The following is a 72,089-nucleotide window of genomic DNA, read 5'->3' on the forward strand; positions in this document are numbered from 1 at the left end:
TAATAATTAGAACGCAATTTTCCTATGGAGTATAGGGAAAGAATGAGGGAGAAAAATAAAATTAAAGATAAAAATAAATTAAAAATAAAAAAGAAAGCAAGGGTCAAATGAAATTTAACACACAAAAAGATAAAAACTATGATGCCTTACAACTGTTACAAGGTAACTGAATCTATATATATACACACACACGCGTAACTACATTCTTAGTTAAAGTTACATAAAAGGACAAAAAAATTGATTAAAATAAAACATAATTTCTTTTTGTTACTAACCCTTCACACCCCATCAATTACTTTCCTGGGATTTCTGTTATTTTTCTCTTAATTTTTCTAATATTTTGAAATATTTTTTATATAATTTTAAGTAGAGAGCTATGCCTATGCTCGATCGAAAGACGTTAAATTCTTGTACTTAAAAATCCCTTAAATTCTTAATAAAAATCTACGCATTTCACCCCATTTATTTCCATTAATTTTGATTTCATTTAACAATGTTAATTAAAAAAAATTACAGACTACAGGAAGTCAGGAAACTATCGTTTATTTGTTTTTAACTTTTTATTAAAAAAATATATTATACCAACCAAAGCTTAGATGGGAACACCTGCATCGTAAGAGTAAATTCACGATAGTGAGTATATTAATATACTAAAGAAACAAACTATTTCCAATAATTGTAATTATCATTTTCAATAATTTCATATAAGGATAAATAAAAATTAAAATAAATTGATTATTGAGGGTCTATGAGATAAATGGAGGGACCTAAATATCATCCACTTCAGATTATAAGATGAGTGAGTAATTAATTTCTTTGTCAAATCAGCCCACTTATTAAATGCTTTATGTTCAACGAATCTACAAAGAACGAACAGTCACGTCGGTACTACAATTTTCCAACATCAACTAAAATGAAAAAAATCAATGCACGAGGATAGCCAAGAAATTTCATAAGTGTAAGAAATGTAATAATTTAATGTTGAAATTTATTTTAATATTATAAGTCTTCTTAAGAGATTTTAATATTAATATTATGTTTGCACTAATTAAAAAAATAAAGTTAATTATTTTAGTTATTATGTACATTCAAAGGATATAAAAGAAATAATGTTTTTGAGATCATTTTTTAAACTTTAAGTATCTACATTTACTTTTAAGCAAATTAAATTATGGGAATAATATAGGTATCCTTTTATCTTTTTAATTGACTTGTTGCTAATCTATCAAAGCTCTTCGTCAAGGGAGAAAGTCTACAGCGACATTAATAGGACTAAATTAAATAAATTTGATTATTGAAAATTCTTTGGTTTTAAAGTCAGAAATAATTAAATAATGTTTGAAAATTAGGAAACTTTTAAGACGAACTTGACAAATCAAAGACAAAGAACTTTCTTGTGATGAAGATTCGTTGAATTTGATAGATACTAATTAGGATACAAAACCAACACGCCAGCCTCAAGTCTTAATATTGTGGGGTTGTTCTGAAGTCAGAACTTCTGGTATAAACACTTCGATTAAGACAATTAATATTAATTTTTTAATTAAGACTTAAAATATTGACTTATTGAGGAAAAAGTGGCGTAAATTAATAATGGATTGTGGTGTGGATATTGATATCTTAAGGACCAAATCAAAAGTAGGTAAAAAAAAAATTTTTTTTGACAAGTTGAAGTAGGTAATTAGAATGAGCTTATTCGATGAACTTTTAATCTGTAGTTAATGCAAATAAGTCTTTAACCAAGTCAATTCTTTCTCTGTTATTTAACAAACTTTAAATAAAATAAACAAATTACGATGTCACTAAATAATGGTAGGTTATATGCTAACAAAACAGCAAAAAATCCTTACAACTCAACTACTACTTACGAAGTTAATTGATTTATTCAACTATTAATCGCACTAATTCAAAACAGGATACGTGGCCAATACTGAACCCTGTATCATACAACAAAACTGAAAATTTAATAAAATTTCAATTAAATCTCTTATTTTCCCTGAAATTTTTTCCCGCCTAGAGGCATTGCTCCCTGGACATCTACAGTTTCACTGGGCAAAGACTTCTTGCCCCCCCTCGCCCCCCCCCCCCCCCCCCCACACCAAAAATAAAAAAAATAAAAAAAAAAACAAATTAAACGCCATAAGCTCAATCCGTTTGCCTTGGGGAACCTCCATATACTCGAAGAAACTCTCTACTTGTGATATCCAGTCAATGAATTCCTCAGCATGCATTCCACCATAAAAATATGGAATATCAACATTAAACTTGTAATCTAAACTCTTTCCTCTTCTCCCTTCATAATCCTTAGATTCTTCATGGAGCGAGGGTAACGGAAGCAAAATTGATAGGGTTGGAAAATTAGATATTGTTCTAGTACTAGATCAAGCTAACACGATTAGGTTACGCTCTAATTGAACCGTGATTAGATTTCGTTCTAACCAAAACGACTCAATGAGATTTTTATAACGTGTAAAGCAAGATTAGATGATACTCTAATCCAAACGACTCTACAAGAGAGATTTTGATAGATAATCTCAGAGGGAATTATTAAAAAAAAAGATTTTATTGATAATTGAATTAAAAGGAAAAAAATCAATGCACGAGGATAGCCAAGAAATTTCATAAGCGTAAGAAATGTAATAATTTAATGTTGAAAATATTTTAATATTATAAGTCTTCTTAAGAGATTTTAATATTAATATTATGTTTGCACTAATTAAAAAAATAAAGTTAATTATTTTAGTTATTATGTACATTCAAAGGATATAAAAGAAATAATGTTTTTGAGATCATTTTTTAAACTTTAAGTATCTACATTTACTACTTATTTAGTGGATACTAGCAAAGAAAGAGCATAAAAATGTCTGACTTAATGGAATAAATTAAGACAAAACATGGTTTTAGATTGGGCTTACTAAATTGAGTTAATCTTGATTTGAATAGGGTCATGTTTAATCTAATATTAATTAAGAACTAGCATAGGGTTTCACCTTGTAGGGCAAATAAAGTTTAAAACGTTGTAATGTTATATCTGATGTTAGTTTAACAACTAGTCACTATTAGACTGCTTATAGATATGAGATTTCCAAAATGCGACAACTAAGGATGCATTAAATATTTTGTCCAATGCTACAGTAGATGTTGTAGCAATTGTGCCTCAATTGAAAGATAGTCAAAAACCAGTAAATGAGTTTAGAACCCAACTACCTCTTTACCATTGAGTATATCTTTGTGTTTGACTTTAGATTTTTTTTATTGCATTATATTTATTGTATTGTTAATTTCAATAGATTTCTCATCTCATCATTTATTTTGTTTTATTTAATTTATTAAAATTGCACTGTTAAGATTGCTATAGCAATTTCTATAACATCAATCTATGTGGAGACGATCTTGATACTCATCATTATATTACTTGTTGTGTATATTTGCACATTGACAACCCATAACACACTAGTAGGGTTTCAAAATTTTGGGATTTTCGGTTTTTTTTTTCTACAGTCGTGGTTTAGTATGGATGGATATAGGAATCCAGGAAAGTTGTGCTATTTTGCACAGAAACTGCTTTGATACGATACCAGCTGATGGAGTGGCATGGTAGAAGCAAAATTGATAAAGTAGAAGACACTAGATATCGTTCTACTACCGGACTAAGCCAACGCAAGTAGCTTACGCAGTAATCACAAGTATGATTATATCTCGTTCTAACCCAAACAACTTAATGAGATTTTTAATAAGCATTATGCAAGATCAAATGACGCTCTAATCTAAACTATTTTATAAGAGATACTTTGATAGATAATCCCTAAGGGAATTACAGAAAGTGGTTTTACTGAATAATTGAATCTAAAATTATGAAAACAATAACAAGACCTCTCTATTTATAATAGAGGAAACCTACTTCCCTAAGTTAACTTAACAATGGAAACTGAAATCACAATTGTACTAGAAATAAAAGAATAAGACACATACCATAATTGACTCTAACTATAATATAAAATCTTAAAATAACATCCTAATCAGTTGGTGTAGTATTTAGTGAATGAAATCTCTTAGCCCATCTGTGAAATGCAAGTTATGCAACCCAAGAGGGGGGTGAATTGGGTTTTTAAAATTATGCAATACAATTCGCACAACAATTTAATCTATTGCCTTAATCAAATCAAAAACAATAAATTCAATTAAACACAATATTAAAAGAGTAATGGAAGAGAAAACAAACACAAGGATTTTTACGTGGTTCGGCTATCCCCGCCTACGTCCACGCCTCCAAGCACACCCAGCTTGAGGATTTCACTATCCAAGCCTCCCAAGGCTTCAAATGTTTACAATTGACTTCTAAGGTGTCAATGGACCTTTACAACAAGAGATTATCTCCCCAATCTCTTCACCCCAAGTGTTTCTCACACTTGTACACTCACAATTTGATGAGAAATGAAAATCACAACAATGAAACTCTCTTTAAGAGTAGATAACAAATTATAGCTCAATAATGATTCAATAAATGATGATTTGCGTTTTGGAAGCTCAATATATGTTATATGATCTTATATTTGCTTGTATTAGTTCTGGAAATGAAGTTGGAGTTGAGTTTTTATAGTTAAAGCCCGAAAACTAGCCGTTATAGGCAAATTCCCGCGCCCAAGCGGTTAGCCGCTTGATTTATCTAGTTAGCCGCTCATGAACAGTGATATTACCGTTATTTTTGAATTTTACTAGAGTAACAATGTTCACTAAAATTACACTTTGGCCCCCAACTTTCTATAATTATATTACCGCCCAAAACGTCATAAAACTTTACAAATAGGTCCAATTTCAGAATTTCCTAATAATAGTTATCTTTCCAAAACTTTCTGAAATTATGATATGGTCCCAAAGATATTATTCTTTCTCAAAAAGGTCATTTTCAACATAATACCCATATTTTTCAAAGTTCTCAAAACCTTTCACTTTAGTCCAAAATATTCATAAATTGTAGTATGGCCCAAAACATTTCAAATGTTTGTAAAAAGGTCCAACTCCGAAATTCAATAATAATACTTATTAAAATCAAAGATTTCAAAACTTTGCATTTAAGTCTAAATTACTCAAATCCACAAAATACTTTACTTTATAAAAATAAAACCTTTTAGTTTATGAAAAATATTTAATTAAATTAATCTCTTGAGTTTCTCAAATGCTAAATCATGCATCAATTAAATCATACCGGTTTTATAAGAATTTATTGCACTAATTTGTCCGTATTCAAAATACATGATCTCTCCCCCTTCATCATCAAAATTACTAGAAATTCATGTTAAGACCGATAATATGTTAATGGTTAATCAAGAAACATATAATAACCAAACATCCAATTAACCATAAAATGATCATGAACCACCATGCCATCAATAGAATGCTCAAAATGCATATTATCCAAAATCATATTGTATGCTCCCCCTAAATATATGGCCAATTAAAAATTTTAACCAAAACGATATTATCCAAAAACTTATCATATTTATCTCCCCCTTTATCATAAAAAAATAAAAGATAGATAGATGCAATTCGAAACAAGATCATCAAAAATAATTCGATGAAGATATTACCCATTTTGTGCGAGCAAAAATTTCGGCAGAGTCTCCTCTTAAAAATGAACAAATCCTCAAATACACAACATGGTTAAAAACACTTCCATATAAGCTTAAACAATTATAACAAACCAACAACTCCATCAATTCTTCAAGCGACACACATATAATCATCAATCATCAAATTCAATATGAATTCCCCCAACACTTGTAACAATTATATCCGAGGATCCCATAATCATATTCGAATAAAACACCTTAACTAAATTTTCATAGTATTGCTCCTTAATAACTAAAACATTTTTCCAGCCCATAGCAATGAGAAAATAACTAAGCGATTTGTTACAAATTTCCAAATTCTTCAAATTACGAAGATTAACAAAATAGGGAGCGATAACCGACCTCGACATAAAATTGTCGTGAAACCGTTTCCGAAGAGGTAGATGCTCAAAGTGGGTTGATATGAACTCCGTATTATCTTCATAATTGTCCTTGCGTCTCTTGGCAACTTGTTTGCTCTTGGATTTTTCACCACCCACCATTGTTGGAACAAAAACAAGCTTAAAGATCGAATTTCGGGTTTATAAAAAATTGAGTGAAATGGATTTGTTTGAGCCAAGAAAATCGATCCTATAGATGAATGAAGCTAATATATGATGTAGATTGGATAAAAAATGGGCTAAAGGAAGATTGAAAATGAAGAGAGAGAAACGGGTAAAGTTAGATTTTTGATTTTGGGTTTTATGTGGAGAGTTGATGAAATGAAGTTTTGAGAACGAAAATTGAAGGAGTAATGGATGAATAATGATTTGGATGATTGATTTTAACAAGAAAATGAGTGAAAGATGAAGAAATTTGAGAGGGAAATGGTGAAGTACTGTTCACGCGTGAGAGATGATGATGAAATGATGAAGAACAAGTGAAGAAATGATGATTGGGAAGTGTTTAATGAGAGTGAAATGCATGGGTATTGGTTTGAATGATTAATTTTGGCATAAAAATGGTTGAGAAATGAAGAGAAATTGATTGGAAATGGAAGAGGGTGGCTCATGGTTTTGAGAGAGAGAGGAACGAAAAAGAACATGTGAAGAAGAAAGGAAAACAAAACAAAAAAAAATGGGAAAAACCCGTGACCAAGCGGCTAGCCGCTTGCTCTCGAGTTTGGGCAGTGCCCAAGTGGCTAGCCGCTTGGGGCAGGCGGTTAGCCGCCTCATGGCTGCCCCTCTGCACAAATTTTGCTCTCCGGCTATTTTTGAACGATTCCAAGACCATTTTGTGATCCCGAACACTTTCAAAAGCCATTTTAATGCATGAATCAATATAATTAACATCCAAAAAATCATAAAACTCAAATTTGTAACATATTCATCATGCATATACATCACAATTAGGAGATACAATAACACTTTATGGTTGGAATTATAAACATTTAAGACATGATTAATTCACACATATAATTCATCCATCATGCATATATTTTACACAATCATTAAACATATATGCATTCAAAGATTAATAAGCATATCACTCATTTATCATGCTTAGGCATTACATAATCATTAAAATCAAACAAATCCATCATGATGAGTTGACAAGCTATCATCATATATATATAATCATGCATCATGATAAAGCACTCAATGTTAAACACAATGATAATTCAATCATGTAAACATATAAGTATACTTTCACAAATTCAAGCTACTATCTATTTTTCATGATTCACTCAACATGATACCAAATGAATTATTAAATACTTACTAAGCTTAAAAGACCATCACTTATAATCAATAAGGCAATAATTATTACCAAAACAATTAAATCATATTGTCTCATCATTTTTGCTTACACCATGATCAAGTGATTATTCTCATAAGCTTTTATCAAGGAACTCTCTGTCATTCCTTGATTGTGGTGCCTACAAAAAATATTCAAGTTGTGTGCTTTGGTACCCAAATATTCTTGGGTCCTTGAGTGTTAGCAATGGTTCCTTTTGGAACCCAAATACATGTTACTCCATAATATGCATTTCTTTTAACCGGACATCTAAGCTTAATGTGATCATTTTGATTGCAATAATGGCATACAATTTGATCATTAATGGAGGTAGTTTTAACAAAATAACTCTTATAATATTTTTGTTTCAAATTTGGCTTATAACCAATACTTCCTTTATCAAACACACATTTATGTGAATTAAGCAAGTTATCCAACATCTTTTGCCCATTTGTGAATTTTAACACAATTTGATTTAGCTCATTGCTCTTCTTCTTAAGCACTTCATTTTCTTTCATTAATTCATCAACATGTGATTTCTCATGCTCATATGAAGTACTTTGTTTGCATTTAAATGATACAATTCTATCATGCAACATTTTATTATCTAACTCTAGTCCTTTAATCTTTTCATTTAATGAATCATTGCATTTTTGTAAAGCATCTTTTTTTATTTTTCAAGTTATCTACATATGATTCTAGATGCTCATGTGAAGTGCTAGGTTTCTCATTTGATAATGCAACTCTATCATGCAATGTTTTATTATCTAATTCTAGGCATGTAATCTTTGCACTTAGAGATTCATTCTCATTTGTGAGCTTTACCATTTTCTTTTTAAGACATGCATTCTTTTTACCAATTTTGATCAAATTATCATGGAATTCTTTAAAAGCATCATATAATTCATCAAAAGTAGAAAGATCATTTACCTCATCAAGTTCATCATCCGATTCATCTCCAATTGTCATGAGAGCTAGATTTGTCATTTCTTGATGCTCTTCATTATCACTTGTTTCCTCATCGCTATCATCCCATGTGGCTACCATTGCTCTCTTCTTGAGCTTGTTGAGAAGAGGGCATTTCGTTCTTATATGATCAGGCTTCTTGCACTCATAACATTTGATTACTTCCTTCTTCTCCTTTCGGTTCTTGAGGTCTCTAAATTTTCTTCTCTCACCGGATTTCTTAAAAAGTTTTCTAAACCTCCTAGCCAGCATATCAATCTCCTCCTCATCCAGCTCGCTTTCCTCATCACTTTCATGTTTCGAGGCTTTGAGAGCAATGCTTTTCTTCTTCTCCTCATTGCCTTTTTCTCGGCTGCCAATTTTTCCTCATAAGAAATAAAAGAACCAATTAAATCATCAATAGGTAAAATATTTAAATCTTTGGCTTCCTCAATGACAGTCCTTTTTTGTCTCCATTCCTTAGGTAGCGACCTAATGATTTTCTTAACTTTCTCGCTATTTGAAAATGTCTTTCCTATGGCTCCTAAAGTGTTCACTATGTCCGTAAATCTAGTATACATAGAATACACACTCTCATTTTGTTCAATTTGAAACAATTCATATTGTTGAGTGTACCTACTAATTTTAGACTCTTTCACTTGATTCGTGCCTTCATAAACAACTTCAAGTTTGTGCCAAATTTCATTAGCAATTTCACAACTAGATACTCTATGAAACTCTTTCTTATCTAGTGCACAAAACAAGGCATTCATAGCTTTGGAGTTTAGAGAAACTTTTCTCTTTTCCAATTCATTCCATTCCCGTGAAGGTTTTGAAATATCTTCCCCGACTTCGTTTTTAGTCAAAGGCATAAATGGACCATCACAAACAATTTCCCAAATTTCATAATCTAAAGCTTGTAAATAAATTTTCATCCTAGTTTTCCAATATGGGTAATCATTACCGTCAAAGAACGGTGGTCTAATTGTGGATTGTCCTTCCCTAAAGGTTGAGTCATTATGGGTTGCCATGGATCTTTAACTCTAGACGGTTAAGTCTACACAAGAGCACCTTGCTCTGATACCAAATGAAATGCAAGTTATGCAACCCAAGATGGGGGATGAATTGGGTTTTTAAAATTATGCAATGCAATTTGCACAACAATTTAATATATTGCCTTAATCAAATAAAAAATAATAAATTCAATTAAGCACAATATTAAAAGAGTAAGGGAAGAGAAAATAAACACAGGGATTTTTACGTGGTTCGGCTATCCCCGCCTACGTCCACGCCTCCAAGCACACCCAGCTTGAAGATTTCACTATCCAAGCCTCCCAAGGCTTCAAATGTTTACAATTGACTTCCAAGGTGTCAATGGACCTTTACAACAAGAGATTATCTCCCCAATCTCTTCACCCCAAGTGTTTCTCACACTTGTACACTCACAATTTGATGAGAAATGAAAATCACAACAATGAAACTCTCTTTAAGAGTAGATAACAAATTATAGCTCAATAATGATTCAATAAATGATGATTTAAATTTTGGAAGCTCAATATATGTTATATGATCTTATATTTGCTTGCATTAGTTCTTGAAATGAAGTTGGAGTTGAGTTTTTATACTTAAAGCCCGAAAACTAGCAATTATAGGCAAATTCCCGTGCCCAAGCGGTTAGCCGTTTGATTTATCTGGCTAGCCGCTCATGAACAATGATATTACCGTTATTTTTGAATTTTGCTACAGTAACATTGTTCACTAAAATTACACTTTGGCCCACAACTTTCTATAATTATACTACAGCCCAAAACATCATAAAACTTTACAAATAGGTCCAATTTCAGAATTTCCTAATAATAGTTATCTTTCCAAAACTTTCTGAAATTATGATATGGTCCCAAAGATATTATTCTTTCTCAAAAAGGTCATTTTCAACATAATACCCATATTTTTCAAAGTTCTCAAAACCTTTCACTTTAGTCCAAAATATTCATAAATTGTAGTATGGCCCAAAACATTTCAAATGTTTGTAAAAAGGTCCAACTCCGAAATTCAATAATAATACTTATTAAAATCAAAGATTTCAAAACTTTACATTTAAGTCCAAATTACTCAAATCCACAAAATACTTTACTTTATAAAAATAAAACCTTTTAGTTTATGAAAAGTATTTAATTAAATTAATCTCTTGAGCTTCTCAAATGCTAAATCATGCATCAATTAAATCATACCGGTTTTACAAGAATTTATATCACTAATTTGTCCGTTGCGCTCTAAACTTTATTCTTGATTTCGCTGTTGTCCGTTGAGTGTCTTGAGCTTGATTTCACTTGATTCACTTGCATAAATATTACCCTTCAAAAACTAGTGAAAATGTGAAATACAAAATCTATTAAATCACTTAATACATATGTTTGTTATCATCAAAATTACATTATGTATAGTCCTTTAGGCTAACAACCTGAACCTTTTAAAATAAATGGCTAACTATTCAACTTCAACAATTACATTGCATAAGAAAAACCTCATTAAAATGGACGTGCTGAGAAATTTTGATAAGAGTTTATTTTTTTGGCTAAAGTCTGAATAAGTTTATGATTGACAACTGAAGTCTAAAAATAGATATTTGAATGATATTTTTTTAATATTTAAATACAAGTGATATTTTATTTATTGTAAAAATAAAAATACCTTAAACATGATTATTTGATATTTATATCTTTATTTTATTTATTGTAAAAATAAAAAATACCTTAAACATGGTTATTTGATATTTATATCTTTATAAGTCAAAACGAATAGAGAGATTATGTTTTATAGTTTAGAAAATAAGTATATATAATAGAGACATTTATTTTTTATGTAGTATTTATCGCTCGTTCAGACCTTTTCCTGTTTATAGATAAAAGTCATAAAATTTAAAAAATTATAAAATTAATAAAAGTTCACTCTAATCATTCAACAAAAAAAGGCTAAGCCTATTACTGTATTAATTCATTTATTTTACTAAGAAAATTTCCTGAGTCAATGGCGTGTTAAACGATCATTCTTCCTGCTACTGTATTATTGTTGCCTTGGAATAGTGGAAAAAATATTCAAGCTAAGGCCACTGCAATTTTCAATATAAGACAAAGTCATCCAAATGTGTAAACTTAACTGATTATTTCAATAACATAATTATTATTTCAATAGCATTTTCCTCTTTGATGGACAGCTGTGATTGTAACGTCTATCTTCAACGTGATGAATAGACATATGCGGGAGAAAATGGGTAGAAAATGTTGATCAATTGACTTTATGCTCTCATGCTGATTCACTCATGGGATATAAATTTGGCCCTCGGTTTGCTTCTTTTCTACATCAATTGTTAGCCTTCCATACTCAACCCAGCAATGGACTCGTCAACCCATATAATAGTTTTTTCCCTCATCCTGCTTCTTGTTTCAGATTTTTCACTTCCTGTTTCTTCTGATTCTACAGAAGAAGCCCGTGCCCTTCTCAAATGGAAAACAAGTCTTCAAATCCATAGCCGTTCTCTCTTACCTTCGTGGACTCTTTCTCCAGTTAATGCCACCAAAAAAAACCTGTGTGCCTGGTCAGGAATTTATTGCAACCATGACGAAAGAGTCGTTGGTATTAACCTGACAACTACAAGTCTAAATGGTACTCTTGATGAATTCTCATTCTCATCATTTCCTGATCTTCTTTTTCTTAATTTGTTTAATAATGAGCTCTTCGGTATCATCCCACCTCAAATCAGTCAACTCTTCAAGCTCCAGTACCTTGATTTATCAGCTAATAAGTTGTCCGGGAAGATACCACCAGAAATAGGTCAGTTAAGTTTTCTTAGTGAGCTTTCTTTGTACTCTAACTGTTTAAATGGTTCAATACCTCAATCCTTGGGCAATTTGAGCAAACTGAGTCTTTTGTCTCTTTATAATAATTCTCTCACTGGCTATATCCCTCCAGTTATAGGAAATTTGATATCTCTTTCTACTCTTGACTTGAGTTCAAACCAACTTATTGGTTCAGTCCCTTTTTTTTTGGGTAACTTAACCAACTTAGTTACCCTACATCTTTTTAATAATTCACTTTCGGGTTTTATTCCTTCAACTTTAGGAAAGTTGAAGTGTCTTTCTAATCTAAATATGAGTATGAATCATCTTAGTGGTGCTATTCCTTCCTCAATTGGAAATGTGCGCAATTTAAGATCTTTATTCCTTTATAGTAATGAGCTTTCTGGTTCCATTCCGAAAGAAATAGGAAATTTAAGGTCACTTTCTAATCTAGATTTGAGCATAAATCGTCTAAATGGTGTTATTCCTTCTTCAATTGGAAATTTGAACAATTTAAGTATTTTATACCTCTATAGTAATCAGCTTTCAGGTTCAATTCCAAAAGAAATAGGAAATTTGAAATGTCTTTTTGATCTAGAATTGAGCATGAACAATCTAACCGGTGTTATTCCTTCTTCAATTGGCAATCTGAGGAATTTAAGATTGCTATATCTCTATCGCAACGAGCTTTCTGGTTCCATTCCTCAAGCAATAGGAAATCTTGTGGAGTTGGTATCATTACTCCTAGGATTTAACTATTTTCGAGGTCCAATTCCCAAAAGTTTCAAAAATCTCACAAACCTAGTCAGAGTACGTATGAACCAAAACAATCTCTCTGGAAACATTTCGGAAGCTTTTGTTGGCACTTATCCAACATTATCATTCTTAGATCTCAGCCACAATAATTTTCACGGTCAAATCTCATCTGACTGGGGTAGGTTCCCACAATTAGGCACTTTGGATTTTTCGGTGAATAATATTACTGGGAGCATACCACCAGAGATTGGAAACTCATCTAAACTACAAGTTCTTAATCTTTCTTCAAATCATATAGGAGGGAAGATCCCAATGGAACTTGGACGGTTGAGTTCTCTAAACAAGCTCATTTTGAATAAGAATCAACTTTTTGGTAGTCTACCTCCAGAGATTGGCACTCTCACCGAACTTGAACTTCTCGATTTGTCTGAAAATAGACTAAGCAACGCAATCCCAGGAAGTCTAGGTAACTTATTGAAAGTTCACTATTTGAACCTGAGCAACAATGAGTTCTCCCATAAAATTCCAACTCAATTCGAGAAATTGCAGCTTCAACTTTCAGAGTTAGATTTGAGCCAAAACTTTCTCGAAGGAGAAATACCATCCCAAATATGCAATATGGAAAGCTTGGTGAAGCTGAATCTCTCCTATAATCAACTCTCTGGATTCATTCCAAATTGCTTTGAAGATATGCATGGCTTGTCAAGCATTGACATATCCTATAACAGATTACAGGGCCCAGTTCCTTTCAGCAAAGCATTTCGAGATGCTCCTGCTGAAGCATTGCAGGGCAACAGAGGATTGTGTGGCGATGATAAGGGATTGTCATCTTGTAAAGCTTTCAGGTCAAGCAGACGAGCCTCAGTGAAGAAACTAATTATTATGATTCTACTCCCTCTTCTAGGCGTACTTGCTCTTTCAATTATTTCGATTGGATTGTTATTCAATTCTCGAAGAACAAAGATGGTCTCACAAACAGGACAGAGCAGCCCTGCAAATGCTTCAGGATTTCTTTCTACATTAACTTTAGAAGGAAAAATTACGTACGACCAAATCATTAGAGCAACAAATGATTTTGACGAGAAGTATTGCATTGGAAAAGGTGCACAAGGAAGTCTGTACAAAGCTAAGCTACAGTCTGAAGATCTCATAGCAGTTAAGAAATTCAACTCACAACTTCCGGGTGAGAAGGCGGATAAAAAAGAATTCCTCAGGGAAATTACAGTGTTGACAGAGATACGACATCGAAATATTGTGAAATTTTATGGATTTTGTACACATGCCCGACACTCGTTCTTAGTTTATGAATATCTTGAAAACGGCAGCTTGTCTGTGATCTTGAACAATGATACATCAGCAGAAGAATTGGGCTGGAGTCGGCGAATTAATGTGATTAAGGGTATAGCTCATGCCTTATCTTACTTGCACCATGATTGCATTCCACCAATTGTCCACCGAGACATATCGAGCAAGAACGTGTTGCTCGATTTGGAATACGAAGCTCACGTTTCAGATTTCGGAATCGCTAAGTTTATCCAGCCAGACTCATCTAATTGGACTGAATTTGCAGGCACATACGGATATGTTGCTCCAGGTGTTTATTATTTTGATTCTTTTGTTAATTTTATGGAGCATTGGTGCTGTATATATACTGATCTTATTTATCTTCAATCTTGCAGAGCTTGCTTACACAATGAAAGTTACAGCAAAATGTGATGTGTACAGTTTTGGAGTGTTAGCACTGGAAGTAATTAAGGGCAAACATCCAAGAGATTTTCTTTCCAATGTTTCATCTTCCAATCCCAACATATTGGTTAATGAAATGTTGGACCCTCGGCTTCCACCTCTCTCGGTAGACATTCGGGGCAAAGTGATATCAATCATGGAGGTTGCGTTCTTGTGCCTAGATAACAATCCAGAATCTAGACCAAATATGCAGACAATTTGTCAGTTATTATGCAAATAAATCACTTTTAGTCTACTTCTTTATATGCTGTAATGATAGTGAGTTTCATGTGGTATAACATAATTAGTTGAATAAAAATATAAAATAATAAAAATAAAAAGTGAGCCATGGTAATTTTATTTAATCAATTATGTTATACCCATCAATTTGTATAAAAATAATTTTTACATTTGTGACTGTAATATTGTTGGAGAATTTGAATGATCAAATTCTCAAAACATTCTTTTTTCTTATAACTTCAATATAACTCCTCAATTACATCTCCTTAAAATACTTTACTACTTCTTGTTTACTTAAACCAACTGAACGATGAGGTATTTGTACTTGTTACAACTAATCACAACCATGCATTAACTTAACTATCACAAAAATCATAAGCACACACCAAACGTAACAACCATATTCAACAGGACAAATTTTATTTGCCACATTACCACATTTAACACCACAAATCTTAACTACCTAAAGAAAGTTCCATGGGCTAGATAAAAATCCTTTGAGCTTCAAAGTTGTAAGAATCAGATTTATCATCCAACAAATATTACTTAAATGATAATACTAAGGATGTAAACCCCTAAGCTATCTTACCGATTTTGCTAAGCTTTTTGTTTCTTTATTTCAGTTTTATCTTGAGGGCTTTTGTTCTTTCGCTGCTTTTGTTTTTGCTGAATGCTATTTGTAATTTAATAAAATCTTAATCCTCGCTTTGACGAGATTAATTTAAAAAAAAATCTTAAGCAAACTCTAATTAACATTGTCATTAGACATTTTTTAAATATTTTTCTGAGTAGTTTATTATACTCTGATTATACAATGTCGGTGTTATTTGATTAAATTATAGTTAAGTTTTTTATCTTCAATTATATTTAGCTAAAAAAATAAGAAATATAATTAATGCCGATACTTTTTTTTAGTTACCAATTATTTATATATACATGATAAAAATATAATATGTATAAGTAAACTTCATTTAATATTTATATTAATTTAGTCATTTGTTTTCTTTCCACGATTTAATAATACCATTTACTAAACAAGATTAATAATTTTTAAGAGTCATGGCTCTTTTAAAAATAAATTTATTAAACACTTAACTAGTTTTTTTCTTTTTTGCATGAAATCATTTTGACAGCAACTTACTAAATATAACTATTTAAAAACTACAAAATATATCAAATTGGCCTAGATGAAGTAGCTCACAACACATAAATTTAAGCACCATTTATTTGGTTAAATACAAGTGTAAAACTCAATTGCGAGGTGTGCGTTCAGTTTTTGCATCAACAGCCTAGCCCGGGATCAGACCCGCCATAGGGACAACCAACAGAAGGGTAATATTTTCCCAAATGTCTCACTCCATTCTTCTTTGCAGCCAACTCAGCTGCACACGTATGTTAGGAGTAATTATTAAAAAAAATTTTTAAAAAAACAACAATAACAATTAGGAACAGAGTGGTAAAATTTTGTATCCGAACTTTGAGGGTATATCATTACTCTTCTCCTAATATTTAAGCCTTGGCCATGCTAAGGTGACTTAAATTTAACACCAAGCATATAAATTATAGGGAGCCCCTATGTTACATTTTATGTAACATACACACTCAACAACAACCACACAAATTATGGTCCTACACAATTTGTGTGGTTATTGTGAAATATGTATGTTACATGAAATGTAACATATCATTTGCCTAAATTATATAGTTTCAATCTGATTTATGATTCTTGACTTTAATAAAGTACAGAAAAACTATTAAACCGTGCAGTTTAATAGCATTATGTCATTGTATTATTAAACTGCATGACTTAATAATTTTTACAGACAATATATTATTAAACCGCATAACTTAATAACTTTTTCAAACTTTAAAAAATTTAGGATCCTGAACCGCGACATTTCTAATAAATTATCATGCTCTATTTCAAAGAGCAAAGATCTAATGGATGAAATTGTTAATCTACTTTATAGTGAGTACAATAGTCACGTGGCACTGTCTGGCATCTAATTAACAAATTCATTCACGAAAACTTTAAAAGATCGCAGCGTGGGCGCAATTGCTCACCGTATCATGTTAACCAAGTAAGTTCCTCGGAAACGAATTAATCTTGTCCGTACGTTCCTGAAGATACCAAATTAAGACAAAAACCAAAAGGCTCACCTCTTCTCATGTTAGTGGAAGTCTCAGCCAGGATTCTTGTATCAACACATAACTTGTCTCTTCGTTGAACAGAGGAAAGTTTATCATCTAGCTTATCACAGGTTGTCTCCTCCCTCAAGCTCCGCGAAACAAAACTCAGATGATCCGTGTAAGACAAGATTTATAAGCAATATTACTGATGAAAGATTAGGTAACCAACAGACTATAAGCCTCCGATAAATCACCATCAAATCAGTGGTTCAAATCACCTAAAGAAACCTAAGTAACCAAACTTGAACATACCCTCGCAGTGAGAGTTGATTGTCTGATTGTCTCATCCATTCTGGTTGGAGAAAGATTTTTGGCTTTTTAAGTGAGTCTCTTTGCTATTTGGTTGCTCTTGTCTCACGGTAAATAAATTTTACGCTGCGTTAAATGTAGACTCGGAGATTTTTATCACTCAGGACTAATTTATGACTTTATTGTTAATATTTATATAAAGGTTGATGCATATGAAAAAGTTAAAATATCAAATAACGTAACATTAAAACTCTTATAGTATATTTCTTGGGAATAGTGATATGTGGTAATTAAAAATTAAGATATAGATAGAATGCATTAATCACTTATTTTATAATTATTATGTTATTTAATAGATGGGTGTCATGTCAATTAAGATTTAGTTAAACTAAATATTCCTTAATTGCGAATTTGTAATAGTACAGGGCCCTCAACTATAATTTACCTAATAAGAAATCGAATTAAGAAACCTTCAGAAAGGCTCTTACGACGCCGAGCTCAAGTTGACGCAGTCGGCTTACCACTCTCATTTATTTTTCCCTCTTCATTACAGTAACAAAACCCTAATTCTTTATTCTCTGACAAAACCCTAATTCAATCTTAAAACAATCAAATTAACGTAAAGAATCGCACGAAAAGCAATAAAATGGAACCAATGAATTTCTTGGTAACAGATTGCGAATCGATATTGTCCGATATTAAACGTCAAGAGAAGCAACTTAAGCGCAAAAGACGGTAATTTCAGTTTTTTCTTTCGCTTTGGTTTTACTTGTTAATGGATAGTGTAATATCTGGGAAAATTTCGGAATTTTTCCTCCAAAAGAATAACATTGAACAATTTAGGGTTAAATAATTTAATAATTTAGAAATTTGGTGGATTGTTTTGCAATCTCAAGTTTAAGATTTTGTGTATGGCTGTTTAGTCTCAGGCTTAGATTATTTTATAGAATGCCAAGACAATGAAAAATAAAGAAAATATGTTTCTGATATGAGTTGTTTTGCATATTGAACCATGTTCTACATTCATTCGGTTATCTCGGATCCGAATAGTTGCCGGGTAGTTATATATGGCGGATGGTAGGATAGAATTTCAGACCGGGCAATAGTAAGTGCCATATTATGAAAACATTTATTGGGTTTCATGAGGCATGGGTGTTACTGCCTGTGCAGGTTGGTTTTGTTTTGTAATCTTGATTATTTTAATGGTTTGTTTGTTGCTTGAAGTGGTCGTTATTTTATGGTTTTTTCATTTATGCATTGGCCCTCTGAAATTGGATTCTTTATTATTTTTGGCTTTTATAGTTTGGTCTCAATTAGAGAATATTAGAATTTGTTGGACCATTTACTGTCTAAATTCTTTACTGCCTGCATCAGAGAGGAGACAACTTGTTGAATGTGGATTCATATTTTGTTTTTGCATTAACATCATTGTGAACGAATTTTTATTTTTTCTTAGCCACTCCTGGGCAACATACTCATTTATCTGGATTTTAGAGTTATATTATTTTGGTTATATATCCTGACCAAATTATTCACTGCAGGTGGTTGATGGGACTCACCCCGTCCAAATCTGAAAAACACTGGTCAAAGGGACCCAAGTTCCTTAAAGAACATAGGTACTTTGTGTGCAGGCTTCTTTCCTATTGGATGTAGTGATCAATGCGCGCGCGCGTGTGTCTCTGCGTGCGTGCGTGTGTGTGTGTGTGGGGGGGGGGGGGGGGGGGGGGGGTATTAATATTTACTTCTTTACAGTAACTTGTTGGAATAAAATGGATTTGGTTTTATTCTGCAGGTCATTGCCCGAATCTCTGCTTAGAGAGGATGATGTAAGTTATATTCTTTTTCAAAAAGATCTCACTACTATTAACCAAAAGTTTCTATCTCAATTGATGATTAGTCATAAACGAAGGTTTGAAGGTTAAGAATGAATTCTTCTGAAATACTGTATAGTTGAGCAAGAAGTATGTTGACATAATGTCACAAATATGCTTCTTGTTCACCTATAAATTTACAGCATGATTAAAGGAATATGTAAAAGATTCACGTTAAGAAGAAACTTCTAGCAATCAAAGCTATGCCACTCTAAAAGCTAATAGGATATATTCCGTTTCTTTATTTTTTTAAATTTAATTGTAGGTTCTATATGTTGCATTGTTTTGCTATTTTCGTCATATAGTTGTATCATTTTATTGCCTTGTCTTGATATCATTGTTGTCTGGTACGGCTTTTGTAAACTTTATATTTACTAGGATGTCCTCCTTTCTTTGAATGGTTTTTGTTTATAATAATTACAAAAAGAAAGACTTGTTCAGGTGGTATGATAAATCTATGCACAGGCCTTGATGTTGATAAAAAAATAAAGGGTTGGCAGTTATTATTTTTACACTTACTTTTGTTTATTTTTTCTTATGAATTTAAGTTTATTATATTTGGTTGAAGAAGAAAATTAAGCTTTATTATTAATTTTAAGTTGATCTTTGTTTATGAGAACCTTCCTTTTTCTTATAATTAGAAAGAAGATATGCTGCAAGGCTGAATTGCAGTTCTCAAATTCTTTTAAATGTTAGGCCAAAAGAATTGAAGTCTCTGGAGTTTGAATGGTTCCCATAAATGTTATGTTTGCTTCGACTTATTCCTAAAATACTTCTTTTGTACAACCTAGGCTATGATATAATTTTGTTCTATCAACATTCGTAATAGCTCCAGCATTAATAAATTTATGTATTTTCTTTTTTTTCTCAGATATTATTTGAGAACGTAAAAACATGTGTTGAAGAGTCCTTTGGTGCATATAGTACTGGAAATGAGCATATTGTTACTCAAGACAATATGCAATTGTTTGATATGCGCAATATAAGAACAATCCTTATCTCATGTCTCGATACTTTGACAAATAAGGGGCTTTACCATATTGCCATGATGCTTACAGGAGGCTTGGTCAAATTTGAGAAAACTCGACGGCAAATGAAAAGAGTTATTAGGGAATCTCTTCCAATCTTCCACAGAAACCGAAATCACCATTGTCGGGAAATTATGTTAAAACAGCTATCCGCACTCCTAAATGACCCAAAAAATTTTAGAGAGAATTGTTTTACATTTTTAACTCCCACACTTCAGTCTCATCATGCTACAATTATCAGGATACTTGATGGACTAGAGGACTTGCCTTATGAGGCCCTGATCACTATGCACAGAAAGCTTAGAGATGTAGGGCGCATGCCTCAGTTACGGCACCATAAACAAAAGCGGAATCGAGGTTATATAATTGAGCAAATAAGGAAAATGAGCAAGAAAATGCTTTCAGAGCTTGGTAAAAGGGATGAACTTCAGGAGCCATTAGGTAAAGCAATGGCTGTGGCTGGCTTATCATTGAAGCTAGAACCAGGCTGTCAAAATTCTTCCGACATGGGATTTCATCAATTTTCACCAGAAATCAAAAACTTGCAAAACGAGATAGTGAAGGCCATTTGGTTGATCAAAACAAAGGTTGGAGCCTCGGAGCTGAAAAATTTGCAGAAAATGTTAGACAGAAATGCAGATCTCTCTAACAAGTGTTTACGAACAGCAATCAAGAAAATGTTAATTGAGTATCTTTTTGAGTGCAGTAATATGGATACCATTCCAAAGTCTTTATTAAAAGCTCTTGCTGTTATTAACGAGAATTCTCGATCTATATCACATAGATGCTTACCAGGAGAGGAAATTGAGCAAGAGGTAGAGTGTGTATTAAGTGTGAGTGCTCAGATGAGGCAGATTGTATGGGATTTTCTTCCTGACTATGAGTTGGATCAGGATTTCACAGATGCATATATGGAGGAATTAGAAGAAAGCGATGACGGTGATGATGATGATAGTAGTGATGGTGATGTTGACAATGATAGTCGGCACCCAGAATTTGGATCCCTTCAAAGTAGTAGGTTTCCTTCTGTTGAATCAGACTACAAAATAGAAGGTATTGGGGAGTCAATGCCCGTTTATTGTACACAACCTGCCTCTGGTACCCAGGAGAATGGATCTTCTGCCCACCTCACTCCCAGTGAGAGGGTCAATGGAAATTCTTTTGGAAAAATTGAACCAGAGGACTGGACCAATGTGGCCACTAATCCCCACGGTACCACTTCTTCCTTGCATTTCCTTGGATCAAGATTTCTTCATGGCAGAGTCAACATGGATATAAGTCAAGGCCAAGCAGAAAGTTCGGGCAAAGTCTTCTCATCAAGAAGTATGGATTTCTTTTCTTCTAATTTTGTTTCTGAGGATACAAAAATTTTTCCCTGCAAGCCAAGCTTATTTAGAAACCAATACCTTGCAATTCAAGAAGCTTGTGATGAGACAAGTATGGTTGCATATAATCTTATTGGTTGCATGCTGGAGAAGTTTGCGCAGGAAGATGAAGTAGATTTAGATTCAAGTGACAGTTCATATCTCAGAGGCTCTTCAACTCAAGAGAATACCCGAGGTATATGCGTTATCTTCCTGGAGATTTTATTATATGCTTAATGTCTTTGCATAGGAAGTCATATTATGTCCTATACATCTTTGCTTTTGCTGAATAGTATAGCATATTTAATTTAAATTACAGCCGTTAGGCATGTTTACATGTGTTGGTTTAGATGATTCCTGTAGTAAGGATGCAAATTCAAGAGGATTGAACCAATCATTGGATTCAACATTGAGTTTTTCTTGTTCAGTCTTTTCGTACGTTGAATAAATAATAACCTGCTCTTGAGTTTCTGTTCTGTTTTTATTGGATAGGATGGAAGATGGATTGGCCTCTTAGTACCACTTAACACATATTTCTTCTGTTATTAAATGTCAAAGTAAAGAATCATGCCTTTCATATTAATGTGCAATTGCAGGAGCAAATCAGACTTCATATGAAGATGTGGGTGGCTCTGATATAGTTCCTATGGTGAAAGAGTTGATGACCTCCTTTTCAAAAAGGTATTTTTGCTTATGCAGTTAGTTTTTATTCCATGTTAAAACTTTAGGCCATGTTAGATGTGGAATTTTGGAACTTACATGATGCATGCTTGTGCGTGTTCTTGTGTACTTAACAAGTTAACATTCATTAATGTCAACTGTTGAATGGTTTTATGGCTGCTAAAATTCAAATCTTATTGTGGGCCTCGGCTCAAGGGAAATTAAATTCTGGCGAAGTGATGCAAAGAAAGTTTTCTAATTTTTGTCTCTCCTTGGTGTGTGGTGTGTAAGAGAAGTGCAGAAACTTCAAATCATCTTTTTCTTCACCGTTTTCTGGCTTCAAAGTTGTGGTATAAGTTGTGCAAAGAAGCTAATTTTTTGTGGGTCATTCCGGGTTCTTGTGCTTCTCTTCTTATGGAGAATTTTTTTGCCTTTGGTAGAGGAAGAAAGGCTAAAACTCTTTGGAAATGTGCAGTGGCAGCACTGTTTTGGGTCATGTGGGAGGAAAGAAATGTTCACATTTTTTAGGGAAAGTGTGGGATAGAATTCATTTTCTGCTTCACTTTGGGCTTTAGTTTCTAAGGAGTTTCAAGATTCATCCTTTTACTTCATACATATAACCTGGGATACGGTTTTGGTTTTGAGATAGGGAGTTATAAATGATTCTAACCTTGCATAGGGGTGATTGGGTATACTTTTGTTTAACATGAATAGTGCTAGTCTTTGTTTTCCAAGTGGACAGCTGGTCCACTATCTATTTTTACATCTTCTTTATTACTACATTTTGCAGTTTCTAATTAAAAAAAAAAATGTTTTATGGCTGCAGTCGAGTAGAAAAATTGAAGAAATTGATGGGTGCCTGATAAGCATTCAAATTAAGTTTCACTGGACAGTTTAATAGAGTTGGAGGTTATTTGAAAACCTTCGGTTTTGAATAATCAAGATTTGCCGCCAACAATTCTTTTTGAGTAACATCTGGGTTTGACTGGATATAAGAGCCTTATAAAGGAAAGATCATCGAAGTTTGCCAGTTACCACCATTTCACGGGTATCTGTCTATTCACTGGAAGACAGTATTCATGGTAGTCCAATGAGATTTCTCTTTCATTAATCCACGTCACCTCTGATTCTTGCAGGTGTTGGCTCTATCGATGATTACTGAAAATTATACAAGAAGTCATCACTAAGTAGTATCCATTGTTTTCAAATCGGCCCGGAAATATGGAATCCATCAATGCATTCTGTCTTCTTAAACGACGTGGAAATATGGAATCTATCAGAGCATTCTATCTTATTTCTTCTTTTTAGATATATCCAACAAATATTAAATATGTTTATGAATTCATTCAATTTATGTAATTGCTTCCTTTTTTTTTAATGAATTCATTCAATTTATGTAATTGCTTCTTTTGGCAACAAAATTTTCCAAAAATATAGGGATGAGAAGCATTAGCAATTGAAAGTTCTTCGTGTTATTTATACACGTACAGGTGGATATTACAAGAAATTCCAAAATAGATGGGATAAAATTGCTCACAAGTCACTACCAATTTTATAAGAAAAATATTGCTTATTTTCAGTTTGCATTTCGCGCCTCGTGGAACGTATTACGCCTTGGCTTAGAAGAAAAGGTCTCAGATTAGGTCTCAGATTATATTTCCTAATGTCAGTGATCTACATTCAAAATGTCAAATAGCTTACCTATAAATAGATCAACAAATTCAAAGTACCACACCAGGGAAACCTGATACAATTTAACCAATTTCCCATCTGTAACATGGTACATAGCTCACAGCCTCACACCACTTTGATTTTTACGCCCAACCAACTAAAACGCTACTTCGATACAGGTGTAAATCATAACAAGGTTCATGTAATGTTCTTGGAGGCATTGTCACTTTCCTTGAAAGCAATACAATCTCATTTTATCCATATTTTACAGCAAAACAGGTATTATCACCTTATTAACTGGCATCAATTTCCCCAAACGTTGTCCCAAGCTTCTCCTGGTGCAGCCTTTGGTCCCTCAAGAAAGTTTTGGTTTCCATGCATGTTATTGGGTCCAGGGAGTGGGGGTCCATTTGGACCGTTAACTTTTTTAGGCTTTGTTTTGATTCCAAGCAGCCGCAATACAAATCTAGCGAGTTCTCCGTACAACATACCAGAGCGATCAAAAAGCTGTAGAAAATCACATCACGAAACAGTGCAACTTAGCAGAAATACCACTGACAGGAAATAAGGTACCATGAAATCCATGTCAAAGAGTTTTGAAAAATGGCGCTTGACTGCAGATGACGACAAGTATATGATAGAAAGTCAACGCGCCAGAAGCTACCAAAGCTGTCTCGGCATCGTAGGAACCAGTTAAGATTTTAAAGGTTTGATTTATAATGAAGTTGGGCAATCAAAAAAGATGACAGCTAATTCTATACTTACTCATCAAATAAACAGAAAGATTCAAGGGAAATACCTGAAGAAGTGCAGTCATGAACAAGTGGAAAGCCTGCGTATTCTGATCAATAAGAATTGATATCCGGCCAAAAAAATTTACCACACCTTGCATCTGTCATCACAGAAAAAACAGTGAATAACTGCAGGCAGGAAAAGTAAATCCCACAAATAACTTATTATAGTTGATCAACTCATTGCACAAAAGTTAATCACATTTTTCTCGTTCTTTCATTTTGAATCAAATAATATGTGAGGCTAAAGACCAGATCATAATCCAAAACTATTAAAAACTGACAGCTTCATCCAACCATCTCTAGTTATCTAATTTCATATTCTTAGACAGAACAGAGAAAACAATCTCGGACATGCAAACTCCCTCTTTATATCATTTGTGCTTCAAATACAAGTTCAGTGAATTTATATTCTGTCTGATGCATTTCATGGACATCCATAGAAAGTCGATTCACCGTGAAAATAACCAAGTGATACTAATAGTTGGACTTAAGTTGCTATTAGATTTTACATCAATCAAGGGGTTTAAAGACTGACATTAATTGTTTGAAAAATGAAAAAGGAAGAAAGAAACCTTTAAAATGCCACAAGGAACAAAAGCTGTAATTTGTCATGTAGAGCGGCTCTAGTGGGAAACCAAAAGTCTAAAGCCATATTTAAGAAAAACATGAAAAACAATAATCTATAGTAATGATGTATTAACAAGGGTAGAAACCAATCACAAAATTGCATAGGTTATAAAACTGTAACAGTATATTGGAGCAAATTATGGTTGAAATCCAGAATATGTATTTCTACAGCTTCCAGACAGTACAGCAGCAAAAATACCCCAATTCTTGAAGGCAGGAAATGTTTAGGTTGGCAATCAAGTGGATATTGTGTTTACTTTACATGTGGAATGGATTTGAAAACGCATGTAGGTGTTGCATGTTTGTTGGACAAAAAATATAAGCATCCTTAAAATTGGTAAATATATATGTTATTCCTCTAAGAGGTGAACTAGTGTAAGCAAAATTATGGCCTTACCACTCGAAGAGCTGATATCCAAAAGCCAGGAGGAGATGAAGGAGCACCATATGGATCATTTGGATCTTGAGCTCCTCCATAAGGACCACCCATGCCCATTCCATAACCACCCATCGGTCCTCCAAAACCACTATTATACATTCCGCCTCCGTACATCCCAGAAGATCCATAAAGCCCACCATAGCCTCCCCTATACATGCTGTTACCATACATCCCTCCACCATACAAGCCACCTCCATACGTTCCCCCGCCATATGAACCATACATTCCTGACCCTAAGCTGGAATTATAGTTCATAGTTGACCCGTAACCTACATTACCAGGGGAAAAAGGGAAAAGAGAAATCAAAACAAAGTTAGGTGTTGTATTGAACCACTCAGTACCTCTTATCATTTTGCGCATGACAAACAATCATATTTAAAAAAAGGCTCCATTAATTAAACCATTCATAAAAATATACTGAATACACAGCAAGTAACAGAAGGCAGAGATCTTCCTCCATAAAAAGATATCACTAGAATTATATCCCGACAAAGACCCATTATTTACCTCCATAGTTGTTGGTACCTCCATAGCTCGTACTTCCATAATTTTGCTCCCAGGGTCTTGAGGGAAGAGGCCTACCAACAGCGTTTCTATTGACAGTTGCAGTCCTATCAGAAGCAGAAACAATTTCTCCCGGATTTGCAGTTCCTGAAGACTCAACTACATCACTTGTATTGCCAGCTGACGGGGGCTTAAAAGGTGTAGGCCCAGAAGCCGCACCTGCCCGCTCCCAAGGTTTCGGAGGCGGACTACTAGCTGCAACACCGAACACATTGAATTTCAAAATCCATGAGAAAATATACAATTAATAACCCATCCAAATCAGATTATAACAAGTAATCACCAACAAATTTGCAAATTCAACTCAAGAAAATACATTATAAAAAATTAACAACTATAAATACGAATTGATAGTTGCCTATGGATTCTCAAAGCATATACCTTAAATCAATGATTCAACCCAAAGAGCTCCAGACACCTTGTTATCCCAAAAATTAACAAAGAAAAAAAAATCAATTTTTTCCTTTCAATAAAAACAAAAGACACGATTTTTCTGAAAGAAATATTCTCAGCAGTCAAGAAAAGAGCGCCTAATAAAATTCAACCAATCAATACATTAACAAAACCCTAAGTAACCGTACAGAGAAATTGAGGGACAAAAAAAAAAAAAGCAAGCAATCAATATCTGCACATACGAAAGTAAATTAATTAAAATCACACAATTATATAAAAAAATTGATCGGCAGAATTGATTTGAACGAATTTAATTTTGTTGTTCAACAAACCTGGTGGTTGTGGCGGATTCGATTCCATTGTAACAGCAGAGAAACGACATCACATTGAACTGAATGATATACTAAACGACGATGCCTATTACCGGAGCGCCCCGTCTATTTTATAATATTTTTTTATTTTATTAATAATGTGATGGAATGATCCAGGTCAAAGTCTCCCTTGCGCGTGGGCTCCACCCCGCAGTGGGCATCTTTACGCCGTCGTTTGATTACATAAGTATTACTGTTATGTTATGGGACAAAATTATGGACCACATACAAAATATTTTATTATTGCTAATTTTTTCACGTGATTTAAACCAAACCAAATCATCAATTAAAAGAAAAAATATTAAATGAATAAATTCAATTAAAAAATTTTATGCTTTATTGATTGTGGAACTTATTTCTACACCAAACCAAGAACATGTACTTGAATGATGACACAATATGGGAGCACTTAATATTTAATTGTATTAAGAAAGATTTGTTCACATTTAACGTGTGGGGATGTCAAAATGAATATATTAAGAATATGTATTTCCCATTTAATAATTTTATGAATCTATTCATTTCAAAGCATCTCCTACCAAAGCACTATTAGACATGCTAATAATAGACAAGTCACTCGTCATCACAAAATAAACCAAATGATAAAACTTCAATTTTTTTTTTCAGCAAAATTAACATGTAAACTTATGTACAGACTTGACAAGAGGGTATCAGCCATCAGGGAACCATAGAACCTTAGCACCTGAATCTATTCTACAACTATTACTATTTCTACATATACAGCAGACCTATACATTACCATATATATGAACTGTAATCTAAAACTTCATATTCCCCCTTATTGACTCTTCCAGCGAAGGATTCTCCACTGTTTACCATTTCTAGTCACTGAACTTGGAAATGGTTTGGTGGGTTTTGGAGAGACTATGGCCCACTTGCAACCTCTCTGGGTATAATTATCACCTTGTATGAAAGCTGGAGCTCATCTCGTCTTTCTATGAAACGCCCGCCAAGAAGCAATTGCTACTTCCTGCCAAGAAGCAGTTGCTGCTTCCGGAGCTGCCCACATTGCAAGAGATATCCCGAACAAGGAACCTCACACTTCTTTTGCCCAAGGATTCCAATATGTCGAAGCATTCCTGCAAATCCGAATCACTGACAAGCATCACCCATTCCTCTTCGTCGTCTAAATACTTGAGCTGAAATGTACCATTTTGCAGTTTGAGCCTCCTTGCAACTTCCTCGTACAGTTGGAAACACCCTGCAGAAGGATCAAACTTGAACCGGATAATATCTTCTTTATAAGTAGCTTTTACAATTATTTTGGAACCGATGTCATCAGAGCCTGGATGGATTTTTAAGTGCTTTCCCTCCTCAAAACTTGGAGAGCTTACTGAACTAGCATGCACCAATGAGCCAGAGCCGTTTGATGAGTCTGTCGTGCTTGAAGTAGTAGGCTGGTTATTTTCAATAATTCCATCATCACCTTCCCTTCTGGTATCCATATTGTCAGCAGCAGCCAAGGGATTTGAGCTTTGGGACACAAAGTGGCAGTCAGAACTCTCTAATTGTAAGCCATTCTTGTTGCGTGCCCCTTTTTCTCCTCCTTTTGCATAATAAGAAACCATGGAAGCAGTGTCAGGAGAATCCCAAGCTGCTGTTCCAAGCCTAGCTTGCCAAAATGGTCCTGCATCTGTCAAAATCAACTTGGAATCTTCACTACAATCAATCAGATTGACGCTAGATTTATTTAGCTCTCCCTTAGAGCTATTTTGAATGAGCATACTCAGAGGCCCTACTTGGTTTTTGTCCACACTACACTCATCTTCCTCCACTTTAACCACAAACTTCTCCCCATCAATACTAAGTGTTGGAGGTATAGATGTTGAATCTTTGGTTATTGACTCAGAATTCCTGACAGGCATGTTTTTGTCAGGGTGGAGTGAACTTTTTTGAGCATCAAATTCTTGAATTATTGAGCCAGCTGCCACAAAACCACCTGTTGTTGGGTCAAACTTTAATCCACCTTCCACGCCCTGAACAGAGTTGAGAACTGTTTGTATTTTCTTCAGTGAGCGGTTCACCTTGTTTATCTTGCGAGATGGCCATCTGGAGATCCCATGTTGTCTGCATATCCTTTTCAGTGTGGTGGGGCAGACTACAAAAAGAGATATTCAAAATGTTAGCTACTGTTGTTTAAAGTGGGCAAAACAATGGCAATAATTCTATTTTATACTATAATGACTAGTTTTTATGGCAATTCAAGGCCATCACTTCAAACTTATACAAGATAACTGTTAGTATCAACCATTATCTGCCAATTCAGAATGTCTGTAGTATTTATCTTTAATTTAGCATGAAAAACTGTATAAACTATGTTTACAACATTGAAAAGTCGAAAGGTCAAAATAGTGCTTATCCAGCCAAAGAAGGATCCTTGATGGTGTTTCAAACATAGAACTACATATTTCCTAACCCCCACCCCAACATTAACTGGGTCACTAAAAAGTCAGAAGATTGAAAACATGTTATGTTGCGCTTGTCATCAGAAGACTGTTCTGTTACTATTACGTGATGCAACTGGTGAAAAAATATACCAATTAATTAGATAAGACTAAATTCACCTTTCTGGAGATAGGAGTATCTTTAACTTATTACAGGAAAGATAATTATGCATGATAACTTTTCCGGTTGAAGTCTAAACAAAATTTTGCCTTACTAATTTTCTAAGAAAACGATAAACAAATAAAAGATACATGCACTCTCTCTGATTTGGTGATCAACATCAAACATGACTAAACTGCCTATTGACAGGATCAATTAATTATTAAGAATATGCAAGAATGTGAAATGTTAGATCTCACCCCCAATGCTTTTTGCAGCATCCTTAAGACTCCCAGAAAAGTATTGCTGAAGAACACTTAAGCTCACATTTTTCTCTGCAGTACTCCTTTTCTTCTCCATAGGCCTTCTCGATCCACTCATTACCTGCAATGAATGTACAAAATTGAGCCCAAAAATATAAATAATTTGCTTACACATACTTACATATTATTCATCACATACTTATTCATTCATTTCATGACCAACAGGAGTGCTTCATGAAACCAAGGGAAACTAATGGATACAAAGAGGGGGGGGGAACGAATTTCTCTCTCTCCATACAAGTCTAAAGCCAACTAGAAAGATCAAAGATGACAACCCAATTCAATTGGCACGCCTACTACACGAAGACTATCATGTCACTATGCGCACACACATACACAATTACACATAACGCAAATTAAACAAAAAATAACATGCTTTTTGAATTCTAGAAAGTGAATGACTAATTGATCAAAAGAAGATTGAAGAATATGTTAAAGAACAATACCTGTTCAGAAGGACCATCTGCTTCAAGACCACTTTTGGAATTAGACACACTCAAGGTGATTTTCTCAATTGAATTAAAGTCGCTATCCGATAAAGCAGACTGGGAGTTTCTCCTAGACATCACCATTGGCGGAAAGTTAGACACTACTTCCTTCTGAAACCCAAATTTAGAGCCTTCATCCTGTATTAATTCTGCATCTGAAACTGTTCTCAAACTCCTACACATTCTCTGCATTGTACCGGAGAGATTATTCAACAGGAGTTGCTGTTCAGAACTCCCTTTTATTGTAACTGGGAGAAAGAATTCAAGTATATAATCATCATCACCGGTGTAGGTGCTCCTTAGCCTAATCGCAACAGCAGCATTCAGGCCAAACTTGCGTGCATGATGGACGAGTGGAAATTCAGTTATATCATATAACTTTACATCAGGGAAGAAGAAGGGATGATTTGATTGAAGTGCTTTTCCAGCTACACCTTGTCCTTCCTCGAGATAATGCTCAGAACATGCATGCACAAATCCTTGCATATCACTATCATTAACATAACAAGCTGTACCCTCGATGCATAGAACGCTTTTTCCATCTGAACTGGTATTACTATGTCTAACACGTACTTTAATAACTTCGTCCACAGCTTCCTCATCGTAATTACAGGGAATCCATGTTAGAGCCAGTGGCAATCTATGTGCATGGCATACAGCTCGTAGAACATCAGTTATCTCAGCTAAGGCTGCCTTTTGATTCCTTGAGATGTTCTGGAAAATAACAGAAAATCTTAAAGAAAGCAGAGCATTGCAGAATAAATAGTGATCATAGATAGATTTTTCTTCTTCTACCCAAATTTAAAACAAATAAACGAATAAAGAAATCTCTTATTTTAATTTCAACCACAAATATAAAAGTGGCAAGAAAAAAGATTTACAAGTTCTGATGAAACCTGGGGAAGAAGACGAGGAGGAGCAGTAGTCCTTAAATTAACAGCCTGCAAACAATGAAATTGAACATCTCTCATATTAACATCCAATTCCATTCTAAAATTTGCCATCATCCATCCACAAGGAATAACTAGATAATACATAATGTAGATTTAATTATAAAGTCCTTAAATTAACAGCCTGCAAACAATCATCATGAACTGGGGAGTTGCCTCATAAGCTTTGTACAATGAGCTATCATGCACATAGTTTTTCCGAATTTATAACCCAACCATTTAAGTCAAATCCGGAAGCACTTGTTTAATTCCATAACATCTACCGAGGCAGTAATTACCGTAAAAATTGATGCAAATGAACTTTTTTTTTCCCTTGTTTTCTCATGAGAACCTAGAAAAAACATATGCTACCTAAAACTATAATAAGACATCAATGCAATGACTCCAGCCGACAATTGAATATTTTTCATAACAAATTAGACTACCTTATGTTTGTGTTAAATATAAATATATACATACATACAAACACTCGACTAAGGGCTTTTAGATGTTTCCTTGTAAAAACTCGGTACTCATAATAACCCCACCAATACAGACTGATAAAAGAAATTTTATTTAGTTGCAGTGTATTGGGACCTGTTCAAACCAGGGCATCAAAGTGACTCTTTCAAAAGAACACTATATATTTTTCCCGTCATACGACAATCCCCCTCCATCCAATAGAAAAGAACAAAGTTCAAATGCAAAATAAGAATGGCCAGGCCAACAATAATTTGTATTGACTCACAGAATCACATAACAGGGAAGAGAAAGAAAACAAGGTAATATCAGGGGGGATATGAACTCACCTGAAGCGCATTACAAATATTTTCAATCTCTGCATCAAAATTTGGCTTCTCTTTTACAGAAACAATTTCCAGCACGGCAGAACACGATATCTCCGGAAACTGAAAAACTGGTAAGGCAATACAACTACGAACAGCATGATTAACTGCATGTGTCACCCTCGCATACTCAGCCTCATTGTAATAAGCAACATTTGAAGTCCATTCAGGAACTTTAGACGAGAATACACGACCGGGAAGCCCAAGGAAGGTACCCGGTTTTGCTTCTGCAGAAAAGGTAAATTTCCTAGACACTTCACGATACCCTGCGAGCATTTGATCAAGCAAGTACGGCTGGTCAGAAGTGCTCAAGATATAATCATCTCCCTGCTTTCTTGGAACCCAAACTTGTGCCAAAATGCCCCCTCCGGACGACAATTTAAAAAAGGACAATGCCCTAAGCATCTTCTCATCAAGTGATGGCGGAACTGGCCTACAAATCATAGAATTAGACATATTCGTGTTGTTTTCTCGATAAACGCCACTACTTTGTTTTGGGACCAAATCATCAGCATCATTAGTATCAATTGGATAACAGTCGGTGCTTGTTTGCTGAAAACCTATCCTGTCTCCACGATCGAATGAACTCTCCATAGCATTTGATGTACCACCACCCTCAGAAGCTACAGAAGAATTTGATGCCATGACATTCGATGTGTCAAAAGAGGCACAAGGTGTTGACTGAAATGACGAAAATCCATAGGAGGCAAACATCTGATCTGTCACAGAGGGGCTGTTGCACCATCCAGCATAAGCATCAAAATTCAAGAGGTCCGAGAAGTTGTTGAACAGATCCCCAGAATTTGAGCTCCTTGTACCACAATCCAATGGTGCCAGGTTCTCCATAGGTGCTCTTGGAGAAGCCCAATAACCAGTCCCCTTTTCTTTAGGTGAAAAGGGGTGTTCCATTTTCAATTAAAATCCCTCTTCCAACTCAATTCAGAAAACGTTAAGAGTTCTAGCAAAAAGCATTCACTCGACACAGCCTTTACTTCCTTTATCTCTCTTCTGATTTGCTTCTGAAGACTCCTAAACATCAGCATAAGTTCCAACAATTTTTTGCTCTGTGCTGAAATTTGTAAATTGTCCCCTTTAAACAAACAACTCAAGTTTACAAATAAACCCACTCTTTCCCCAGTGAAACTGTGCTAACCCTGCAGTACCCACACACCAAATCACACTTCCATTATATACATAACACAAACCAAATAAGAACAAAATAAAAAACCAATCACAAAACAGATCACATAAAGTCTGATTTCGCTATCTAAAATCTGATTTCTATAAATAGCAATAAAAATTTATGACACTGACCTCCAGTGGATGACTACCAAATTCACAGTCTCCAAAGCTGCCACAAAACACTGCAAGAAAAGTCCAAACCTTTCAATCAACAATGACTCACAGAACCCACCTCAGATTCACATATGGAGAGGAAGCCATGTGACCATATCAAAAAACAACGAACACCGAGTTCTAGAACACAAGTGAAACAAAACAAACATAAAATATACATGGATTTTGATAGTCAGACATGTGGATATGCTTAGAGATTACAACTGCAGGCAATTACTTGCACAAATTCAAATGAAATTCAGCTGACGTTTACATATACTAGTAACTGTGTAAACCAAGAACTTGCAGAAAAAATGTAAATAGATGAAATTCAAATAAAATTCAAGGGAAATGAACCGGTTCTTCTATTCAAGACCAAGTTCATAAAACTTTCTGAGAAAATACATACCTTTAACACAAATTAATCCGCCCCAAGGGGCGTGGCCAAGTGGATTCTATTTGGCTAACCTTCCGAGTTCCAATCTTTGAGGAGGCTTGGGTTACAAAACATATGTAGGCTCTGCCTACCCCACCTTCTAAAAAAAAAATTAAAAAAAACACTTAACCTGAATATCAATATATTCAAATGGGTAAGCTAACAAATGGCAAGAAAATGCATAAATTTATAAAATTCAAATGAAATTTATTAGTGCATCAACTGGGTATGCTAAGAAATGACAAGAAAAATATTTTAAAAAAAAATTACAAAATGCAAGTGAAATTTAGGTGAAATGAATCAGAACTTCTATTCAAGACCAAATTCACAAAATTAAGGGACAAACCCATCACACAGTAAATCCAAATGTTAGTATAAGCAAATGGGTATTTCAAGAAATGTCCAAAAAGTCAGAGAATTGATGAAATTTGACCGGAAAAAATAAAGACCAAATACACTCTCACCCACAATAAAGATTAGAAAAGGAAAAAAAAAAGCATTTTTTTTATCCTAACTTTACTTAATTGAGTAAGCAATCCAAAAGAATACCGACCCAATAAAAAAAATAAAATTCCTCGAAACTCAGCAAACTACGTTTGTAGAAAAGACCAAGAAATCAATCAACAGAGTAGAAGTTCTACCTTTGTAAGAAAGAGAAAGTGAGGTGGTGGTGATGATGAGTAATTCACTTACTATAAAAGGAAACCCTAAACGGTGGGTGTTTATTGTGCAACTAATTAAAAGAAATCAGCATCATCTGCTGTCAGTCTTTTGCCAAAAATAGAACATTTTCTGTTCCAAAGGGGGTTGGTAATGGTGCCTGAAAATGTATTTATATTTTTATTTTGATTACACAGACAGAGAGAAACACACCCAGTTTCGTTTGGTCTTGTAGATCCATAAAATAGTTTAAAATACTTGGTGGCTTTTATTACAACGAGCAATTAGATGTCCAAAATTACCTAAATTACCCTTGATTTGGTATACAATTATTGTGGTCTACGGCATTTGCCTTTATTTTTTACTTTGATTTCCATTTATCTGAAATATTTTCATGATTTTGTCTTATTTCTAATTTGACCTCTTTGTAATTTCCACCGTAAGTAATTTGGCTTATGTTTTCAGTTAAAACCTTCCCCACAAAAGGTGCAAATCAAGGGGGTGGGTTATATGTGAAAGAGTAATGGTATTCTAAATTTTTTATCCTAAATTTCAATGTAAATGATATATTATTTATTGATTATTTGATAATTTTTTTATAAAATCTAAGTAAATTAATTGTATTATTCTCACTAATCAATTGATGAGTACCGCATCATTAGGGATAACTGTTTATGATAAAAATTTTGAGATATGTATCACTATGTGAAAATCATTTGTAATAATCAATAACATTTTTAAAAAATAACAAACTGCAATTAAATTGTAAAAAAATGGTCAATAATACAACGCCACATTAGGCGCAAATAGGCATATTAGATTCAATTTAAATATCCTCTCATAATTGGATTATATATGAGTTTTGGAAACTTTTAAAATATAAGTATTTTTATTTATGTATGATTAATATTTACTTAACTACCATATTCTCATTTATTAACTACTAATTATATCAGTTTATTTGTTCAGATAAAAGATCAGAACATCCAATATTATGTTTATTGTAACAAAAATAAGTTGGTTAATAGTTAACTAGACTTTTAGAATTAAATTAATGCAAGGAGAGATAAAATAAAAGATGTAATACAAGATTTTATTGTGTTCTTATTACTTCTTGTTAATCTAGCTTTGTACTTACAAAGTATTTACTTTTTATGAGATAATTTTGTACCTTGTGATGTGTTATATTAGTTAGCGTCGAGCATCCATTAAAAGTATTCCATGTAAAAGTATTTCAGTGATATAATTTTACATAGTGTGAACGAGTTTCAAATGTTTGATCAATGACCAATAGAATACCTGTCATCCCACAAAATTACTTAAACCCCTACATGTAATCTAATCATGCAAAATCTCACTAAGGATGGAAATTTTTTCTATTGAGATAGATTCTGTGGGATTCCATCCCGTTTGGGATGAGATTGAAACATACTTTTACATCCCAAATTAAAGTGGGATGGAATAAGGATAAAAAATAAGTTATGTCTTTACTTATGGGATGAGAGAAGAACCAACTAAAAAATCTTATCATGTCCTATATATCCCATTAATAATATAATTTTAAAACTATTCTAACTTTTTAATTATTTTATGAGTGACACTATTGGCACCCCTCTATATCTCTTACAAAACCCCATGTTTTGTATTTACAAGTTTATCCTTTATATTTTAAATTATATTGAAAAAAAAAATTACCTAATCAAACACATCTCCGTTGTTTTCTTAGTCTTTTTCTCCATTATAAGCCCTTTAAATCTACAAAATTTGAAAAAATAATGAATTTTCATAGAATAAGATTTTGATCTAAATATAAACTAAGTTTCTGTAGGAAAGCTAATTTGATGAAGTTTGTTCACTTAGGCCAAGTTTTTTTCTTTAATTTTTTGGAATATGCATATACTTGTCTTTATATATATACTTAGGTTATTACCTACTAAGAAAAAGTAAGAGAGATGGAGATTAAAATCAGAAATTCATGAATGCTAACGCATGAAGAAATTGAAAATGATTTGAATATATATATATAGAGTGGGGTGAGAGAGAGCGCCCTGATAGAAGTTCTTTTTTTTTATATTTTCTAGAAGTACTATGTAGGGGCTCATTAAGAAAGTGCAGCAAATAAGGGTTATTTTAAAAATTAAAAAGAATATAAATAGAAAAATGGGTTTGAAGAGAATGTTAGAGGTGTGCCAATAGTCCAACTTTTATTTTATAATTTTAACCTAAGTAATGTTCAAAGTTGAAACCTAAAGGCTGAAATTAAATAATAAAAGTAATATAATTAAAAATTGAAGTGCCAGCCAAAAGCCGCAACTAAAATTAATTTGTTATATTTTTTATGGTCAAAATATAAGTTGGTTACTATCCAAATTTATAGTTTTTGAAGTGTAAGTCTTAACATTAATGTGCAATGGAAGCGAACAAGCAATTAAAAAATGTTAACATAAAATTGTATTCGAACATATATATAGTCAAAATAAAATTATTATTTGATTATTTTACTTTGTATTTATTCAAAAAAATTGTTATATTGAATTACGATGATCCTTAAAAGAAAAAAATTTTATATTTATTTATTTACATTCGAAACCGTTCAGGATAATGCAATATCAAGAAATATTTAATGGGATGGAATTAGGACAAATTTTTGTTCTAAAAAAAAAAAAGGGATGGGAATGAAATAATTTTTTTATCATACTTTCATATACAAGGACAAAATCAGTATTGGAAAATCTCGTCCTATCACATCCCATTGCCAATCCTAAATCTTATTGTATTTTAACCCCAGTCATGTTCTCACATCTCACTTGGACTAAAATATCCCTAAGTCTTTTTTACTTTCTTTTGAATCCATACAAACGCTATAATTTGAAATATACTATTTAGATGTGTTTGGCATAGCATTATATACTAGTATAACTCGATTCCCTTGAGTTTGAATAGGTATGGACTCATTTTTTAATAGTAATAATAATATTAATTAATTAATAATTAATAAGCATGAGAAGCCATACCATAATTTATCATCGACGAGCATCATTGTCTTTGTATTCTAATATTGTTTAAATTAAATTTGTTACCATTAAGATTATGGTGATTAGTTCTACCCATAAAAATCAATGAACTGGTATTCTATTATCAAAATTTGATTATGTTAAGAGTAAAATTTTTCTACTATCCTTAAAACTAAATTTTCGACAACCTTTAATTGTTATGATATGAAAACAATACGACTTTGATTAGTGTAGTAGTACTTGAAGACAAGTGAGAATTGAACATATTTAGTGGAATATAAAACTCCAAAATAATTATATTTATAGTATAATAAGTTCTTGATAACTACAAAGTATTAACACAAAATCTTTCAATGGATGAACTAAAATTTGAAGGGCAAAAAAGGGTGTTCATTAAAATACGTATAAAATTTGGGGTCGTCTTTGGAAATAGCCAATCTTGTGGGTTAAATAATATTTTAAGACTTTTGAGGGGCCATATTATGTGTTATATTATATGGTCAGTCCTTATTATTATTATTATTATTATTTTTAACTTATGTTGTCAACAATCCTTGAGGATATAAGATTGGCAAAAACCAAGAGACGGAAATGTTATGTAGTTTAAAAAGTTAATATACACTAATTATGTACGATTAATATGGTTCAATTATCATTAAGTTAATGAAACCTTAAAAAAAAGAAAAAAAGAAAAGGAAGATTTGAATTTTTCATCCTTCGTTAAATAATTCAACAGCATGATCTTCCCTTAATTATGATAAAACATGAAAGAGAAAAGACTATAGATTAATAATTGCCGTCTAATGATACTTATCTTCTTCTATCATTCTCCTTTGTATTGTAATACCCATAATTATTTATTTTAAATTTATAAACCAAGATAGTGGATTCTCTTTTAAATTTAGGATTATACCATAATACGAATTTAATAACTAATTGTAAATATATCAATCATAATTGAAAAAATAATAAATGAACTATTTTAAAAAATTGATTAAAAACTTTGAATGCACTTATTTTTTCAATTATGAAAGCAAAATGCTTCCAATACCATTTCAATTCAACAATATTAGTCTCACTAAGACTTGCATCAAACACAAAAATATTTTAAATGTGTGATCATAATTGAGAGAATAAATCAAATAAAGAGACATGATTAGGTGCACAACTATACATTTGACAAATTATGCTTAAGGATTGTAAGATCCATTGCACAGCAGCCCCAATCATACCTTATTAGCACTCAATTAATCTTCTCAAGTAAATACTAAAGGAATTATGATATCAAAAGATCCCAAGTCATAATTCTCCACAAAAACATAGTAAGAAGTCAATAATGCAATCATTTAAAAAAAAGGGGGGGGGTTAATATTGTCTTTTCAAAAGCCGAATGTCAAAGAGGGATTTTAGTGGGGAAAAATGATAGTGGGGCAAGCGATCGACACGTGTAACAACGACCAAATACTGGATCTTGGAATCTTTAAGCAAGTAAGAGAGGAAAGCAAAATTTTATTAGAGAATTAGATTCTAAAGGTGCTTTTAAAATCAGCTCAAAGCAATAAAAATCAGCAAGCTGTCTCCTTCAAAAATTAAAAGCACTTATTTTAATAGCGGTGGTGAGCGGAGACGTGCAACAACAGAAGTTAAAGAGGCATTGACAATTGAGGTAAAGCCGTAAGCACTTAACATTTTGGCGGCTGCTTCTGCTTTTTAAATTGATTTTGTGGGGCCCGTTTAGAAATTGACTGCTCCATCCGTTATGAAAACATAACGGAGTTGGGTAATATGAACGCGAGGGGCCCGATGGGACTCCCACGTGACATACAAGTCCAAAATTTATGGACTTGCCATTATACCCTTATTAGAAAATATAACCGCACTTTATGCGGTTTTAAAAAAAAATTTAATATTATTTTTTTTATTTTATATTTGATAAAATTAATAAAAAAAATGAATGAATTTTTTTTAAGATGAGACAATCTTATAAAAAATAAAAAAAGTTATTAACTAGTAATAAAAAAGCAACGCAAGATAAAGAATAAAATGAGAGAATATATCATAAAATAATTTTATTTATTCCAATTATGTGTGTACAAAAGAAAAGATGAGTTTATCTTTTATAGTTATATAATCACTTCATGAAATTAATAAAAAATTATAGATCATAATTTCTTATGAGATAGTAGGAGTTATATGGAAGCTAAATATTGATAATGAGAGATAACGAGGAGAGTAAGAGATATATGTTATGAACATCTACATTTATTTTAATAAATTCATAACACTCCCTATTGGATGTTCATTACAAAGAATATGTCTCATTAAAATCTTTACTTAATTGTTATTGTATAATAACAATCAAATTAATTATGAGAAGATGAAAAGTCAAATTTAAAAGAAAATTTCTCTATTTATTAGATAATAGATAATATACAAATATGAGAAATGGTGATGCCACATCATTTTCTCAAGTCTCAATTTTATATATATATAGATCGACAAATCCTAAGTTACAGTTAACGTAACATACAGTCCGGTGAATATTGACCGTTTAATTTGTTAGAATCTAACCAGAATCCAATCCGTCAGACCATATTAAATTTACCGGAAAGTAGCGACAAGTGGTAAGGTAATTATCTTAGCATTTTTTAAAATAATTATTTATTTTCTCTGTTGATTTTATCATGAGGTTGATCGCATAGTAAAACTTGTACGCGTTACGTTCGGTTTTATAATACAATGTTACAGATCAAAGTTTACATTCGAATAAATCATCTTATAAGTCCATGATTGCAGATGCCTTTGAATAAAAATATGGTTCCGACACTAATAATGTTACTAATAATGCATTGATTTTAATATGTTATCATAGTCAGATCACCAAACCCTAAATAAATTCAACTAATATAATTAATTATAATCTAACAATGGTCAACTTTAATACGAGTGAGAACCCTAAAATTGCACACGATAAATACAACATATATCCACTTACGTTTCAAATTTTGACGGAACAAACTTTTTGTGTGTTATGGAATAATAATAATAATAATAATAAAATGGGATTAAAGACAATGTTTCAAAAATGTGGCTCCACTTTCTATAATTAGAAATTCTTTTGAAAACATGCTTACCTTTTCAATTCAATTTTATTTCTTTAATGTGATTCCATGCTTTCATTAACGATTATATATGATTTTAAAGGGTAAAATTTCGTTTAGTCCTTATATTTTGAGGTTAGTATCCATTCAGTCCCTATATTTTAAAAACCACCTCAAAACATCCTCGACATTAAATTATTAGCACATTTCCTCTTACTTTTTATTGCTTTTGGCTTAATTTTTACAATATTACCCTCTTATAATATTTTTTTTTGGACATTAGTAAAAAGAAAAAAAGTAATTATCAATTTAATCTCAAAAATAAAATAGAAACAAAATTAATATATGTTACTTTTTTGTAACACACTGCTGAGGAATTAATATATTTATTTTTTATTACTAATGTCCAAAAAAAGGTAATTTAATTATTTTTACAATAAAATTTTCTTTGGACACATGTAAGCTTTCAAAAAAAGTAATATATATTCTTTTTGTTTTTATTTTATTTTTGGGATTAAATTGATAATTTATTTTTTTTTCTTTTTATTAAATTGATAAAAAGAAACATTATTATAAGATGATAATATTGTAAAAGCAAGTCAAAAGAAATAAAAAGTAACAGCAAGGATGTCAATAATTTAAGGGTAGGGATGTTTTGAGGCATTTTTAAAAATATAAAAACTAAATTAACACTAATCTTAAAATATAGGGATGAAACGAGTTTTTATCCGATTTTAAAAGCTACTGTTGGACCTTGTAAATTATTGTTATTGTTATTATTATTATATGACAGTATTATGAATACGAAGTACAAAAGGAAATTTTCCACTCGAGCACAAAATCCAAGCACATAATGAGCAAATCCTATTGAACATGGAAAGCATGTTGGGTTCACTTTAATCAACATTAAATCTTTGATGCAAAAATCCCAAAGTGATTTATTGTTACAAGTTTCACCGGATGCCTGAACATTTTTCGCTTTATACCAATAATATAAAAATAGATTATCGTATTCATTTGCAACTAGATCCCAGTTAATCACAGCCGTCTGATTCGATTCTTTTTCAAGATTCATATTCTCCCTTAAGATACTCACTTTGTTTAAAAAAGAAAAATGTTATTTATTAATAAAATAAATCAAGTTGGGCTTCTCAAGTGTTCTTTTGTCTCCTAGGTTCCCTATCTGTCAACTTCAACACTGGGATTTTGCTTTCTCTGGAAATAAAAGCATTTTTTTTTAAATGTTGAACTAAACGTAAATCCAAAATTACGTGAACAAGACACCATCATCTGATAGTGCCGTTAAATAGTTTTGAATAAACTCAATCATAATCCATTAATATTCCTTCAATATTGACTTTCGAAATGATTAATTTTCATTTTTAAAAATTTGAGTGATTTTTAAGCAATGTCGAGAAAGAAGGGATTAATTTAAAAATTATTATTTTAAAAAATGAATTAATTTTTTTTTTTTTTTTTGCCCCAAGGAGTGGTTTGCATTTTACTGCAAAAAAGTTTGTTGATAAAACGCTCAAAATTGATTGATACGCAAATCCATTTTTAATTTCAACTACATCTACGAAATCTTGACTCATAAAAAGATCTCGAGTTCCAAAACTTTAATTTTATAATGTTTCTATTATCTTAAGAGATTATTTTTAATTGATACACTTGGACGAGTAACTTGAAAATAAAAATAAAAATAAAAATAAATAATAATATGTTATGTAAGAAAAACAATCTGACTTTCTCAGGTCTAAAACATGATAATTCAACTAAGGTGGCGTTTGTTTTTTAATTTAATAACTTAAAATGACTTAACTTAATTAATTAAGTTAATTAGAGATGTTTATTTTTATAACTTAATGAGACTTATTAGATAATTTTGACTTAATAAAATAAGCCAATTTTTTTGGCTTTTTACTTAATGGAGAAATCTGAATTAAGTCAATTACTTACTAATGTCAAAAATATCCTTGCTTTATAATTTATTTTTCATGTCTATCCCAAACTCACTCATAGACATTTACCCCATATAAAAATATCCATATTTTTTCTTTCTTATATTATATACGATAAAATTTAAAATTTATGGTATTTTATATATTAAAATTCTAAAATAATTATGTATTCACTTGAATATAGTTTTACTTATAAATGTTAAAATATTGTGGTATTTAATATATTATTTATTTGACATTCAAATTTAATAAGGATACAAATGTAAAAGTATATATTTTTAGTTTTTTAAGTTGAAAAATACAAACAACTTAATACTTATTTTTTGAGATTCAGACGAAAAAACAAACATATTATTCAGATTCAGACATTCAGATCTATTCAGAATTCAGACAAATTCATGTCTATTCAGATTTCAAACAAAAAACAAACGCCACCTAAATTGATGATATAATTATTGAAAAATATCTTGCTAATAATCAATAATTAATAATAAATGGATACAGCTTCGAGAATCTTATAACATCATCTTAATTATCTGGGGAAAATAATGCACCGAATTTGGCAGACTAGCGCTAGCCTGATGTCGTGACTTGCCAATTGGGGTGATAGGGACCATTCGGTTTTATTCAAGCAAAACTTTTTATTACAATGACAGCAGTGATAAATTGATAATGGTGGAGTTGGACCACGTACAAGATTGCAATGTCCTCCTCACTCTAGTTTAGTGTTCGAATGGATGTGCAACTTGCCAATGTGGCAGTAATACCATCAATAATATTAGAAATTCTAATATTTGAGTTTTATTTTAAATCTAAAATCATGTGTCGCTCATTTATTAGATGATATATTTTATGACTTATGGAATTAATTAACCACTGTCCGATGGATGAATGCCACATAAGTTGAAATTCAATGTTAGGATGTCAAGTATTACTCTAATGGTGTGTTTACTTAATATGAATGAGAATTAGAATGAATGATGTGTTTACCTAAATGAGAGGTGAAGACGGAAACAATGTGGCAGATCCTACCTAAAATTGGGAATGAGTACTAGAGTTCTCATTCTCATGGAGGAGACGAGAATGAAAATCCTATCACTTGAAGTGACAATATTACCCTACTCAAATGTTGAAATCTCATTTTGTCCTTCTTTATATACTATTATTATTATTATTAAAAATTTATTAATAATATAATAATCAATATTCTCAAAATTATTATTATTATTTCATTATAATAATAAAAAAAATAAAATGATTATTATTAATATTAATCATAATAATAATAATAATAATAATCACAATTACTATAATAAATAATGACAATAATCAACTAAGCTTAGTTTGGTAATTTTTAATAATCTATTTCAATTCTAAAGTAAAACAAACATATTAATGGGGATACAGTTTATTTGGATTTCGATTTTTACAGTTAAAGTAAACAATTTATTTTGACGCTCATTCCCTATTTCGATTCCAGTCCATTTTAATTGCAATCCATTTCGATTAGTAAACACAACGTAAAATTATTGAGATGTTTTTACTTTTTGTTTGTATTATGCATCGTATTGTTATATATGAATATGTTGAGATTTATATAATTTGGAATATAAAAAAGATTCCTTCGATTTCGACACTGATTTTTGAGTTGTGCTCATTATCACTGTGTTCATCAAGGCTGGTTTCGGAAAATTTTCGGGTTCACATTACATAAGTGTCATTGTAAATGCTCTGGGAGTGATTTGTACTCTTGCTTTTCACTCGACGAAAGGATTTAGCCCATAATTAGAAACAGCATAAACGTCTTAGATCATGGCTAAGAATGATTTGTGCTCTTGTTTCTCCCTTGAAAGCTGCTTGTCAGCCTCTGAAGTTTACGCGTTTCAACACTTCTGCTGTGTGTGACATTTTAATTGTTTCTTTGTTGGTAAGTAACAACAATTTAACTGCACTCACACAGAACATGCTCTTAAGAATGTCATTGGCTTCTCACTGAATACTCCTGATGATGGCTCCTGTGGAGTTCGAATGTTTTAAAAAGCCCCAGAATGATCAAATGAAAGTGGCAATCTAAGCCTTGAGCATTAGGCATGCATGGCTTAAAGCATTTGATGGCAGAGTATATAATTAACTGCAACAATGCATGGATGAAATAAATAATTATCAGGACAAAATGAAAAGACTAAGATGAAGAAGTATCAGGACAAACTGAAAAGACTGTCAAAGGCTGGTGGCCACAAAGCCAATTCAAGTTGGCTTTGACAAGCCGGCCAAAGAAAATGGTGATGCCGGCCAAAGAAAATGGTGCCATCCAAATGGAGAAAAAGAAGAAGTTGGCAACAACATTTGAAATATATACATATATATATTAATTTAATAGCCATTTTTTGGCTATAAAAGGAAGAGCTCCCTAATTCATTTTATTCCAATCTTGAGAGGCAATTTTTTGTAGAGAGAGTTGAGAGTTGAGAGAAGTAATTCTTGCAAGAGAAAATAATTTTGTGTGCTTAGTGATTTGAGAGTTTGGGTGTATTGGGGTTTTGGGTAGTGAGCTAAAATACTACAATACTTGTAACTCTTTTTCACTAGTATAATATTTCCTTCTGTTTTCGCCCGTGGACGTAGGCTAAAAGCCGAACCACGTAATTTCTGGTATTCTCTTTTGTGCTTGTTCTTTATTTTCTTACAATTTTACTTTAGCTGCGTGTCTGCTTCACCCACCAATTTCCTAACAGTGGTATCAGAGCTATTGGTTGTATTTTTTGGAGTCAGGTACTGTTCACGTATACGGTACTATTCACGTGAAACGGTGGGAGCGATCCAAAAATTTTGCGGTGCAAAGCAGGGAATAGTGGTGTGAGTAAAACAACTGTGTGGTTTTGTACATGTCTAGGAAAGTTCTGTCACAAAGGCGATAAGAGCTTAAGGAGTCTGGGTTTTAAGTGGGACCATTGTGACCCCTCCAGTCTTTCCTGGGAACTTTCCTGGTGTGCATTCTCACACATACTCATAACTATTCAAGGTGGTATACCAGCTTGTGTGCAGTATTTATCAACAAAATGGCGGCAAAGTATGAAATTGAGAAATTTAACGGAAATAATTTTTCGTTGTGGAAAATGAAGATGAAAGCTGTATTGAGGAAAAATAATTGCTTGGCAGCAATTGGAGAAAGGCCCATGGAGATAACTGATGACAAGTGGAACGAGATAGATGGCAACGCCATTTCTGATCTACACTTGGCACTTGCAGACGGAGTATTATCCAGTGTGGCAGAGAAAAACACAGCGAAGGAAATATGGGATACTCTCACAAAATTGTACGAGGCCAAGTCACTACACAACAAAATTTTCTTGAAGAGAAAACTCTATACTCTTCGAATGGCGGAATCTACAATGGTGACCGACCACATCAACACATTGAAGACTCTATTTTCACAACTCACAACATTGGGTCATAATATAGAAGAAAATGAACGTGCAGAGCTTCTACTTCAAAGTCTACCAGATTCGTATGATCAACTCATCATCAACCTGACGAACAACAATCCAGTGGAGAGTCTAGTTTTCGACGATGTTGCAGCCTCCGTATTAAATGAGGAAAGCAGGCGGAAAAATAAGGAAAACAGACAAGCAAGTTCGCAGCAAGCGGAAGCGCTATCAGTGACGAGAGGGAGATCAACGGAACGTGGCCCCAGTGGGAGTCAAAATTATGGTAGATCAAAATCCAGAAATAAGAAGAATGTTAAATGCTACAACTGTGGCAAGAAAGGGCACGTCAAGAAAGAGTGTTGGAGTAACCAGAAGAGAAGAGAGGGTAAAGAACCTGAGTCATCAAATGCTCAGGGGTGTGTAGCAAGTACCTCAGATGATGGCGAAATTCTCTACAGCGAGGCAACAACTGTTTCAGAAGGCAGAAAACGACTTTCTGATGTCTGGCTTATAGACTCAGGAGCTACCTGGCACATGACCTCTAGGAGAGAATGGTTCCACACATATGAACCTATCTCAGGAGGATCTGTATATATGGGTAACGATCATGCCTTGGAGATCGCTGGTATTGGTACTATCAAAATAAAAATGTTTGATGGTACAATTCGCACAATTGGAGAGGTACGACATGTCAACGGCCTGAAGAAAAATCTATTGTCTTTAGGACAAATGGATAGTCATGGGTACAAAACTCATGTGGAAAATGGAATTATGAAGATCGTTAAAGGCGCGCTTGTATTGATGAAGGCAGAAAAGATCGGTGCTAATCTATTCATGCTTAAAGGAGAAACGCTACAGGAGGCTGATGCGTGTGTCGCATCAAATGGAGAAGAGTTAACGATGATGTGGCATCTCAAACTTGGCCACATGTCGGAACAAGGTTTGAAGATTCTCTCTGAGCGAAAATTGCTTCCAGGGCTCAAATCGGTAAGTTTACCATTTTGCGAGCATTGTGTTACAAGTAAGCAGCATAGATTAAAATTCAGTAGATCTATTGTTAGAAGTAAATGCATTCTAGACTTGATTCATTCTGATGTTTGGGAATCACCGGATATATCCATGGGAGGTGCAAAGTACATGGTGACTTTCATTGATGATTATTCCAGAAGATGTTGGGTGTATCCAATTAAGAAAAAGTCAGATGTATTTCCTGTGTTTAAAGAATACAAAGCGCGGGTGGAACTTGAATCTGGTAAAAAGATCAAGTGCTTGAGGACAGATAATGGTGGAGAATATACAGACGGCGAGTTTCTTACTTTCTGTAAGCAAGAAGGTATTCAGAGACAGTTCACGGTGGCATACACTCCTCAACAAAATGGAGTGGCAGAACGGATGAATAGAACTCTTACAGAAAGAATAAGAGCTATGTTGAGGACTGCTGGTCTACCCAATTCATTCTGGGCAGAAGCAGCCAAAACTGCCTGTTATATAGTAAATCGGTCGCCATCTACAGCTATTGGGTTGAAGACAGCGATAGAGATGTGGACTGGAAAGCCAGCTGATTATTCCTACCTACATGCATTTGGATGTCCTGTGTACGTGATGTACAATGCCCAAGAAAGAACAAAGCTGGATGCAAAATCTAGAAGATGTATCTTCTTGGGGTATGCTGATGGAGTAAAGGGGTATCGTCTGTGGGACCCCACTGCCCACAAGATCGTCATCAGCAGAGATGTTATTTTTGTAGAAGATCAACTGCAAAGAAAAGATGAAGATGATGGCACTGTAAAAGAAAAGTCAGAGACTGTGCCGGTATATGTCGAAAATAATCCAGAAGATTCAGATTCTTCTGAAGTAGCATCAGAGCACGAGGAACAAGAACCAGTTGAGTCCGAGGCTCCAGAAGTTCGTCGGTCAACTCGTGAGAGACGACCGCCAACGTGGCACTCGGAGTATGTCACAGAGATCAACGTTGCATACTGTCTTCTAACAGAGGATGGAGAGTCTTCAACTTTCCATGAAGCTTTAAACAGCTCAGATGTTGCTTTGTGGATGACAGCAATGCAGGAAGAAATTGAAGCTCTACACAAGAACAAGACATGGGAACTTGTACCACTACCACGTGGAAGAAAAGCCATTGGAAACAAATGGGTCTACAAGATCAAACGTGATGGCAATGACCAAGTGGAGCGGTATCGTGCGAGACTGGTAGTGAAAGGATATGCTCAGAAAGAAGGTATTGACTTCAACGAGATATTTTCTCCGGTGGTTCGACTCACAACAGTCAGAATAGTCTTGGCAATGTGTGCTACATTTGACCTACATCTAGAGCAGTTAGATGTTAAAACTGCATTTCTTCATGGAGAACTTGAAGAAGAAATTTATATGCTCCAACCAGAAGGTTTTGCAGAAAAAGGAAAGGAGAACTTGGTTTGCAGGTTGAACAAATCTCTATACGGTCTCAAACAGGCACCGAGGTGTTGGTATAAGAGATTTGATTCCTTCATAATGAGCCTTGGATACAACAGACTCAGTTCAGACCATTGTGCATATTACAAGAGGTTTGAAGATAATGATTTCATCATTTTACTGTTGTATGTGGATGACATGTTGGTAGCAGGTCCCAACAAAGATCGAATCCAAGAATTGAAGGCACAGTTGGCTAGGGAGTTTGAAATGAAGGACTTGGGACCAGCAAACAAGATTCTAGGGATGCAAATTCACCGAGACAGAAATAACAGGAAGATTTGGCTCTCACAGAAGAATTATTTGAAGAAAATCTTGCGACGCTTCAACATGCAAGATTGTAAGTCAATTTCTACCCCACTTCCTGTTAATTTCAAATTATCCTCAAGTATGTGTCCTAGCAATGAAGCGGAGAGGAAGGAGATGTCTCGAGTACCGTATGCATCAGCAGTGGGAAGTTTAATGTTCGCTATGATATGTACAAGACCGGACATTGCACAAGCAGTGGGAGCAGTCAGTCGATACATGGCGAATCCTGGCGGAGAGCATTGGATAGCTGTGAAGAGGATTCTGAGATACATCAGAGGAACCTCAGATGTTGCATTATGTTATGGAGGATCAGAATTTACTGTCAGGGGCTATGTGGATTCAGATTTTGCAGGAGATCTTGATAAAAGGAAATCCACTACTGGTTATGTGTTTACACTTGCGGGAGCAGCTGTAAGCTGGGTTTCGAAACTGCAGACCGTTGTGGCTTTATCTACAACAGAAGCAGAGTACATGGCAGCTACACAAGCTTGCAAGGAAGCTATTTGGATACAAAGGTTATTGGAGGAGCTCGGGCACGGACAAGAGAAAATTTCTGTATTTTGTGACAGTCAGAGTGCCTTGCACATTGCAAGGAATCCAGCCTTTCATTCCAGGACAAAACACATAGGAGTCCAGTATCACTTCGTTCGTGAAGTAGTGGAAGATGGAAGTGTGGATTTACAGAAAATCCATACGAAGGAGAACCTAGCAGATGTTTTGACCAAGCCGATAAATACTGATAAGTTTGTCTGGAGTAGATCCTCTTGTGGCCTAGCAGAAACGTAGGCAACATGTTTATGGCGAAGAAGAAAGGATGATGTGGAGATTGATTGATTTTCAATCAAATCTCCAAGTGGGAGAAATGTCAAAGGCTGGTGGCCACAAATCCAATTCAAGTTGGCTTTGACAAGCCGGCCAAAGAAAATGGTGATGCCGGCCAAAGAAAATGGTGCCATCCAAATGGAGAAAAAGAAGAAGTTGGCAACAACATTTGAAATATATACATATATATATTAATTTAATAGCCATTTTTTGGCTATAAAAGGAAGAGCTCCCTAATTCATTTTATTCCAATCTTGAGAGGCAATTTTTTGTAGAGAGAGTTGAGAGTTGAGAGAAGTAATTCTTGCAAGAGAAAATAATTTTGTGTGCTTAGTGATTTGAGAGTTTGGGTGTATTGGGGTTTTGGGTAGTGAGCTAAAATACTACAATACTTGTAACTCTTTTTCACTAGTATAATATTTCCTTCTGTTTTCGCCCGTGGACGTAGGCTAAAAGCCGAACCACGTAATTTCTGGTATTCTCTTTTGTGCTTGTTCTTTATTTTCTTACAATTTTACTTTAGCTGCGTGTCTGCTTCACCCACCAATTTCCTAACAAAGACTAAGTTAAAAAGAAAAGGAACATTTATGTACTTTTAGGGGCCCTCCATCCAGCTTCTTGTGCGCACAAAAGCCTCAACCATATCAGAGTTGAGGTACTTGGAGCCACGAACATTGCCAGTTTCAACCTGCAAGGTTGAACCTGAAACAACAGTTGAAAAATTTACTCTTTGCTTGAACCTACTTCTGCATTCTTATTGGTAATTTGCCTTCCATCTTCTCCTTTGCGCAATCCTCCTGAACTTTTGGCACCAACTTTTTTCGTTTATACGTGAAGGCGATGAGGTCTCCACATCTCTATTCACCATCTTGTTGTCAATATTTAGAGTGGGTTCAAGAATACCATTATGCTTTCTCGTTTGAGGGACTTCCTGTCAGTATATGAAGAATAAAAAATTCAACCAGCAGTGACAGCAAAAGATAATATCAAGCGATTTTGTATAAACCTCCAGCATTGACAATATAAGCAACCACACACACCAAACAGGGTAAGAGACTGAGAGATAATGGTTCTTGTGGAGTTCAAATGCTTAAACAAACAGCCGAAAATAACGAATGAAAGTGGCAGTGCATATGTGTTGAGCATTAGGCATGCATTGGCTTTAAGCAATTGATGGCATAGTTTTGTAGAATGAAACTAATGAAGAGGCTAGTTTCAACTTTAAAAGAGAAGTATAGAAAACAAAGCTAATAAGAGGTACTAAACATATAATTATTATACAACACAAACAGCAAGTAATGATTATACTGCAATACAAATGAAGTATCAGGACAAACTGATAAGACAGAAGTTCAAAGGAAATTAAAGGAACATTTATGTACTTCTGGAGCTTTCCATCCAGCTTCTTGTGCATATAAAAGCCCCAATCATATCAAAGGCCCTTGGAGCTCAACCACACTTGAAAAATATATTGGTAAGAAATCACGAGCTATCATTGCCAATATAGGGACCCTTGGACCGTTGTCTCGCCACCAAACTAGTATGCTGAACTCTTCTGTGAAAGCAACCTGACGCTATACAAAATATGTAACATAATCACTATCAACGGTGGTTGAAGTGGATGATTTTGAAATTTATGAGCAGCTTTCGTATTTGAAGAAAACATCCAGAATTTCACCCTCAATTTTACAAAATACAATGTCAGGCTTAATTTCATATATCTTCTTGTACCAGGATTCGATAATACCTTTCTTAAACCGCGGGCCCAAAAGTACTGCAACTGCAGAACCAAGATATAATCATTCCAATGATCAAGGAATTTAAGACTTGCTAACCCCATGTCAAAGCATCCATCCTGAAAGCATGTGCTTCCTAGTTCATTAAATTTCTCATACAACTCGCAAACTTTTGTGAAATACACATTTGCATTGAGGTACCTCTTTTCATTTGACAAGATAAGCAGCAGTATCTGACACTTTCATGATTCATACAAAGCCATTGGCTTATTCCATTCTTTCTTTGTCAATTTCATTGATTTGAAGTGACCATCTATCTTCTCTAGCTCACGGAATGCTTCAAAGTTGGAAGTTGAAGATGGAGGAAAAACTTGAGAAGTCACGTTCTTGCCCAGGGACTTAGCTTTATCTATTGCAATCTGAAACTTAATGTGCATTAGCTGATGTCTTATGGATATAATCAAAAGCATTCCCGATCTTGTGACACACGTCAACTGCAAGTGCTGTTCCAATATTAGCCGCACTATCAAGTAAAATCTTCCATGCTAAGAATATTAAACAATGTGCTAACCCGAACAAGTGGAACTTGATGAAATGATTGATGCCAAATCCATCTTTTGGCATCATCAGCTTCACTAGCACGTACTGCAGTTATTGAGCTGTCGATCTTCCACTCCGAAAGCAGACTTTCGCAAGTTTCGATATAATCCCTATCCTCTTCCAGATATTTGAAACAAATAACTTTCCTCTTCAGTTCCCAATAATTATCAATAAAGTGGACTGTCAAGCAACAGTAAAATGTCCAAACAAAAGCAACTTGTTAGCTCACTGAAAGATCTATATGAAGCCTTTTCTTCTCTTTTTCGTAGACATGGATTATTTCGGCCTTCATGGACTTCATTGATGTAACCCCATTCTTAATAATCATTCGTGCCACATGTAAGTGCTGATTCATCACAGATTTTTCTCTGCCTAACAACTGGAGTTGCGGACTCACATGTATCAGTTAGTTCATTTTCATCTCCATCCATATTTCTCCTAGTTTGGCATCTTTCCAAATGATTTTTAAGGGTTATGGTTTTATTCTTGCCGGAACCTACCACTGTATTCTCATTGATCATTTGCCTTCCATCGCCTCCTTTATCCTTAGCGCAATACACCAACTTTATTTGTTTAGCACATGAAAGCGCTGGGGTTTCCACATCCCAGTTGATCATCTCATTGTCTACATTTAGAGTAGTTTGAAGAATAGCATTATGTCTTCTCATTTGAGGGACTTTCTGTCAATAAACAAACGAGTAATGATAGAATAAATACACAGAACAAATCTAAGCCTAAAACTGATGCGATCTTTTGTGTGTGGGGGGGAACCTGGAAGGGCTCAAATTAATTTCAATAATTTAGGTAGCATGTAAAGCATTGGTCAATACTGCAAAGAAATAGCAGAATTGAAACTCAAGGATGGGATCCTCCTTCTACCCTGGGAAGTGTGAACTCATCCATAAAGTCTATGACATGGACAGTAAACAAAAAGGGAAGTGTGAACTCATCCATAAAGTCTATAACATGAAACACAGTAAACGAAAAGGGAAGTGTGAACTCATCCATAAAGTCTATAACATGGAACACAGTAAACAAAAAGCGGACCACTATTGATCTTTATCTAATTTCAAATGATACTTTGGACCATATCAAATCAAATTAAGTCCACAGTTCTTGAGAATTATCAAACATTGTCCCTAAGTTTCTTCATTGCCTTTTCAGGTGTTGACAGGGTACCAAAGCGTTCACCTTCTCTCAATCAACTCTCAAAAGGCAAGCGGAGACAGTCAACTTTGCATATTAAAGTGATCATCCAAAATTTGACTAAGCTGTTGTGGCTGGTAAGTTGTTTGAGACTTGGGGCTACAACATTTTTTCATAAATAAACATTATTAGTTGAGACATTAGCCAAAAAAGCTTGTTTCAAACAACTATAAATCTCAATATACAGCTAACAATCTACTAATTAATACAACAGTGAACAGTCTGCCTAGAATTTCAAACGAAAAACCACATAAACAAACAGGAAAAATTTATCGCAAAAAGCAATTAAAAAAAAAAAAAAAACCTTTAGATACCTCTCAAGTTATCTGTCACAAGCAGAAGTGCTGACTGAGAATTCAATATTAGCAATCATTTTATTTCCTGGATCCAGGGAAATTTAATATACCGGATGAGATACTGTTGGACCACTGAACATTGAAATGTCATCGCTCTTAGTTTAGTTATTGTTCATATCGCACATGGATGTTACAATTTGCCAATTTGGCTATAATTAATATTATGGGATATTTTTACGGCTAGAGTTGTTAAAATTTATACAAATCTTCAAAATTGCAGTGGACCGTATCTAACATAATCATGGTTTGAAAGTGAACCAATTAGGCCCCCTTTAAACTACTCTGTAATTTCAGAAATTGAAGTTTACTTCCCAGTGGTATAAGAAAGAAGCTACAACCATAAGGATGCAGTTATCTTTGCTGGTTGAGACCGAGAATATAGAGATGAAATAAATGTTAAAGGTAGTCTTTGAGAATGTATCACTTTAGGAATTCCAACAATTTATTAAATCGATACAAATTGTGACCCCGATCTCGCAGATATTTCGATTCCAGCAAACGATGACGCTATAGCCTCAATCCGATTAATTCTTAACAAATTAGTATTCGCAATTTGTGAGGGTCGCTCTAGCTATATACGAAATCCTTGATTAATAATAAGATAAATAAATTATTTTGGTAACTCCATAGATTTATGGATTGGGTACTATTCCTGAATTGCACAAAAGAAAAGAGACAAACCTGGTGGATATTATGCAATTAGCAGATATTCAAAATATACAATTCAAGTAGACAAGTCGAAAAGAAGATGGTTGAATCAAAATAATTCTTTTTAAATTTCTATTTCGGTCAGAGGGCAATATGAATGTTCTATCATGTTCCATGAATACACTAAGGGGGTTATACGATATATCCGGTGTGGAAGTAGGCCAACATTTCTATTGGCAAATAGGTGGGTTCCAGGTCCATGCCCAAGTACTTAGTATTTCTTAGGCTGCAACTGCTATCTTATCAGGTTTAGCATTTATAGTCATTCAAAATCCATAAACTGCTCTGATTGCACTCAAAATTTCTTCGAATATGTCCTTGAATTCATTCGAGACGTGAGCAAAACTCAGATTGGAGAAGAATATGGCCCATGGGTTCCCTTTATTGGAACTCTGTTTCTTTTTATTTTTGTTTCTAATTGGTCAGGTGCTCTTTTACCTTGGAAAATCATAGAGTTACCTCATGGGGAGTTAGCCGCACCCACGAATGATATAAATACTACCGTTGCTTTAGCTTTGCTCACGTCAATAGCATACTTCTATGCGGGTCTTTCCAAAAAGGGATTAGGCTATTTCAGTAAATACATTCAACCGACTCCAATTCTTTTACCCATTAACATTTTAGAAGATTTCACAAAACCTCTATCACTTAGTTTTCGACTTTTTGGGAATATATTAGCCGATGAATTAGTAGTTGTTGTTCTTGTTTCTTTAGTACCTTTAGTGGTTCCTATACCCGTCATGTTCCTTGGATTATTTACAAGCGGTATTCAAGCTCTTATTTTTGCAACTTTAGCTGCGGCTTATATAGGCGAATCTATGGAGGGACATCATTGACTCGTTTTCATTTTTTTTTAAAAGCTTAGAACACATTCTTTAAATCAGTATACTTCAAAAAAATTAATAATCTTGCTCTGCTGTTCCCAACTATCATCAATATAGTGTAGCTTCAAGAGAAAGTACTCACTTTCATCCCTATAATTCTCAAAACTAAAGCGACACTAGAGTTTATTAAGAAACTCGTCAAGTTTTATCTTCTCTTCTCGGTAGACTTGGAGTATTTCAACCTTTTTGGAGTTGAGAAAACATAGATCCTCAGTAATATTTCCTTCGGCATTGAAGATGTGTTTAATAATGTCATCTAAATATCTTGTTTTGATTGATTTATCTTGATCCCCACCAATATTAATTTTATCACCTTTTCTCTTAGCTCGGCATTTCTTTAACACCAAATGATTCTTGAGATGTGTGGTTCCTTTCTAGCTTGAAACATTCAACTCCCCCTCACAAATGTTACGTATAGGTATAGCCCATTCCATTCCATCTTCTGCTTTATACTTTTTGAAGTCATCCCAAACATTTGACTTCAGCTTTCTTCCTTTTGTTTCCTGTCAAAGTTAACGTTTCCAACAATAATTTTAAATTTTTTGGTATTAAAATCAAATTTTTATTGTCATATCAAATTAAGGAGTTCGTGTGATTATTTATAAAATAAAAAAGGCCTGAGTGGCCCATTAAAAAAATAAATATAGAAAAATAGGGAACATTGTCTCCTGCTGAGTTTTATTAATCAATTTTACATATTTGGAAACTTGGTCTCCATCTGTTCGATGGTGACACCAACTGTCATATCAGCTCTTAAAAAATGGGTTTGTTGGTGGCAGAAATATGATTGGGCCATGGCCCAAATCTTGTTAAGAAATTAAATAAAATGGCCATCGAAATAAAAGGAATTATAAATATCTTTCGACAATAATCCAACGGGCCTGAAGAAAACTTTGCTGGGCTGAAGGCAAAAGGAAACCCAAACGCAAACATTTTGAGGGTGAGATCGTTATTTTAGAACTAATCAAAATTACCAGTGGAAATATTTGGTGATTATTTCTCAAAATCAAATCAGAAAATCGAAAAGAAGATGAGTTCGTGGTGATTCAGTACAAATTATCAATATTGAAATGAAGTGAGCTTTGCTGTGCTTTCAAGAGGCACGATGTTGGATTAATAAATTGAACTATAATTTCTTATTTTTGAATTTACGAATTTCGTTGAGATTAATCGGTGACTCTCGATTAAGTTTTTGAGCATGTAAAAAATAAGAATAATGACCTTCTTTTAATTATAGCTAGTTAGGCTGATTAGTTGATCCAGATGATGTTATTATTTTTTTTTCAATTTGAATGCTAAATGGGTATGAAACATGCGATGCATTTGAACTCATACCCTACCCTAAGTTAGACAGCTGCTAATCTAGTGCGTGCACACCTAATCGAACTTACCTTAGGTTATTAACTTTAATTTGTTAAAGCTACCATTCATAGTCTATTTATATATTCACTGCACTAATCATGTCCATTAATGCAGAGCTAGTACCGGGGAGGTAACAAAGTTAAAAACAAAATATGAATCTCTTCCATGTACTCAAATGCTAACACGTTTTTTATTAATTTTCTACAAACATGCTTAGCTCCGAATTAAGTTAACCAAAGCTATTCGACATTGCATTAGCTTGCTTCTTAAAAACAATCGCAGCACCACTTCTATAAGTTTGTAGATGTTTATTAAAGGAACTTGCTTGGATAGGTTCTTGGAGACGCGGGCCATAATTGAGTGTGAAAGAGATCTGCAGAATCTTCACAAACAGCTTGAAGAGCTCGATCGTGTACTGGCAGGCAAAGGAGAAGGTACTCCATTTTTTCAATGCTCCAATTTTTTTTCAATGAAATGTCTCTTAACCAATAAAAAATAAATAGCAATCTCCCCAATATTTTTATTTCATTTTATTTAAGCACACACAGATTGATATTATTAAGCAATTTCAGTTTTATACAATATAACACAAACTCTCATATTAAAAAATTTATGGTGTGTTTAAAGTAACACAAGTTCACAACTCAGTGGTACAACAACAGCTGTATAAAGAACTGGAAATATGTACTCATCAAAAGCAAATGGTATCACTGCCTTACATGGAAACTAACATTTTTATTAAGAAAGGAAATTACAGAAGAGCCTATTAGGGTACAAAACCTCGTGAGCTTGACAATCTCACCAATGAAATTGCAGATGATGATGGTAAGCAACGAGACGGCATAGAGAGACCACGTCGCATACTTGAGCTTCGTGGAATATGGAATTGTAGTCGCCAAGACCAATGCAGTGGCGGCAACGATGGCAGCAGCTTTCTCTAGCACTTGGGATACAGCAGCAAACTTGTGCACAATAAATTTTGAAACAAAGAGAGAAAGGAATGTCAGTAGGATAGCAAATGAAAGCACGCAGTATAAAGGAGAAAGTTCTGACTTAGGCTGAGCAAACAGGATGGTGATATCGATGGCTGATGAGAAGCAAAATGCCATGATCACATTCTGCCATTCAAGGACTCTTCTGGCTTCGTCCATAAATGGTCCCCGTAATGTTGGTGGCTTTGAATATTTAGGTGAAATAAAATGTGCACTGAATCTTTTGTAAACGTAGTGCCCAAGCTATATGTGTTGATGTTGTTATTTATAGAGTGAGATGGCGCCGGATAATCTTAGGTTAGGGAGCTTTTGTGTTCTTGTCAATATCTTTGACTTTTTTCGGACAAAATGAGAAAGTAATGCTGAGATTCCTCTGCCGCTATTACAACTAAGGAAAAATGAGTCTTGCAAACTTATAATTACAATAAAGATCTACGGGACTCATGGTCGATCGGAGCTAAAAAAATATCCAATCGACTAAGTTTAACCAAATTAAGGTTCATGTTGTCGGATTTGATCACCAAACGTGATTCACATTCATTTAATTTCTTCATGCATCCCCCGCTCGATAGACGTTAAAACATTAGCTAAATATTTCTTTAGTCCCTACAGTTTAGGTTAATTATATAATTAGTTCATATATTTTTATAAAATTATCAAGAAGGTTTTTGTTGTGCATTTTGTTTCCTATTCAAAATCATAAAACAATCTACTCCTTATCATCTATTTTTCACTTGTTGCATGTTAAATTTATTTAAATTTCAAGTTATATTAAATAAAAATATTTTTTTATCCTTATAAAGTCAAGTCCAACAATTACGAAAGTTATGATAGTGGTGTTTAAAATAATTTTTAAAAATAAAAGAACTAATTAAAAATTTAATTCAACTATAGGTACTAATAAAATGTTTATCCTAAAACATTACTTTTTTCAATTTTAATTTTTTGGTTTCATATTTTTCTGACGGAAAATTAGTGGGTCCTTGTGTGCACGTGATTCTCATACCAAGTCATTTTCACACCAAGCATATAATGACGTGTTTAAATTGAGTTGGAATAAAGTGGCTGTTAAGAAAAATGAAAAAAAAGGGAGAATTTCCAAATTAATTTATACTATTTACTTTTTTGTTATTTTTATAATATTTAAAACTCTACGCCAAAAAAATTTGAGGAAAAGAGGGATAAACGAATTTACTTGATAATTTATTTTTAAAATATAAAATATATGGATAGAGCTATTTGAATCCGTTAATTTCCTTCCAACACCTATTTTTTAAAATTAAAATAATTATTAAATTATAACTTATTTTTTAATTCAAGATTCTCAAAAATTATAAAATTACCCTTAATTAACTACTTTCTCTCTATATTGAAACAATGATCCGAGCCTAAATTACTTTCTCTCTCTTTTAATTTTTCTTTTAATTCTTTCTTTATAAATCAACTTTATCTTTCCCTTACTTTTCACTAAACATTATAAGCTCTTACCTATGATGATCATAAAGTTTGCACTTCTGATATTTGACCCCAAAAACAAAAAATTCTAATAGATTCAAAGTGGCATAGAAACTTTTATTTTTAATTCTTACATGATGGGTATTATTACTTTTGTTAGGAAAATTTAATCTCACCCAAGATCTTATAAGCAAGAATATCAAACAAATAATAAACTGAAAAATAGATGGAGAATAAAACTAATCACACAATACAAGAATTTACGTGGAAAATTCTTATACCAAAGAAAAACAACGGCCACCAAAAACGACGAGAGAAAAATTCAGTATGTGAAAAATTATTACAATCACTCTAATATGTTTTCGTACACCCAAAATCTTAATAACACCCAATCTCTCAATAGACCTATTGTTTCTATCATACTAGAAACTGTCTACCTATAGAAAAGTGGTTATTGTGTTATGCCAACAAGTGAATCCAACCTCTATATATAGTGATTATTTATGTATAAGAAGTATTCTTATTCTTATACTGGTTGTACTTCTCCTTTAATAAGTCAAGTCTCAAAAAGAAAAAGGAAAAGGAAAAGGAAAAATATTCATCGTCCACCTTTTTTTTCAACTATTTTAAAAATACACAATTCTTTTTTCTTTTTTTTACTGGAATTCACCAGAAATTACATTTCGTTTCACTTTCCACTTCCGTTTGGAATCTATTAAGAAAACTAATGGAAACTTAAGCAAATGACCATTTTGCCCCCCAAAAATAAAAATTATAATTTCACCCTAAAAATGCCAAAAGTAATCAGATTTAATATTGTAGCTGTTAACTCCCAACGGCTACAATTTGATCTAACAACTACAATTTGGGGCATATAAACACAAAAATCAGCATGCATGAAGAAGTCATTCAACCATGCAAGCTGCTCCCAACCAGCCATATAAACCTCCTCATAATCCATAACACATCATAACTGTACCATTCATTCAAACTCATTACAACCACTCAACCATTCATTCATTCAAACTCAAGACAAGCTCAACCATCATCCACACATCACCTGATTAACCATTTATTGAAACACATCATCTACACATTCAAAATGACATCAAGTTATAGTTCAAGTTCTATAGCTAGTGGACAACCACATAGAAAAATTAAATGCATTCCCAAGTACTGCTGGTGTGGCGTGCAGGCGTGTGCTATGGTTTCCACTACACCACAAAATCCTAATGCAATGTTTTGGTCATGCAGGTTGAATAAATGCAAGTTTTGGCAATGGTTTACTACTGAAGCTCTCATATACCTTAGTAGTAGTGATCAAATGGTAGATAATCAAAATTTAGAGCCAAATGTAGTAAACTTTGGAGCTGATGAGATGGTAAAGATAAAGAAAAGGCTTAGGCTCATTGAAGGGAAGCTCAAATATGTAATAATACTGCTAGTTTGCCTCTGTGTAATTGCATTTATTAAAATGTAATGTCTCCCATAAAACATGCATTACTGAAATAAAAGCTTAATTATGACAATCCTAGTATCTATCTTTGCAATTGCATTTAAGTACACCCTAAATAACATTTCGTTAACCACAATAATTGGAAAATATCATATTATAGTTATCCAAAAATACAGCCAAAATAACTATTAATCATATCATCAAAATACATCCTAAATGACCATTGACAGCCACATAAGTATCCAAAATATCGCCAAATTAACCAGTAATATGCCAAAATAACAACCAAAATGGCTAGTCAACAAGTTTAGTTTGTTCCCATTACAAAGAACCTGTGATAATTGAAGCTTGAGATGGATTTTGGGATTGGTTCAGTCCTGGATTTAATTGTCTTTCTCTGGTTTTAGCACCTTAAAGAGCCCTTCTTTTCCTTATTCCAACATTGGAACTTTTACCTGGGCCACTAGGTATCTAAATTATATATTATGTTAGTTTAAGAACTTGAACAAAAAAAAAAACAACAATATACAAATATTCAACCAAGATAATACCTTTCTTATTGTTTCGGATGCAGTAGCTGCTGGCTAGCCTGAACTAATTAGCTTTGTTGTTGACGCCTATAAAATATGTTGATTTGTAAATGAATTTTATATTATACATAAAACGAACTATGAAGGCACAAAAAATGAAATATAAGTGCAAGCAATACCTATTTTCTTCTTCTTATTGCCTGTTGTGAAGTATTTAATGGCTGACTTGATGTTGTTAATGCCCAGAAAACATGATAATAATAAATATAACTACAATATAAATATAATAAATAATAATAGTCACATATAATAAACAATGATAAACATAATAAATAATAATAGTATCTTAAATATACCTGAAAATAATTGCTCATCGCTTTATTTGCCCTTGCAATAGATGGCCTCAACAGACAAGATCTCATGTTGTGATTAGAATCACCACAAAATGAGCAAATGACAAAGAATTTTATTTTCTCTTTTTGAGGCTCATTTGCTTCTCTTTTTCTGAATTTTTTGGGCCTTCCAATTTTTTTTTGAACAATTGGTGGGTCAATCAATAGTCTTCCTATAGGCTCCTATGTACACTGATCTAGAAAGTGGCTGAACATCACTGAATATGTGCTAAGGTAAGCCCGTCTGCTAAAGCAAGTTGGAATATACTCCTGAACTTCATGTCTTGTATATCCCATGATAGCCATAGCATGTGGACAAGGGAGGCCGGTAATTTTCCAATAACCACAATCACATGTTCTAGATTCTAGCTTCACAATAAACCTCCTAGGTGGATTATATGCTCTATCGATGCTTGGAAAATTAAGATCACCAGAAGCTTGTACAATCATTTTCTGTGCAATCTATTTTTTCTTTTATCCAACTCTTCCAAAACCTTAAGGGTTAGTTGTTTTTTCCAAGTGGCTGCCTTGTTTCTTCTTTTTGTAACCGTTTCATAAGTCTATATCTTATTTCTTCAAGCATTGTCAAGTAAAGTCTGTCTCGGTAAGGTAATATCCAGCTGTTGAAGCACTCCGATGCATTGTTATCGGTACGATCTACCATGCAATTTCTGTCATATGTGTGCATCGACCAATTATAACTATGTAGTTCTCGTTCCAACCACTCAAAATGCAGTTTCTTTTTCAGCCTTATGCCTCATCAAAATCATGCTTGTTACTACTCTTGGTAGCTTTCCAAACAACTGTTTCAACTGTGCACCAGCAAACGACTTGGAAAAATTAGCATAAACATGCCTAGAACACGCCCTATGATAGGCAATAGGCTATGTGTTTGAAATTGCATTAATCAGCCCCTTTTGTCTATCACTAATGAAAGTGACATGCCTTCCATCATTCAAATAACTATTCAAGTTCTCCATAAACCATCCTCATGTCTCTGCATTCTCAATCTCACAAACACATAGCACTAAGGGAACAATCCTATTATTACCATCCATGCCAACAACGACTAACAACACTCTACCGTACTTACCTTTCAAGTGACATCCATCTACTCCAATAAAAGGTCTATAGCCATTAAGATATGCATTTTTTTTGTGCTGGAAAGGCAACAAAAAACCTTTGGAATAATACCTTATTAGGAATATAAATAACATCACATAACACCTTGCATACTGCTTTTGAATAAGCTTTGTGAATGGCAGCATCATAGTCAAATAATTTTTGATATCTCCTCAAACAATCCCCAAATACCTCAAGTCTTGCCTTTGCTTTAGCCCTATACAGTGTCATCTTCCCAATCTTTAAACCATAAGTCTCTTGCACATGATTCTTCAAAATATCAATATTGACATTAGGGTCAATAGCAACCTGACCCTTTATTTTGGAAGCAACCTAAGCAGAGGTAACTTTCACTGTCTTGTTAGGAAGCCTACACTCGTGTTTTTTGTTGTATTCTCGTAATATAAAACCAGTCCCATCATTCAGTTTTGCACCAGACATGTACTATGGACAATCAACTTCTTTACAAGTTCATACAATTCGTCTTGGCTCATTATATATTGTTTTAATGGCAAACTTTCTCTAACCATCACCTCATGCAATATCTCCCTAAAATGACCAACATCTCTAAACATATGCCCTAATTTAAGCTTATGTTTCCCATATGCACCTACTTTGTACTAATGTTGCTGTAAGTAATTAGTTTATTCAACATCATCATCAGAAGAATTAACCAGCCTTTTTACCTCTTTATTAGCATCAGACATATTTTCATCTGAATTGGATTCCAAGTTATTGCTTTGACCCCTCTCATGATCTCCACTGTCCTCACTACCCTCGTCAACAATAGTAGGTTCAGCAGCACCATCAAATTCAGCTTTCATGAATTCTAGACATCATCATCATTGTTAGCCCTTCTGTCTGAATAGTCAGACAACAATGCATCCTCATCAAATTAATCAGCCCCAACAACAACTTGTTCCCCAACAGTAGCTTGTTCACCAACAGCAGCTTGTCTCCCGACAACAACTTGTCCCCGAAAAGTAGAATATCCACCAACATAAGCATTTCCCTCAGCAGATTCATTCAACTGAGTAATCAATTCATCAGGCAACACAACTCTTAGGTTCGTTAATAATACTTGCAGTAAGGAGAAATCTTAAAACAGAGGGTGAAGAACTGGTACAACTTCAACAGTTAAAGTATTGACACCCAAAATTTGATGAATTCTACGCAAAAAGTCTACCCAAAATTTGAATTCAGCACAACTTTCATCTTATTCTCTGGGTTCATAACATTTAACAGAATTTTTGAAGTGGAGTCTAATCTATATGGACTCGTAATGTTTACAACACCCTCCTTTATCTTCGCAATAGTACAGTCAGGTTTAAGTAACCTTAAATTCTACTTCATGCCTCGATAGGATATCACTAACTCTAGATGTGGCATCTTGAATGTCCAAAACAAACGAACATATTCACCAAAACGTACTTAAATACATTGATGAGGCGTAAATGCAAGTATATGAAGGAAATAAAACCAAACAAATAAGTTATCTTCTTATTATATTCCAAGAGTCATTATACCTTGAATTAATAACGAATTATTAATATATTTCAGGCAAGAAACTTAGAGGGAAGGCATGGAAACAGACATCCTGGAAGACTTTGTCATATTATAAATTATAATCTTTGAGAGATTCAAATTTGGCATGCATATGCCAAACCTTCACCAGGGGGCTAGGGGATATGGATACATATTGATAAAATTTTTCAAAAAATCATGACCCATAGTGTTGCAACTAAAAATTTTCAAAAACCCTAAATTTTGTAAACCATAAGCACAAATACATGAGTACGCAGGGGATAAATACGCATTCAACCATGCTAGCAACAATCTTTCGTGCATGTGCTTCTCACTAGCCTTAAAACAACATATTACTTCTCAATTTATCATTACCATAAAAAATTCACTATAAATTAACGTAATATGTATTCTAAGGTTTCAAGAAACAACGATTAACAACGTTCTCGATACAAATCTTAAATAACATTATTACATATGAAAAATAAATGAAAGTTAATAAATAAAACGAAACTTACTTGATACTAGCTTCAAACCCAGAAAACCTAAGTGTCGAGATTCCTAAACGGCTCACAGCTTTCCTCAATACCTCTGAACCTTTGATTTAACAAAAGTTTTGACACTCAAACGTAGTTTATTGATGAAGATGGATGGAAATTGCAGAAAGAATGGCGGGAATTTGTTGGTTCTTAATGCAGGGTGGTGGTGGGTCACTCGTGAATAAATAATGGTTGTTCTCGTTTTCTCTTTTTTGGACCACTTTGCCTTTTTATTTTTTTTTCTCCAGTTAAAGTTGTAAAGGACGTCCTTTTAGGCTGCTCTGCTGAAATGACCGATTTGTCCCTAAGACATCAGTAATGTTACAACGAATTCCAAACGGAAGTGGAAAAGTGAAACGAAATGTAATTTTAAGTGGATTCCAGCCAAAAACAATTGTGTATTTTTTAAAAAAGTTGGAAAAAAATAGGTGAATAGTGGATATTTTCCCAAAAGAAATTACTTATTCGTTAAATAGGAATCCTATTAAAGAAGAAAATATCCTAGAAGATTCTTATTGAAAAATAAGACATGTTTTCCTAACACTTTCAATTTGTTTTAGATTACCATAAGGTTGAATTTGTTAATTTTTGAATAATTTTGTTTGTTAAATGCAATATTTACTTTATGTATTACAATAAACTTTTGACAAGGGAAGGAGATGAAAGGAGAGAGAACAAGGTTAAATAAGTAATTGATTAAATTATATTTTCGCAATAAAAATTTTAATTAAGGAAAGTGTTCTGTGAGAAATTTAGTGGGTTCAAATAGCCCTAACCAAAATATATATTTATTGTAAAAAAATTTAAAACTAACAAAAAGTATAAGATAAATATCGTATTATTTCTTTTTTATTTACACTGAAACATATATATATTATTTTTGTGCTTAAATCTTTATTTTAATTTATAAGATTTATTTAATTTATAATAAATATGAATAAAAGTTTATTTAAAAATAAGGATAATACTGTAAAATTATACTGTAAAAGAAATTATTGGTTATTATGAAATTAATATGGGGTAAGTGATATATATTAATTGTAGTAGGAAAGAAATTAACAATCTCCAAAAAAAAAAAAACATAGCCACCTTGTACCACCTCATTCCGAAAAGCTTCTATACAAGTATAGCCAATAAACCCTTCAATACCCCAAAACTAATCCATATTACACCTTCATTATTGTATTCTCTAAACTCACAAATTAGCCATCTTTTCTCCTTTTTTACCCCTTCAGATTCTTTAATTTAATGCCATTTTTGCAGATGTATTAATCTTAGGATTCAATAATTGTCATTATTATTACTTTGATCCTATTTAGATTTCAATTTGAAAAACCATGTCCTTGACCTTGATTTCTTGGGTGGAACAGAAAGTTAGCTAATCCTATGACGAGCGGATTACTCATCCTTTTGCTATCGTTATCTGACAAATTCAAAAAATGTTCCCCTCTCAATTTCTTGTGCTATGAATAAATAAATTCCGGTTTACGGTGGGTACGTACAAAGAGATAAAGCTTATTAATTGTTTTTGGTAATTTTCGCAACAAATACTTTAGTAATAGAAATTTTATTAAAAAATGAGGGAGAGTATTTTAATGGGTTTAAAATAGCTCCTTCTTTAATGGGTTCAAAATAGCCCCTTCCTTTCTTCAATTAGCTCAAGAGAGATAAACAATTAATTGACAAAAGTTTAAAAGAAAATTATATGATGCTGTAATTAAAAGTACGTCATCAATGCCATCAATGTCATCAATATCAGAGTTATTGTGTACCGTTAGATTAGATCAATAGTTTGTAATAATTATAATATGATAAAAAAAAGTTAATTAAATTATATTTTACCAGTTACCAGCCAGTTAATTTTTTTTAAAAAGAAAAATTTATCTTGTTTATAATATATATAAAAAAAAACGGAGTTGCCTTTAAAAAAGAAAAATTATAAAAGATAAAATGCAATTCCTAATTAACCTATCCCAAAAGAGAAAGACAAAAGGCAAAGCAGTCGACCATCACTTCGAAATTGAACACCAAAGTTTTTAATCCGACAAGAAGAAGATTACAATGATGTCGTTGAGGAGAACGAGCCGACTGCCGAGTTCATGTTCGTGAAGGGGCTTCGAGTACGTCGACTATAAGGACTCGCATTGGCGATTCAAGAGGCTTAGAGTTTGAATGCGATTCGGACTGCTGTTGAGAATATAGAAGACCATGTTGAGTTCTTACATATAAGAGTTTTTGTACCTTTTCTTTTCGTTTTTTAAGTAGCGTTTATGTAATTTAGGACAATCTGCATCTGTTTTGGTTTTGGGTTTTTCTTTTTGAAAACTTTGAGGGAGAAAGATGAAAACTTTGAGTTTTAGGGTAAGTAACTTGGCTAACTGTCGAATTATGTAATAAAACCAGTTCACTGGAAAAGCAAAACATGCACGCCTGTTAGTTTAGTTACAAATCAAAACAATCAACTAGTCAGTAGATGGCATGGGAATCAGGATAAGTAGAGATCAAGGAATTAGTTCCAACTGGACGGACAACTATAATGCCAAATGAAGACTCTATGTTCAAACCCATTCAATTGATTGGCATTTACATTTTAAAAACCCAAAAATATGAAATGAAAGCTAACTTCTTGTGAATATAATGAATAACGTTTTTGACCAAATCATTGTTCCTAACCAAAGAAATAAAAGTCACTTTTTAGTTAAAACCTGCAAATATTGACGAAATTGGTGTGATCTTTGATCATTTAAACAAGAAAAATAACATAAATTTGAATAAGTTAGGTGGCATTTTTTTTTCTCTAAAATCTAAATAGATTTGAATTATTATGAATTATAAATAGAGCTGAATGTCTGAATTTGAATGATATGCTTGTCTTTTTGTCTAAATCGCTAAAAATAAATATTAAGATATTTTTTTTAACTTGAAAAATCTGAAAACTAATATTTTTACATTTATGTCCTTACAAATTATAAATGTTAAACAAACAAATAAATTTGTCAAAGAATATAAATAAGATAATATATTATCATAATATAAATCATATTCAATTGAATACATCTCTTTAATTGTCTATATTATATTTGTTAATGAATTTTATTATAGTTTATCATATTTTTATATGAAAAAAATTTATAAAAAAAATTATGAAGATAAATAATGTTAATTTGAAAAAAAAATAATAGTCTACCACTATATATTATCACAAGTTATATAGAGATGAGTAATAATACTAATTATTAAATTTTAGTAAGATAAGGATGAAAATTAATTAATCAATTAGATATGGATATTTTGGAGAATATATTTTAATGATATTATTCAGACTTTTTAGATTAAGTAAAAAGTTAAAAAAAAAACTTAATACCTTGATGACCTAATAGTTGAAAATTTTCATTAAATTAAAAAAAAATAAATTGATTTAATGAATTAAGTGATTAAAATTAAGTCAATTAAACTATTAAGTCAAAAAAACAAACGACTCCTTAAAATAACTAATTCTTCGCTGATCCCATAGTAGCGCCTTAATTTATTTTTAGTCAAACCCACATCTTTCAAACAAATGTGTCCCATCAATAGTTTACCAGAAGGGTCCATCTACCTTGCGTCATGGGTTTGGTACCCTAGTTCTTTGTCTCTTAGCGAATGACCCTTTAGATTGTGAACAAAAGTAGTTTACGCCTGAGATTTTTTTTTTTTATTTTTGACCACGAGGTATCCTGGGGAGGGTCCCAAAAATAGTTTACGCCTAAGATTTAACAGCTGAAAAATGAGTAACCCCTCCCCAAAAATAGTTTACGCCTAAGATTTAACAGCTGAAAAATCAGTAACCGGCTGAAGCTGTAATACCAGTAAAACGAAAACAAAAAAGATAATTCAATCTAAATTCACAAAGTTCTCTCTCACATCTCTCTCTCTCTCTCCGTGAATACTCTTGTACTTCATCCATAATTGACTGTCACAACTCTCTCATCGTCACAGTTCTACAAGCAAAATTAGATGTTGCATTGAGAGAGAAAGCTGCTGCTGCATCTCGACTTTGTGTGCTATTGCTATTACGTCTCTGCTCTATTACTACTGTAATTGAGGATCGACGGCTACTGCTGTCACTACTTCTCGGCTCCGTATGGTGGTGTTGCTGCGTCTCTGCTCTGATTCGGCTAGTGATGGCGGTGGTAGTCCTGCTGCATCTATGTGGGTAAATTTTACGGCATCTATTCTGTTCATATGATTATTAATTGATTTTGTTTTTCTGGTTTTTATTCATATGATTGTTAATTGATTTTGTTCCCCTGGGTTTTGTTCATATGACTGTTAATTGATTTTGTTTGTTCTTTTCTTTACTTCTTGTGATTTCATTTCTTGTTGGGATAAATACAAGAAGTATGAGTTCAAATTGTTTTGAATGTATGATATGTGAAGGTCCTGCCTACAATTACTTTGGGCTAGTGTGTCAGCTGCAGACTTTGTGGAGGGTAAGGTAAATAATTTATGAATAAATTGAAGAATTGGTGATATAGGTGGTTACGGCTGAAATTGCAGAAGAGTTTTCTTCAATTTCTACCCAGCAAGTAAATGTGATATTTACAATCTCAACTGACAAGAGAGTTAACAAGACAACTTTGCTATTCAATATGTGTTTCATTAATTCACTTGGGTATTGAAACCCCAAAACTTTACTAACACACAAATTACTTAATTGATATAAGCTCTATTTTTTAATGCAACACCTTATGCCATCAATTTACATAACCATGACAAAAATCTTCAGTTACAAGATAATGCCCCATAATATAGAATATCCAACAATAAAACATGCATGAAAATAAATGCAAGTGAATCAATATTTTGAAAACCATTCACCCATAAAATAAGAGTGTTACAATGAATACCCAAAGCCACCAACAAAATTTAAAAAAAAAGTAATTTGTGTCAAATGTTAATGGAGCCAAGCAAAGAAAACACAAGAAATAAGAGTGTTGTTATTTTACCTGAAGAACTAGGGTGCCAACTCCAGCATCTCCAACTAAAACAATAATACATTTACCGATGGAAAAGGTAGAACATTCAAGACCTTCGTAGCAAGTTTCAATGGCAAGGGGAACACTTGCAGTCTCAACTCCATATATCAGTTTGTTATTTGTTTAAACACGTAAGTTGTAAAATATTTTCAACCTATTACATGTGCTTTTTTACCAATCAGTTTTTTCCCTCTAGGTGACCGACCATAACCTGTTTCTTAGGTTACTCCTATTTCTCTCTGTGTTTCTTTTCCGGCCGTAAGATGAAATCTAACGCTGACTTTGGTAAATGACAAACGAGTGGGGTACGAAACCTATGATGCAAAGTAGTTTTGCCCTTAAACCAAGTAAAGCTAGTTTTTTTTTTTTTTAAAGTAAACTTGTAGTTTCTTGATCGTGATTAATTTTTCTTTTTTCAGTTACCGGACTTCATGCAGCGTGGGAGTTCTATTTCCAAGATGCATGACATTTGCTGCATGCTGATTGCTAATTGCACCGGATGGACCAAACACATCATTAATCATTTTCCTATATCTCTTTTTTGCTATTTCTTTTTAGTTTAATAGTAGAAATATAGGGAATTTTTTTTTTCATCCCTAGAGTTTGATATAATCACCCATTTCATCTTTATTTTTTAAACAATAGCTCGTTTCATTCTTATTTTTCAAACAATAGCCCAAAATAACCTTCCATAAATTTACAATTAGTTTACTCTATAATTCATTGAGGACAAAATAGGATTTTCAATTGAATAAATGCAAAGTCTTTTTAAATAAAAATTTGAAGAATAATTAAATAACTTCTGACTTTTTGTATAAATTTAAAATTTAAGGATAACTTAATGAAACAAAAATAATACTAAAGAATTTACAACATGTGTGTGTGTTTATTAATTTTTTTTAATGAAGTCAACTAAAAAATAATAATAATAATTCCTTTCAGTCAAGAATCATTGTTTATAGTAAGATCAAGAATAAGCTAAAAGATTAGAAAAAATACAATCCAATGCAGTGTATTTTATTCGGTAGTATTTTTAAATATATGTTGTTATGTATTTAGTGCATATTTTCTAAGTAAATGAAGGAGTTTGTAATTACTTTTTATTGAATAACAGTACTGATTGATTATTTATTTATTTATTTATCTCGACCATATTAAAGTTAAGGATAAGCTAAAGGATAAAAAAAATTACTCTAGTGCCTATGAAATTCATGTTTTTTTTGTCCTAAATATATATTTTACATATTATTTAATGTTATTATTGTTTATTTATTAAGTTATCCTTAAAGTTAGATGTTTTTTATTTGTGTTAGAGAGTTTATTTTACAATAATTCATCATTATTTAAAAATTTTATTTTACCCTCAATGAATTATATAGTATAATAACAGTAAATTAATGAAAGGGTGTTTTGGGCTATTGCTTAAAAAATAAGAATGAAATGTGTTATTTTTTAAACAGTAAGAATGAAATGAGTTATTACATCAAACCTTAGGGGTGAAAATGACATATTCCCTAGAAATATATACCCTGCATTTAACCGAACAATCTGTGTGTTAATGTTTGCTTATCACAAGGAGTACCATGTGGAATATATGTTTTAGTTGGTGTGTATGCTGAACTTAATAATGCCTTTATGATATTCATTTGATTAACAATTTTTAAGGGCAGACATCATATTTAACAAAATTACGAATTTGAGCAAATTAAAGTTCGTGAGTTTTAGTCAATGTAGCTACTAATTAACTATTAATAACTAGCTCAATATAGATTTTATAAATATTATGTACAAGTAAAGCTAGCTTCACTCTAACCAAATTCCAACGTGCTTTTTTGAAAACACATATTGATTGCTTCTTCAAGAAGCACTTCAACATTAAGTGTTTCTCAGACAAGCACTTAATGGCTTTTTCTTTTATTAATGCTTTTAATGGTGTCAAAAGTATAATTGAATTGTTATATAATTGAGTAGCATGAAAAGAATTATTAATATTGTTTCTCTATCTTATTTATCTGCTATGATTTCTAATCTTTGTTTAACTTTAAATTTAAGTTGTTTAACATGTAAGTATTTACTTAAATGGTAAACTTTCATATGTTTATTTATTTTGTTTAATTATTATATATAAACCATTAGATAAGATCTAACGGTCCACAAAATCTCACTATCAATGTTGGGATTTTTATCCTAGCATCATAGAATGAACCTATAATTAATAAGTGAACTCATCTAAAAATTATTCATGTAATAATTTGATGACACAACAGTTTATATGCAAAAGAAAAGATTAAAAAAAAAATCTCTATCGTTAGACAAAATCAAAGGCAATAACTGGTATATACATGACCCTTATTTTCTTAATTTTGTAGGCATTACAGTTTGTCTTCATTGTGAGTTGTCGCAATACCTTTGCCTATCTTTTTTGTAGTTTTTTTTTATAACTTTTTTTCATCTTCTT

At 33.0% G+C, this 72,089-nt stretch overlaps 4 protein-coding genes across 17 annotated transcripts; 2 read left to right on the forward strand and 2 right to left on the reverse strand.

The window, feature by feature from the left end:
• The first annotated feature begins 11,629 nt into the window (after nt 1-11,629).
• LOC102610394 (MDIS1-interacting receptor like kinase 2-like) lies at nt 11,630-15,009 on the forward strand. Of its 2 annotated transcripts, XM_052435872.1 has the most exons (3): nt 11,632-12,122; nt 13,182-14,477; nt 14,563-15,009. In XM_052435872.1, exons 1-3 carry the CDS (start codon nt 11,684-11,686, stop codon nt 14,847-14,849), a joined length of 2,022 nt encoding a protein of 673 aa, XP_052291832.1. In that variant the 5' UTR covers nt 11,632-11,683; the 3' UTR covers nt 14,850-15,009. The 2 variants fall into 2 exon arrangements, with proteins under 2 accessions (XP_052291831.1, XP_052291832.1); XM_052435871.1 differs by having other exon boundaries at nt 11,630-14,477.
• Nucleotides 15,010-17,780: 2,771 nt separating this feature from the next.
• Nucleotides 17,781-23,693, forward strand: LOC102610692 (uncharacterized). 6 transcript variants are annotated; one of them, XR_370777.3, is made up of 6 exons: nt 17,781-18,022; nt 18,829-18,903; nt 19,080-19,113; nt 20,030-21,509; nt 21,665-21,746; nt 22,147-22,231. XR_370777.3 is itself a non-coding variant. In XM_006478765.4 (6 exons), the coding sequence occupies exons 1-6, from the start codon at nt 17,934-17,936 to the stop codon at nt 23,071-23,073; spliced, it is 2,037 nt and encodes a 678-aa protein (XP_006478828.2). In that variant the 5' UTR covers nt 17,781-17,933; the 3' UTR covers nt 23,074-23,693. The 6 variants fall into 6 exon arrangements, 5 of the variants coding, with proteins under 5 accessions (XP_006478828.2, XP_052293670.1, XP_052293671.1 ...); XM_006478765.4 differs by adding an exon at nt 23,037-23,693 and having other exon boundaries at nt 20,030-21,746; XM_052437710.1 differs by adding an exon at nt 23,347-23,693 and having other exon boundaries at nt 20,030-21,746.
• Nucleotides 23,694-23,896: 203 nt separating this feature from the next.
• On the reverse strand, nt 23,897-27,179 carry LOC102611206 (peroxisomal membrane protein 13-like). The gene is made up of 5 exons (XM_006478766.4): nt 27,031-27,179; nt 26,249-26,500; nt 25,700-26,010; nt 24,681-24,773; nt 23,897-24,388 (listed from the first exon to the last, which is right to left on the reverse strand). Exons 1-5 carry the CDS (start codon nt 27,056-27,058, stop codon nt 24,185-24,187), a joined length of 888 nt encoding a protein of 295 aa, XP_006478829.2. The 5' UTR covers nt 27,059-27,179; the 3' UTR covers nt 23,897-24,184.
• A 481-nt stretch (nt 27,180-27,660) lies between these two features.
• LOC102611491 (protein NLP9-like) lies at nt 27,661-34,894 on the reverse strand. 8 transcript variants are annotated; one of them, XM_006478769.4, is made up of 8 exons: nt 34,684-34,894; nt 33,964-34,090; nt 33,534-33,583; nt 32,184-33,373; nt 31,327-31,386; nt 30,404-31,159; nt 29,895-30,018; nt 27,661-29,188 (listed from the first exon to the last, which is right to left on the reverse strand). In XM_006478769.4, the coding sequence occupies exons 4-8, from the start codon at nt 33,126-33,128 to the stop codon at nt 28,026-28,028; spliced, it is 3,048 nt and encodes a 1,015-aa protein (XP_006478832.2). In that variant the 5' UTR covers nt 33,129-33,373; nt 33,534-33,583; nt 33,964-34,090; nt 34,684-34,894; the 3' UTR covers nt 27,661-28,025. The 8 variants fall into 8 exon arrangements, with proteins under 8 accessions (XP_006478832.2, XP_006478831.2, XP_052293668.1 ...); XM_006478768.4 differs by having other exon boundaries at nt 33,964-34,087; nt 34,632-34,894; XM_052437708.1 differs by having other exon boundaries at nt 33,534-33,695; nt 33,964-34,087; nt 34,632-34,894.
• Between the last annotated feature and the right edge of the window lie 37,195 nt (nt 34,895-72,089).

The sequence above is a fragment of the Citrus sinensis genome, chromosome 3 (assembly GCF_022201045.2).
Source record: "Citrus sinensis cultivar Valencia sweet orange chromosome 3, DVS_A1.0, whole genome shotgun sequence".
Classification (NCBI taxonomy): Eukaryota; Viridiplantae; Streptophyta; class Magnoliopsida; order Sapindales; family Rutaceae; genus Citrus; species Citrus sinensis.

Coding starts and splice junctions, on each gene's coding strand:
- LOC102610692 (XM_006478765.4), top strand. CDS start 17,934: ATGGAACCAATGAATTTCTTGGTAACAGATTGCGAATCGATATTGTCC. Junction 21,747..22,146: donor AACTCAAGAGAATACCCGAG/GTATATGCGTTA, acceptor GTGCAATTGCAG/GAGCAAATCAGACTTCATAT. Junction 22,232..23,036: donor ATGACCTCCTTTTCAAAAAG/GTATTTTTGCTT, acceptor TTATGGCTGCAG/TCGAGTAGAAAAATTGAAGA.
- LOC102611206 (XM_006478766.4), bottom strand. CDS start 27,058: ATGGAATCGAATCCGCCACAACCACCAG. Junction 26,501..27,030: donor GAATCCGCCACAACCACCAG/GTTTGTTGAACA, acceptor TCGGTGTTGCAG/CTAGTAGTCCGCCTCCGAAA. Junction 24,389..24,680: donor TCATGACTGCACTTCTTCAG/GTATTTCCCTTG, acceptor GATTTTCTACAG/CTTTTTGATCGCTCTGGTAT.
- LOC102611491 (XM_006478769.4), bottom strand. CDS start 33,128: ATGGAACACCCCTTTTCACCTAAAGAAAAGGGGACTGGTTATTGGGCT. Junction 31,387..32,183: donor ATATTTGTAATGCGCTTCAG/GTGAGTTCATAT, acceptor CATTGTTTGCAG/GCTGTTAATTTAAGGACTAC. Junction 30,019..30,403: donor CAGATGGTCCTTCTGAACAG/GTATTGTTCTTT, acceptor CATTCATTGCAG/GTAATGAGTGGATCGAGAAG.
- LOC102610394 (XM_052435871.1), top strand. CDS start 11,684: ATGGACTCGTCAACCCATATAATAGTTTTTTCCCTCATCCTGCTTCTT. Junction 14,478..14,562: donor ATACGGATATGTTGCTCCAG/GTGTTTATTATT, acceptor TCAATCTTGCAG/AGCTTGCTTACACAATGAAA.